Below are 72,089 nucleotides of genomic sequence, written 5' to 3'. Positions count from 1 at the left end.
GAGGTTATGCCTCTTTGGAGGCTACCCCAAAGGTACACAAGGGGATTATTTTTATGATCCATCGAAAAATAGGATGTTTGTTTCCACGAACGCTACTTTCCTGGAGGAGGCTCATATAAGGGAGCACAGTCCATGAAGTAAAGTCGTGTTGCATGAGATTTCCAATGAAACTACTGAAACTTCAACAAGAGTTTTTGAAGAGCCTGCTATATTAGCAAGAGTTGTTGATGGGAGTTCATCTAGTAGGTCGGTTCCACCTCAAGAGTTGAGACAACCTCGACGTAGTGGGAGGGTTGCAAACCCGCCCGTTCGCTATCTGGATTTCACGAAAATCCTTACTATGGTAGCAAATGACGACATTAAGGATCTGTTGTCTCATCTGAATGCAATGGAGGATGTAGACCGGGATGGATGGGTCAAGGCCATGCATCTCGAGATGGAGTCAATGTACTTCAACTCAGTATAGGATCTTGTAAATCAGCCTGATGGGGTAAAGCCTATAGGTTGTAAATGGATCTACAAGCACAAACGGGGTACTAATGAGAAGGTGCAAACCTTCAAGGCTCGACTTGTGGCAAAGGGTTATACCCAGGTAGTGGAAGTCGACTATGAGGAGACTTTCTCGCCTGTTGCCATGCTAAAGTCGATCCGCATCCTCCTATCTATTGCAGCTTATTATAATTATGAGATCTGGCAAATGGACGTCAAGATGGCTTTTCTAAATGGCAATCTTGAGGAGACCATTTATATGGTGCAACCTGAGGGATTCATAGCCCAAGGTCAAGAGCAAAAGATTTGCAAGCTGAATCGGTCCATTTATGGGCTGAAACAGGATCTCAATCTTGGAACATACAGTTTGATACTGCAATTAAGTCGTATGGCTTTGACCAGAACATTGATGAACCTTATGTCTACAAGAAGATCATCAACATTCAGTAGTCTTCTTAGTGTTGTATGTAGACAATATACTACTCATTGGGAAGGATGTACGTCTACTGATTGCAGTTAAGAACTAGCTAGCGACCCAATTCCAAATGAAAGATTTAAGAGAGGCTCAGTTTGTTCTAGGTATATGGATCTTTCGGGATCGTAAGAACAAAGTGCTAGCACTTTCTCAAGCATCGTACATTGACAAGATGTTGCTCAAATACTCGATGCAAAACTCCAAGAGGGGCCTACTGCCGTTCAGGCATGGAGTCACTTTGTCTAAGGACGTGTCCTAAGACGCCTCAAGAGGTTAAGAAGATGAGACGAGTCTCATGCGTCTGTCGTTGGTAGTTTGATGTACGCAATGCTCTGTACTCATCCAAACATTTGTTACGCTGTGGGCATAGTAAGTAGGTACTAGTTTAACCCAGGCCAAGGTTACTGGACTGCAATGAAGAACATCCTCAAGTATCTTCGGAGAACGAAGAACTACATGCTCGTGTATGGATCTAGGGATTTGATTCTTAGTGGATACACGGATTCTGACTTTCAGACTGATAAGGACTCTCGCAAGTCCACGTTAGGGTCAGACTTTACTCTTAACGGAGGAGTTGTAGTGTGGCGAAACACTAAGCAGGGGTGCATCGCCAACTCCACTATGGAGGCAGAGTATATAATGGCATGCAAAGCTGCTAAGAAAGTCGTCTGACTCAGGAAGTTCTTGATGGAACTGAAAGTTGTTCCAGATATGTCTAGGCCTATTACTCTCTATTGTGATAATAGTCGGGCAGTGGCAACTCCAAGGAGCCATGGAGTCACAGTCGCGGCAAACACATAGAGCAAAAGTATCATCTGATTTGCGAGATACTGCATCGAGGGGACGTGATCGTCACAAAGATCGCTTTGGAGCATAATGTTGTTGACCTGTTTACAAAGGCTCTCACAGCTACAGTTTTCTAGAGTCACCTTCAGAGCATGGGTCTACAGGATCGCTCGCGGCTGAACTAGGACAAGTGGGAGATTTTCTTGTACTGGGCTTTTATGCCCTAGTTTATTGTTTTGTACTAGTTTTATGTACACACCACTTTGCTTTAGGAAAAGTGGGAGATTGTTGGGGTTGATGCCCTAAAGTTTTGTGTCCTGTAGTTTGTAAATAGTTTGTACGAACGCTTGTGTTGTATAATATATGATATTTTACTTCACTTCTTGATTTTGCTCAATTATTTATTTATTTGCTTTACCACAAACCAATAAACATAAAATCCCTGGTTATCTGTATGTAACTTAAACATGTATGTGGTGACAGACAAGTGGATCATGTCTTAAGTGATAACCAAAATGGTCTATAGTATATGGATATAGGAGGAAAAACTTATCCTGGTAACGCTACGAATGCGGCTCGCTTTGTGGAATCGTCACAAGTGTTGGGACTTGTCATAGATTATCTGATCCTGATCATTCGTGTAGGGGACATGCGAGCTGGGGCATCTTATACAAAGAGTTTGTATAAGACCTGACAACGGAGTGTTAACGTCTCATCATATAACACCGTTAATGACAAAGACTTCACTTCACTAGGATGACCATAGGTAATATGGCCTCAATCTTGAGTGAGTTGGGAACTCTTACCATTAAGGGCGGTCCTTTGATTTGTATGGGTGCGAGTGGCCAGGTCACCGACTTAAACCTACCATTTTGGGGATTTGTCTGATTTGGGAGCTGAGAACTCAGCTTCACAAGATAGAATTCACTCCTTCCCTGAGGCAGGGGCAAGTAGATAGATAGCTTCCTTAAGGGTTGATTCCAAGGCCTGAACGATTTGGCGCCACACACCTTCTTTTGGCACGAGAGGTGCTCACACATAATTGGACTATGTTGTATTGTTCATTAGAAGAATCGGTGGTACTTAAGGAGTAAGATGTAACTACAAGGGCAAAACGGTATATTGTGCCAACTATACTTACGAGCATCTGTGAAGGGTCATCGTACTCATGATTAGTTATATTCGATGGACACTTAAATATATCTGTGGTAAGAAGAGTTCAGTTCTTGGTCTTTAATGGAATGCCTGGAACTTAACGGATGGTGGATCTCGTGGCTAATGAGTTTAGTCAGTTATTCACGTACCGTTGGAGCTTCGAGCCACAGGTCCATAAGGTCCCTAGGGTAGTTTGGATAAAGTCGAGAATCAGTTTTTGGGTCAGTTTGAAATGTTCAAATTGACAAGAGAAAGTTCGATTATATATGATATAATTGAATTAGTTAACTATATATGATATAATTGACGAAATGTATGAGATATATTATTTTGGAAAAAATTAGATATAAATATGATTTATATCAAGTAGAGGAGAAATTACGATAGTAGATATATGATATCAAACTATAGGGTAAGAAAAGCTAAACGATAGTTTACCTATTACTAGACAATCGCTTAGTAAAACCTACACGATCGTGTAGCTTTATCTAAACGATAAGCATCCCTGCTATACGATAGCCTTCTCTCCCACTTGCTTATCGTTCTACACGATCAACCCATTCCTCCTACCTCGACCAAATTCAACAAAGACCACTCTTTGGATTCTCACTCCGAGAATACCAAGGGCTCTAAGTGGTGGTGTCGTCCTCGCTTCTGCTTGCTTCTGCTTGTTCGTGTTGCTACCGTTCGTGTAGACGATCGTGCTTCCATAGCCGACTGTTTTGCTGGGCGATAAAGAACATAGAGGTTGCTTCCACTACGTTGAATTCGAAGTGAAGAGAGTCTTCAATTGGTATGTGAACTCAATCTCTTATATTTTATTTATCAAAGTATGTCGTTAATTAGTGTAAATTGCATAACTGTTTGATAGAATGTGTGTATGGTATTTTGGTCACAATGAAATCAGAAAGATCCGAACGCATTCATGGAAACTCTTCGTTAATAGTTCCTTCAATTTTATATGTGACTTTCATGTGTGTTACATGAAATCTCAAATATGACATAATATGACACAATTCGCCTTCCAAGCAAATGACAAGATTTGCTTTAAAAAAACATGTGATACGACTCGCCATCCAGCACATGACACACTCACCTAAAAAGACACATGACACACACTCGCTTGAAGAGGCACTAACACGTTTATCCTGGGCACATGATACACATGTGCCCTGGGTGGTACACGACACGAAAAACGCTTTGGAAAGGCACATGACAAAATAATGCCCTAAAGTGGCACATGACACAATTTTGGCCAAATTTGGCTAACTTTTAGGTCCTGCTAACTGAAGTGATTTTCAAACTTATGATTGTATGTAATTGTATACCCCGATAGTAGAATTACTAAGTATTTTATAGGGCCATTTGTAACATTAGCAAAAAGAACATAGAAAATTGCATCCCTGTCTATCGTTTTTATACATTGTAGATATAGCAAAAAAAATGTGGGAAAGTCTTCAACGACAAAATGTGGCCATTAAAATGGAGATGTCTTCTCATTCACCAAAATTAGGATTTCACTTCTCACTCACTAAAATTAGAATTTCACTTCACTCAAGCAAAATTATTATAAATTGATATTTTATTGATATTTTATCAATTTTGTTGATATATTTAGTATATATATGTGCTTTTCATTCTTGGTATATAAGCTTATATATTTGAAATACTTGATATACCAAACTTCAACTTTGTTGAAAATGAATGTCAGTTATATTCCAAAAATTGAAGGTCAATTGATGTTTGATAGCTTACGTTCTTCAAGTTTATGTTGGAAATTTCCTAAACTCGCAGTTCGTAAATATTGTTAACATATTCTATTTATCAATAAAAATATTGTTGAGTATTTTATTCAATAAATTGTTGTTGATATTGCATTCTTTTATGAAAAACCAATAAACAAATTCATAGCTATAATATGAATACTTTAACTTTATGTGGCGACATAAAAGAGGATCAAGTTTTAGTATATAGCCAAAAATGGTCAATAAGTATATGGATGAAATTAGGTACCTTATCTTGGTGACACTATTGGATGCTGCCCATTTTATATACTAATACAAATTATGTGATCCAAAAATCATTCATGTGGAGACATGGGAGTGAGACATCCTGTGCAATGAGTTTGCATAAGACTGGACCTCAAAATAGTTATTTTTCTTTAGAATAACCGTTTACTGTTAAAACTGACTATTTCAAACACAATGACCTAGGGTAACTCGATCTTAATTCTGAGCTAACTATGAACTTCTATTTATTCGAGATTATCCTTTGATCTGCATTAGTGAGAGTAGTCCAACAGCACTGCTTGATAAGCCCCCATTTTGGGGATAAGACCGGATAGATAGTTGGGGACATAGCTTTGCAATATGAAATTCACTCCTACCCGACTTAGGGTTAGCAGATAGGTTGTTCTCTTAAGCATTGATGTCTAGTCTTGAACAACGGGGCCCCGCCCTCTCATGATAGAGAGGGTTATTATTTATAAGTTGGACTATAAATTAATTGTCCAATGGAGGATCAATGGGAGCTTAAGAAGCAAGTTGTATTTACAAAGGTAAAATGGTAATCTTTGACCCAACTATAATCACAAACGATTTGTGAACGATCGACTTACCGATTATGGTTAAAATGGACAGAAATATATCTACAATTAAGGGAGTGCAACTATCGAGCTATAGTGGAATGACTTGGTAGTTAACGAATGGTGATTAATTCGGTTTAAAGAGTTTAACCAATTAATTGCAAATCATTGGAGCTCATGATCTGTAGGTCCATAAGGTCCGTCTACTACCTTGTAATTTGGATTAGTAAATTGAGTAATCTTGATGACTTTTGAAATTAAGGTTTATAATTTGAAATGTTCAAATTCAATTAGGGTTTCTATTAATTGTATTCGATACAATTGAAAGGTTTAATTTTATCGAAATTAAACAAAATTGGAGAATCAATTCATGTTTAAATTATGATTTAAATATTAATTACATGAAATTAAATTCATTCTAGTAAAACTGGTATTTTATTAATTTAATATTAGATATTAAATTAACAAGATTAATTAAAAAGTTTAATTAATTAGTTTTATATAAAAAAGTTAATTAATTGAATTAATTTTTATAAAACAAATAAATCAGTTTATTTATTAAATTGATTTTAGAAATTAATTTTGAAAATTAAATTTGAAAAACAAAAGGGAAATTTCAAAAGTTGGAAATCTCCATTAAAGGTGCAAGCATCTTATTCATCCAATTCCACTCAATCTCCATTAATTTCATGAAGGAGTTGGCCTTCATGCAAGCTCTAAGATTGCATGTTAAAAACTTTATAAATTGGAGTGTTAGGCTACATGATTAGCCATGCATTCAGAATTTCTACGAAAATTCTGCAGAATTTGAAACTCTTGAATAACCCTCTTCAGCCTTATCAAAAACCAGCTCAATTTAATGTTTCCACCACACAATCCTTGCAAAAGAATAGTAGAGAAGATCTTTGTGATGGTCTACTTGAAGATTGAAGCATCATTTCGTGGAACTCGACTGGTTTTAAAGAGGATTCATCAAAGGTATTGTGTTCAGCAAACCCTCTCATGAAATAGGTTCTCTAAAGCATGCTTTAAACTCAAATTAAGTGTAATAGAGTGCTTATTGATTCTATTTTTTTCCATTGCATGTTAGTTTACTCCATCAGTTTCAATGTTATTAAAAATGAATGTTGTTTGGTATCCAATAGATTATTGGTGTGTTCTACAACTTTGATTGATATCTGATATGCTAATGATTGGACTAAAAAATTTAATATGTTTGCTAATTAATGGCTGGTAGATTATTGTCGTACTCTACAATTTTAATATATTGTTGATATACTAAAAAAATCGATAGGGTATAAGATTATTGGTACAATTAGTATACCAAAATTTGTAGTTTCTCAAAATAAGTTACTGACTAAATATTGATTGTTGTTAGATTTATTGTTATTATATTTGAAATGTTGATTGATGTTAGATATACTGTCAATAGACTCATGCCTTACTTCTAGTATTTAATGATTAATGTCTAATACACTCATGTTTTGTATATGATATATTGTCGATACATTTATATTCATGCTCATAAATGATATACACATACTTTACTTTAAAATAAGTTAATGGTTAAATGTTAATTGTTGTCATATATACTGTTGATACACTGTCAGATATACTGTCGATACACTTGGAACATTGATTGTTGTTAAAAATAATGTTGATACACTCATATATTACTTCAAGTATTTAATGTTTTATATATGAGACATCCATGTCTTATATTTGATATACACTACTAATATACTTGGAATATCATACTGTAGAATGAAACACACATGTTTACTTCAAAATAAGTTATTTAATGAATGTTGATTGCAGTTAGATTGTTGAAGCACTTGAAATATTGATTAATATTCAATATATGAATGTATTATTTCAAGTATTTTTTGATTGAGACTGATACACTCATGTCTTATATCTCATATACCACTGATATACTTGAAATATTTAATATTTTTCTCATGAATATTTAATAGTATATTGATGGACTAGAGATTTAATATATTTGCAAATTGATATTTGGTACACTAATGATTGTACTTGTCGTAAATTTAAGGGTGTGTTTGGCTCACTAACATGAGTTGAGTTGAGTTGGTATAATATACCAACTCATTATTTGGCTCACCGACTTTAAATGTTAGTGGAGTTGAATTGGTATATTTTACCAACTCACCCTAACTTTCCCTTCTTCCCATGTTTTTAATGGCTCCACCCATCGGCTACTGCCACACTCTGAGAACTAACTCTAAACTTCGACAACCACCTCTGATGAAAAATCCGGCGACCAACCCCGGGCTATGACAACCACCTCCAATGAAAACTTTGGCTACTAACTCCGGACTCTGATAACCACCTCCGATGACAATTCCGACAACAAAAATCCAGACTCCGACAACCACCTTTAGTGACAGCTCTGGTGACCAACTCCAAGCCCCAAAAACTTTCGCGCGACCAACTTTGACAACCAATTCTGGCCTCTAAAAACCACCTCCGGTGACCCAACTCCAACGATCACCTTCATACTACCAACTCTGACAACCAATTGGCTCCGACAACAAACTCCAATGACCAATTCCAACAACCACCTTCGTAGGCTCCAACAACCACCTCTAACTAAAAACTTCGATGAACACCTTCGATGATCACTTTTGAGCGAGCTGTTCGATTTGATGTCCTAAATCTCGTAGGGTCCTATAGTTTGTAAACACTTGTATGAACAAACATTTGGTGATTTATAATATATGATATTTTGTTCACTTCAGTCTATGAAATATTTGATATTTTAGTTGCATTAACCACAAACCAATAAACTAAGATCTATGGTTATCGTTGTAACTTAAACATGTATGTGAAGACATACAAGTAGATCGTGTTTTAAGTGATAACTTAAATGGTCTGCAGTATATGGGTAAGGAAGGATACCTTATCCTGGTGACACTACGAGTATAGCCCGCTTTGTAGGTGTTACAAATGTTGTAAGGTACTACAAATGATCTAATCTTGATCGATCGTGTATTAGACATGCGAGCGGGGATATTCTATACAAAGGAGTTTGTATAAAACCAGACCATGAAATATTTAGTCTCGTTATATAATGTCGTTCATAATTGAGATTTTCATTTCACTAGGATGACCATAGGTAACATGACCTTAATCCTAAGTGAGTTGTGAACTCCTGTCTATGAGGACAGATCTTTGATTTCCATGGGTGAGAATGGCCAGATCGCTGACTCAACAAGCCTACCATTTTGGGAATTCGTCTGATTGGGGAGCTGCGTACTCAACTACACAAGATCAAATTCACTCCTTCCCTGAAGCATGGGTAAGTAGATAAATTGCTCTATTAAGGGCTGATTTCGGGGCTTGAACAATGTGGCGTCACACCCTCTCCTGGCTCGATAGAGGTTTAGTCATAGTAGGGCTATGATCTATTGTTCATTAGAGGAATCAGTGGTACTTAAGGAGTTGAATGTAACTATAGGGGCAAAACGGTAATTTGGCCCAATTGTACTTTCGAGTGATTTATGAAAGGTCATCGTACTATTGATTAATTATATCCAATGAACACAGAAATACATCTATAGTGAGAAGAGTGCAGTTGTCGGTCTTTAGTGGAGTGCCCAGCAGTTAACGGATGGTAGATAATGTGATTAAAGAGTTTAGTCAGTTATTCACGTATCGTTGGAGATTCAAGCTACAGATCCATAAGGTCCCCTTGGTAGCTCAATGGATTCAAGTTGAGAATCAAGTTTTGGGTTAGTTTGAAATGTTCAAATTAACAAGAGGGAATTTGATTATATATGATATAATCAAATTAATTCAATTGTATATGATATAATTGATATAATGTATTTGATACATTATTTGATTGAAGGAACTAGTATTTGAATATGATTCAAACATGAATTCTATGAATAAGATTCATGGTTATTAAATTTAATATAAATATGATTTATATTAAATGCCATAAAAGAGAAAAAGAACTATGGTTTATATATTGTATATGATGCAATATTAAAACTATAGGTTATAAATATAATATGATAAGTTAGTTATTGTATTTATTTATAATTTATTAATTATATGATAATTAAAAAAAAAATTCTCATAACCAATCTTAGTGGGTGGTTACACGGTTTTATGGCAATTATGGGATAAAATGAAATAAAATTTCAAAATCTCATGTGGCTTTTATTATTAACTATCGAATGACTACACGATTGGATCGAGTTTACTATACGATAGTGACTTAAATAAACGATCAAGTATCGAGTCTATACAATAGACTTCCATCTTCTATGTCATTCTCTCATCGCTTACTCGATCGTCTCCTCCTCTACTCCAATTATTCCCTCAAACCAAATCAGCTAGAGCCCACCACTCCTGGATTCTCACACCGAGAATACCAAGGTAATCTAGTGGTTGTGTCTGGATCTGTTCCAGGATTGAGTTTCCACTTGCTAGTGTTCGAGGGAGTTCGAGTTCGAGTTGATCGTTGCGTTCGAGTTTGGTCGAGGGATATTCTTGAAGAAAGACTCTTCAAAAGTATTGTTTTCTTTCTCCTTTGTATTTATTTCAGAAGCATGCTATAATTTATGATTTAATGCATAATCTATTTAGTATGATTGTGAATGTATGAGTTCTTTCACAATGGAGTTTGGACAATCCGTTTTCGCTCATAGGTCCTCTATATTTAGAGTTCCTTCACGAGCAACTCGACGGCCAACTCGAGGCTTCGACAACCACCTTCAACGACAAACTCCGACAACCAATTCTAATATCACCTTCATACGACTAACTTCGAACTCCGACAGTCACTTCCTGTGAAACCTGAACCCTACTTCCCTATTTAAATATGTTATTTGTTGAGATTAGTAAAATGAGGGGTTTAAATATTTGAGTTAATGTGGAATTGTAGGGAAATGGGTAAAGGATAAGGAAATGAAGAAGGAAAATGCTTAAGTATTGAAGACTTGACTCTCTGGTGTTTATAAGTTAGCCTAGCAAGAAGAAATTTTGGCTAAGTAGAGAATTATTCGTTGTATGGGAACCATAGGTGTTGATTTTGTCTTTAGAGGTTAGACAAAGCCTATTTAATGGCTAAGTGTTGGTCGTGAAAATGGTGGCCAAACGTGGAAGCAGCCAAGACAAAGATCGGGCATCGAGTAAACACTAGGCATTGAACGATCGAGCATCGAGTAAAGGCTATGGTGAGCGAGGAAAGGATCGTGCATCGAGTAAGGCCATGCGTGATCGAGGAAAGGATCGTGCATCAAGTAAAAGTCATGCGTGATCGAGGGAAAGATCATGTATCGAGTATGCCATCGAGCATCGAGTTTTCATGAGCAATTAGTCTTAAGCACCGTTTAAGAAGGCCAGTTGGGTTGGTCTAGTGGGATCAGCCCACTAAGTGGTTGTTGTGGCAGTTTATCTATGAATGGCTGGCAGATTCAAGTATAAAAAGGTTGCCGACTTCAAAAAGTTATTTTGAACAAACCACTCGAGCATTTGAAAAGATTATAAAGCCATCTGAAAGCTGAAGAAGTCTAGTTGATGGTGGAGGGCTGTTGGAAGAAGAGACTGTTGGGATTGGTGTCCTAATTCTCCCGAAATCTCATAGTTTGTAAACTATACATATTGTTATGAATAAAATAAGAGTTATTTTATTGGGCATTTACTCATATCCAATAAACAAAGCTCCATGGTTATTGTATGTAAACTTAAGCATGTATATGAGATATACAAGTGGATCATGCCTTCAGTGATAACCTAAAAAAGTCTGTAGTATAAGGATTAAGGAGGGATACCTGATCCTGGTGACACTACGGATACGGCCCGTTTTGTAGAGGTTTGCAAGTGTTGTGAACTACTACAGATGGTAGATCCTGACCATTCATGTGAAGATATGCGAGCGGGGGTTTCCTATACAAAGAATTTGTATGAGACCAAACTACGAGATGACTAGTCTCTTTTATCTAACGTCGTTGATACTTGAGACTTACATCTCACCTAAACAACCATAGGTGACATGACCTCAATCCTGAGTGTTTTGGGAACTCCTGCCTTTGAGGGCGGTCCTTTGATTAGTATGGGTGAGTGTGGTCAGATTGCCAACTTAACATGCCTACCTTTTTAGGGATTTATCTAATTTGGGAGCTGGGAACTCAGTTACACTAGATGGAATTCACTTCTTCCCTGAAGCCGGGGTAAGTAGATAGATTTTTCCCTTAAGGGTTGATTTCGAGTCTTGAACATAGTGGCCACAGCTTCTCTTTGGAAGAGAGGACTCAATCATAGTAGAACTATGACTTATGTTCATTAGAAGGATCAGTGGTACTTAAGAAGTTAGATGTAACTAGAAAGGTATAACGGTTATTGGCTCAATTGTACTTACGAGCGATCTGTGAAGGGTTATCGCATTGTTGATTGGTTGATATGGACACAAAATATATCTATAGTAAGTAGAATACAGCTGCCGGTCTTTAGTAAAGTGCCTGGCAGTTAATGGATGGTAGATCTCGTGGCTAAAGAGTTTAGTCAGTTATTCACGTACCGTTGGAGCTTCAAGCTACAAGTCCATAAGGTCCCCTTGGTAGCTCAATGGATTCAAGTTGAGAATCAGTTCTTGGAGTTGATTTGAAATGTTCAAATTGATAAGAGGAAATTCGATTATATATGATATAATCGGTGTGATGCATGAGATACATCAAGTGGAGGATTAATGTAAATGAGATTTACATTAAGTACCATAAAATAGAAAAAGAGCTATGGTTTATATGTTTCATTAGATGAAATATTAAAACTATAAGTTGTAAATACAATATGGTAAGTTGGTTATCATATATATTTATAATAATATTAATTATTGGATAATTATCTCTTTTTCTCTAATAACCAATTGAGTGGGAGGTTATTGGTGGTTTTATAGTAACCGTGAGATAAAAAGGAAAAATGTTTTTTATTCTAAATTAAGAGTTGTTGCTATTCTCGAAAAAGAACTCATGGTTTGTTATCTAGTGAATTAGATTCACTAAATGATAGCTAAAAGAGAGACTAAACGATTGTGGAGTGTTACTATACGATAGTTCACTCAGCTGGTCGTAGCTAAACGATCATGAGGCATTTGCTATACGATAGATTGCCTTCATCTAAACGATTGAGCATTCGTCTATACGATAGACTTCTTCTCATCTCCCACTTACTCAAGTGTCTACACGACTGTTATTCCTCCGGTCTCTTCTTCTAACCAAGTCCACAAAGAGCCCACACTTCTAGATTCTCACACTGAGAATACCAAGGTAGCCATTACGGTGGTGTCCTCACTTAACTCAACTGAGTTCGAGGTTTTGGAGGTCATTCATTGGGTTCGTGATCTTGGAGATCGTTGAGTTCGTGTTTGCTAATTGATCATGTTATATTACGATCGTTGTGTTCGAGCGTTCATGTGTTGCTGTCTTGGAGACTAAACGAGCATTCGTGATCGAGGAAGTTTGAAGCATAAGTTTTCAAAGGTATGTATAATCTTTCCCTTAATCTTATTGTTAAGCATGTTGTAATTTCGTATTGTGCATGACTTGTAACTTTCCGTTTCTTTGTAATTGTGTATGTTCAATACGAATGAAATTTGGAACGGTCATTCTGCTACTCATGCAAATCCTCATGTCTGATTTCCTTCAGAAACCATCAGGAACTTGCTGAAAATTTGAAGAAAGTACAAGAAGGTCAAGCTCTCAAGTAAACCAGGGCTAATGCCAGATTTTTTTAAGATTTCGGCCTAACTATGAAGAATTCTAAGCTCAACTTTTAAGGTAAGCATGTTAAGACAATTTTGAACAAGTTTGTAGAAGAAAATTTTCTAAGAAAAGCCCTAAAAATGAGTTATTCGAATTATAAGTTGAATTTGGAATTTTTGAACAAGCAGATAGCTGCTTGGGATGAACAAACAGACAGCTCTAAGGTGAACATATGTGCATGGACAATAGCAAGCGTTAGCACGCCTTGGGCTAAGCGTGGGATTATGTAGGAGACCATAATTGACTTAGACACCAAGGGAAGGAGTATGCGTTGATGTGCAGCAAGTTGGGCGTATAGGTTGTACGATTGGCACAAGGGTTAGACTATATGTTTGGCCATGCGATAAGGTGTGTAGGCGTGTGTTGAAGGCTTGAATGCATAGTAGACACCTGTGTGTAGAGGTGGCTGAAGGAACGCCTAGGCCATGCGATTGACGCATGGTATGCGTTGATGGTGTGTGTGACCGTTGCATAGCAAGCTTAGCACCTAGAGGAAAATTCTAAGTGTTCAACGCTTAGTCAGTGTTGGGCGTGCGTTGAGGCATGCGACTGGTGGGCTATGCGATGTCAAAGACTATGCAATGAGACTGGAAGCTATGCAATGAGGCTAGAGCTATGTGATGAGGCTATGAGATATGCGATGAGGCTAGAAGTTGTACGATAAGACTAATTTGATGCATGCAGCAAGAGGCCTTAGACAAGAGGCTTGTGCAAGTGTTGACAAAAGAGCTGTCTAAGGTGAATGTTGGTATGCGTTGGTTGAAGAAATATGCGCCAAGCATGAGGCTAAGCGTTGGAAGAAAAGTACGGTCATTGGACTACTCGTTGACAAGGGGGATGCATTCAAGAGATGCTATGCGACCAAGAAGGAGAGTATGTGATGAATTGAGGAAACTTGGAGATTAAGGCTAGCATCGGGACAAGTGGCTAAACCAAGTAAAGTTTAAGTTTAACCTAGGAGGAGGTGGTAGTATATTAGGACATGCAAAAGGAGATATATGTGTTAGGCATGTTGGGAAGGACAACTCAAACCCATGCAAGTAGGTGGTGTTAAGGACCCTTATGCTAGACAATGCATGGGGTTAACACTTAGATTTTTCATACAAAATAGATGGTGTGCTTTAAAGGTTGGGCGTTGATGACAAGCAGTTTCCCTAAAGTCTATAAATACCCAAGAGACCTTCATTTTGGAATGTAAATCAGAAAACTCTCTCAAAATAACTTAGAGAGAAAAGGGAAACCAAGTTAGGCATTGAAGGAAGCTTCCCTAGGCGTTCAAAGTGCTGTCTGGGTATTGAGAATACACCCAAGCATTGAGAAAGCTTCTCACAAAACATAAAGATTTCTGCACCAGGTTCAAACAAAGAGTTCTTCCAAAATTCTCGTGCAAATCAGGTGGTTCTTGAGCTAAAATCTCATAAATTGAATGTAGTTTATGCATAAAAGCTGCTGTGAGGAAATTCTAAGTGAAGTATTGTCAAAAATGAAGGAAACCGAAAGATGTTCACATAATTGAGGACATCCGGGCAAGGTAGAGGAATCTTGAGATTCTAAGCTCTTGCATCGGAATTTTATGCTCAAATTTTAAGATAAGTATGTTAATACATTTCTAAACATATTTATAGAAGGAAGTTTCTCAAAATAAGGACTAAAATAATGAGTAATCTGAGCTTCAATCTGAAACTAGAAATTAGGTTTAGAAAAGGAAGCCAGGAGGAACTAGAGAACTTGCGAGAAAATGAGAGTCCCTGCAAAACACGGTGAGTGGTATTCTTTTAAGGTCTTAAAGCATATATTTTAGATTATATATTTATGTGTTGAATGAGTAGTCAGATGAGAATGAGAATATTTGGCTGAGATGGTCAAAGGGTCAACAAACCCAATTCCTGAGCCTAGAGCAGAATCTCACGAGATGGTCAAAGGGTCAATAGACTTAGTTCCTATGGGAGGAACCTCGTATGGGATGGTCAGAGGGCCGACAAGCCTATCTTTTGAGCCTATAAGAGGGGAATCTATGTGCACATAAGAGATTAAGCGATTATGATAAGTATCAGTTTTAACTATCTACCGTGTGTGTAGGTAGGTTTAAGAACAGAATCATTCAAGGCTGAGGTTTGAGTGTTGACCTCGTAGTATGTTATATTTTTATTGTTATAATTTGAAAGAGACTTGCCAAGCTGTTACCACTCACTGGGCTTATTGAAACTCATTCTTTTCTTCTATGTTTTTCTTCCCAAGTAGCAAAAGAGAGGAGTTCCAGGGTACTGCTAAGGTCAAGGTCTTTCACGCCATAGCCACACTTCCGAATTTCAGTGGTTGTTGTAAACAGTTTTCGCTAAAGAGTTTGAGATTGTATAACGTTATACTGTTTGTAATAAAATAAGTTAAGTTAGCAACCGTTGTTTATTTACTTGGCTTAAAATTTAGTAAGTGAAAAAGGGTTCAAATGGACAGTAGGTATCACAAAAGGAAGGTATTTGTTGTCCTCACGCCTCCTTACGGGTTAGAAGTGAACTCAGGAGGGGGTGTGACGCTTCTGACTAAAATCTCCAGCGAAAATCATATTCAATGATCAACTTCGACGACCACTTTCACCTGACCAACTTCGGGATTCGAAAACACCTCCGATGACAAACTTCGACAACCAACTCCAACACACCTTCATGTGACCAACTTCAGGCTTCGACAATCACCTCCAACTACAAACTCCAGCAAAAATCATCTTCGATAATCAACTTCGACAACCATTTATGACTACTATAAGACTGATGACTGTTAAAGTATGTTATGGTTGTTGATTATATAAAAAATATTATTTTGTCTACATTAAGTGCAATATTTATATGTAATGAATTCACATGTCAAACGGGTGTTAAGAATATTTCAACGAAAAGTATGTATGTAGTTGAAAAGTATGTAACATACAATAAAAAACCACAAAATGAAAAAAAAAAATCCTAGAACATTTTTCAGCAAGAATTAGTGAAAAATAGAGATTTGTTCTCTGATTATCCTCCAAATTTAGAGGAAATGAAAGTGAAACTGTTGAAGAAATGTGGTGACATTCCATTGGTTGTTACGATGATGGGAGAAATTAGTTAAAAAAAATTCATGATATAGTAAAAATATAGAGCAACAATAGGAAAAAGAAGAAAAAGAAGAAGATGATAATGAAATTCATGGAAAAAAATTAGCTAGAATCAAAAGTTTTGATTTCTCTTTAATTTCTCATTTTATTTAACCATATATCTACAATAAATGTAATGGGTTAATCGTTGTTCATAGCCCAAAAAAGAAAGAAAGAAAGAAAAATTAAAAAAATTAAAAAAAAAATTGTAATCCACATTTTATTCAAACAAAGATTGTTATAATTATTGAATAAAAAAATTTCAAAACAAAAATAGTAATCATAAAAGCATATTATTTAGAGTTCAAAAAACTGCATCAATACTTAGACATATAAACCCAACTCTGCACCATAAACACAGATATAAGAATTCAGACCAAATAACTCTGCACCCTAAACACAGACATATGAATTCCAGATATCTTATCTCAACTCAGCGTCCCAAACCGTCCCTAAGATATTTGTTGATTGATATATGATAGATAATGTACCTTACAATTTCATATACGGTTGATTTACTGAAAAAATGGATAGGTTTTATAAATATTGGTAAACCAAAATTCGAACTTTACCTTGATACACTTGTAATCTATCGTAAACCAATACAATAGTGTATATATTTAGCATATCAACGTACTTATTTGAGTTCTCGTTTTAGTAAAATTAGCTTAACATAGCTTTGGGTTTATTGGTGTGCTTATTAGTTTTATGTGTTTTCACGTCTAATCTAGTTCCAATTTTGTATATCTTTTTATATAATAACCTAAATTAGAAGGAAAAAAATCCCACAAATCAAACAAAGAATAGAATAAGATTAAAATGAAATACAAAAGTTTATCTTAATTTTTTTAAAAAAATCAAAATAAAATATTAGAAATACAACAAAATCTAAAGAAAAAGAAAAAGAAAATAAATAAATGTATAAAGAAGAAAATTAAAGAAGATTGAAAATCTAAAACGTAGAATAAAGATGTGAGGGAGAAAATATAGGAAATAAATCGTTAATGAGAGAGTGATCGGGAGAAAGGAAAAATAATTATTGACTTACATAAAGAGGCCTTAGGATGGTCGGGTGGTTACCATTTCTTCACAATTAGTATATTTTTATTTCATTTATCGTTGGTTAGAAAAATAATTATTGATCAATCAATTGCATTCTTATATTTCTTTTGTTGAAACAAAAAAATATATGTAACCTCATGCTTAACAAATTGGTAATCAATTATTAATAGTAAATTAATTAATTAATTAATCATCAGGTTGGAATTAAAAACTAAAGATAACTTTAAGTATAATATAAAATCAATGGTTCCAAATTTAGCAAAAGAACATAATAAATCCTTCTAGAAAAATATTTTTTTGAAAATAAAAAATGAGTATACCAATATATTTTTAAATTGTTACATTAGAATTTTAAAAATTATAATCTAAATTCATTAAAAATGTGATATAATATAATCAATGTGATTTTAATAAGTCCATAGAAATTAAATAAATGAAATGTGAAAAAACTATAATAAATTAATTATTAACTTCTTTATCTTACTCAATGGCAAAGAAAATTTGAGAATAAAGCAATAATCTTTTAAATTTCATGAATATTAAATTTGTCTACATTAATTTAGAACCATTTGAGCTCTATTTTAATAAAATAAAAAATGAAAGCATGTGCAATAATAATTAAGAAAATACTTCTTCTAGATATTGTTTCTATCATTATGAATTCTTTCATAATTATTTATATATAAACCAAAATCAATAAGGATGATAAGATGCAATATTATATATTTACAATTACACTATATATTAATAATAAAATAATTTCATCAATTTTATATTATGTAGTTTTTTTAGTAAATAAAACTACAATTTCTTATTATAATATAAAATAAATTAAAAGTATATATCACGTGCATCACATGTAGTAACAAAACAATTAAACAAAAAAATATTATTCTAATAAGGGTGATTTCTTGCTTGAAAATGATTAATAAACTTATTTTTTTGGCATAAAATAAGTAATTTATGTATTTTTCTAAAAAAAATAACTTTTGGATAATAAATTAATTTAAAAATAATTATTAAGCTAATTAGTTATAGAACATTATACTAGATAAATAGTAATATTGTAAGAATATATAAAATTAATCGAGTTGTTTTCATATATATAGCAAAATGGTCAATTTATTTACAAATATAACAAAATATCAAAAAGTTTTCTTAATCCCTTAGAGTTTGTTTTACTATGTTTAAAAATATTTCCAGCGGTTTTGTCGTTTAAAATAATTTTTCCTAATCATCTTTTATCTTAACTAATTTTAAAAATAAATCTATCAAACAAAATTTTATATAGTTTATTAAAATGCACGTATTTCAATTTTTTTAAAAAAAATATATATATATGAGCATGTGGATGTGGTAAAATACTAGTTCTTCTAAAAGTTGCAATATTATGATTGACTCTTCATAATGTTTCAAAGTTATTGTTGATGATAAAATATATTAGAATGTTTGATGGAAATTGGAACTTAAAATAGTGTGGTAGTAACTTGAAAAGCTGTTAACATTGTGGCAATGTCAATTTTTGTTCGAGATCATAGTCACATCATTCCAAGTCCAATTTTTCGAATAATATTTTAACAAATTTCTACACTATGGGAAGTTTTAAGACATTTATAAAAGGTTTGGATAGTATTAATACTTTTAAAAGAATAATAATTTCAACCCATGCTTCATACGTTGCAAATAATAGATAAACTAACAGAGTTGAACAAAGAAAATGCATGCAGGCGATCGTGTATATATTATTTAATAAAATATAGAGAATAAGAAAATTTTGCATATTGATGTGTAAAGTTATCCAAACATAAAATAAAAAATGGTGCAAGGAAGTAGTTTAACGTGTATTAAAACAAGTAGTTTACATTACTATTAAATTTTTTTCATTAAGAAAAAAAACATATAACAATATTGGTCATATCCAGTTTGATATCAATATTCAATATCGGATTCAATCTATAGGCACTGATATTACTTTATCACCTAGCACAAACAATCGTATGGACGGTAATGGAATCATGTGGATAAAGAAAGAGAAAAACCTACCAATCCTAAAAAGTTTATCCAAAAAGAGAGTTGAGTCCCACGTGATAATCAATAGTAATTGGATTGATCATTCTATCATTTAGAATGAGATTATAGAACAAGGTTACGGATTTCCTCATAAGGCACGCGCTTCATTTTGATTCCAGAATGTTGGTAAACATCATTATAAAATGGAATTCACTTTTCATGTTTCCACATTGTTTTCATTTTCAAGTATGTAAATGTGACCACAATTTAATCGTCGAGTGTCCATGGCAAAAAGACTTAACAAGCTTGCCTATGTGTTGTGTGACAAATTCGTACTGAGTACAAAATTATAAAATTTTCCCCACAAACAAATAGAAAACAATAATTATAAATAAAAGGCAAATTAAAAAGTTAAAACCTTGATCAATCTTTAGTTCTCCAATGTTATTCGTATTCAAAGGATCAAGACAAATTAATTGGTTACTTAAGTAGATGATCCATGAAATTTACATTAAAATTATAAATTTGGTCCCTATAATTTTTTTTTTTTAAAAAAAAGTTAGAATTTAATTTTTATGATTTGATAAAATTCTCCAAAATAGTCGCTGGTAGGGACTATTTAGGAGTTTATTAAATCATTCGACTATTTATGGGATTTTATCAAACTAATATGACTAAATCATAACTTGTAAAATCAAAGGACTAAGTTTTGACTTTCTTCTCACCATAGGCAACAAATTTGTAACCTAACCTACTTTAAATTATGCCCCCAGATTAACACATACAAATCCCATGGAAAAAGGGACTTTGTTAGGTTTAAACAACTAAACATCTCCAAGCAAATACTCTCGGCAATTATTCCACAAGAATAAAATTATCCTATCAAATTATCTACAATAAAGATAGAGGAAAAACTAGTTACTTTTCCAGTCAACTAAGTATTTCACAATCGCAATACAATGCTGAAAAAATATCTAATGAAAACAGTTCTACCAAGTCTCATAGCTATATTTATTATGTTCAGACAAGAAAAATATTGGCAAGACCTGTGAATTGCTTTCATAAAGATGTAGCAACAAGTAATAAGCACCTGAAAATGATCTTTGTGTAGTGTCCACCTCAAGGGATCTTCTACGCCATGAGGAAAATCCAAATTTTCTGCAAGCATTCATATAGAACATCCCTCTATTGCTGATCGGGACGACTCATTGTTCAGACTCGAGAGTAGTTGAAATATCAGGACGTTTTGAGCATGCATTGTTGCTAATGCTTTTAGTAGCAATGAAAGATGAATGCCAAGCAATGCAGTCTATTTCAGATATTCCAAAACACTCTGCTTCACATCTTCGAGGAAGGAAACGAAACCCATGACGCTAGTGAGGCCGCTTCCATCGACATCCTGTTCCTCTATAAGATAGTTTTCAAAAGCTGTAGCATCATCCTGACCTCCCCGGATAAATATGAGTCTCGGAGTGATGCATCTGTCTTGTTTTAGTTCGTTAATTGTAGTTCTTAATAAACCTGAAAAATCAACATGGCAAAGTTTAAAAAAGAGACATCAACCAAACTTAGCCCTATTTGGTAACTATTTAGGCCCCTTTAAATTGTTTAACTACTTCCACCACTAAATTTCTTCCTTTGTTATCTACTTTTTACCAACGGTTTAAAAAACTAATACAAATTTTGAAAACTAAAAAAAGTAGCTTCTAAAAATTTATTTTTGTTTTTGGAATTTAACTAACAATTCAACCATTGTACTTCAGAAAGATGCAAAATATTATAAGAAATGAGAAGAAAATAGACTTAATTTCAAAAACCAAAAACAAAAAACGAAATGGTTATCATGCATGGTCTTAGTTTTTTGTTTTTTGTTTTTTAAAATTAAGTTTATAAACACTCATTCCGCCTCTAAATTTCTTGCTTTGTCATCTACTTTTTACCATGTTTCCAAAAATCAGGCCAAGTTTGGAAAACTAAAGAAAGTAGTTTTTAAAAAATTGTTTTTGTTTTCATTTTTGTAATTTGGTCAAAGGCTCAATTCTTTTACCTAAGAAAAACCATTGTAAAGAATTGAGAGAAAATAGGCTTAATTTTTAAAACTTATATATAAAATGGTTAACAAACGGGCCTAAAGTATCATCCCTCCCCTCCAAAAGGGATAAATTCTCTTACAATCTTGAGGTGGAGGAAACGGAAGCATAGGGTCTGCGGTGGAAGAATAAAACACAATTAGAGTTGTGAACGCGTCAAGGAAAAATATGGGACTGCCACTTGTAATCAGTGCAGCACGACTCAATGAGTGACGTGGATATGCTTGAATGTCCGGGGTAGAATATGATGTCAACACTGGATACACAGCACAATGTAGGGAACTTGGTTCAAGTGCACTGCGCCAGTAAAGGACAGATAAATTACACGGCAATGTCACATGAGAAACAGGAGAGAAGACAAATATCTATATCTAGAAGATATTCTTCAGCTTGTTGCTAAAGCCAAAATTATCAAGTTGTATTAAAATTTCTAAATCACCGCATAACCCACCAAAGAAATAGTAGAACTGAATCAAGAGTAGGTTAAGATAAATTAGATAATATACTAGGACATAAGCAAGTATTGAATTAGGCTTGTTCCCGAAAAACAAAAAAGAAAAAAGGTACTGAATTTGAAATTTTCAAGGTGAATTATGAGATTGCAACCATAAAAATGGGAGATGACATTCTTCTAAATAATGATGGTCACAAAATTACCTGAAAAGGCATTGCAGATAGATCCGGTAGTCGGGATGGATACCTTCCTCATGAAATCGAAGGAGAGGGTTCCTAAGTAAAGCAAAGACCAAGCGAGGTAGAGATTGAAGTTGCGGACACTGAGAGAATGCAACATCAACCAGAGAAGTTCCTGAAGCTCCATTTTTGTAATGAACAAGTTTATAAGCATCATTGTATTGTGCTGTAAGAATTACAAGCCAATCATGAAGTAGAGCCCTGCCCTCTCGAACACCTTGCTCCAAAGAAGCTAATATAACCTTGAAAAATAGAAGTATGGTAAAGACAATATAAATGTCAATGATACATTGCGTTTTACTTTTAGCACATACAAATACAAATAAGACAACGAGTACAAAATAGCAATATCCAACACCATATGCCATCTTATTTCGCTTTGGATGAAATTGTTGCGAGCGTTCTTAAAATTATTTTGATAGCAGTCCTGCTTTGTAGAATGTATAAATGGAATATGCTATAATTACATTTGATTTCAATAATACCTTTTTTTTCTCTTTCTTTTGAATAAAAGACATCTATATTCAAAATACCAAATTAAAAGAAGATATATTTCCCAAACAAGGAATAAATTTACCTACCCTTAAGCTGGATTGTAGATGGAATACAAGCCAAGTTTGGAGTTGAAATCTTCACAATAAATCCAAAGTGTCTTTTGAGGCAATTTCAATTCTCCAAGTATCTTGTTAATCTATATACCTTCACAAAGTTCATATGTTGAGGCTCTAAATTTTATTTTAATACTGCTTTTGACTACTACTTTTTATTTTTTACTACACCATTTAACTAAATTCCCTCCAACAAATGAACAATAACCAGAAATAGATCTTATCAGTAGTACTTCCAGCTCAATATGCATCAATATACACTTCAACTTGAAGATTGTCAAGTTTTTGAAATAATATGCTTTTACTTGGAGTTCCTTTCATCTTAGGATTCTATACACTTCATTGAAATGAATGGGTGTAGGTGAATGCATGAATTGACTCACCATATTAACTATAAATGACATATCTAGACGTGTGAGATAAATAGATCAGACACCCATAAGCCTTTAGTATATGTCGTTGTCCTTTACTTCTTCAACTTTTCCAACTTGTAATTTTAAATTCAATTGAATAGGGGTTTTTGTTGTCCAACAACCAAGTAAACCTGTCTCTTGAAGTAAGTCGATAACATGTTTCCTTCGAAATGCTTTTCTTCGATCTTGCCACCTCCATTTCAAAAAAGTATTTCAAAACTCTCAAGGGTCATACATGTGAGAATAATATCAACAATATAATTAAAATAGCAAATTTAATATTTCCGGAGTGTTTAAAGAAAATTGTATGATTTGCTTGACTTCAATGGTATCATAGCTAGTGATTAGTAACTACTTTTTCCAAAACGTTCAAACCAAGCTTTAGAAGACTACTGAGACCGTATAATGATTTCTTTAATCAGCAAACTTTATCATTCAATGATGCATGCCTTACCTGCATCTTTCCCCTTCTTGGTGCATCCTGTGTTATCAGAACTCTAAATCTCCCACTCATCGGTTTGCTTACTACTCCTTTGCGAGGCATTTCTGGCATATTATTTTGGAAGCATTTGATTGGTCTTTTGTTTGCCCCAATTCTATTTTTTATCTCCCGTCATCTTTGTTTGTGGGACATCCTTTTGGTGGCCGACTATTCAATGACTCCTCTACTTTTGATAGATTTATGGATTTGGTTCTTACTGATGCTTTTATTTGGTATAAATCTGATTCTCCTCTTACTCAGTGTAGTTTATCTTTCCAATTGAAGAGATTTCTTGCATTCACCAATAGGTGTTGAGTTTTCCCTATTTCATTCATTTAATGAAATGTTTCTTTATGATTTATCCAAAAAATAAAAAACATTCAAGGTTATCTAAAAGCTGAGAGATATAGAAGATTAGTTGGAAAGTTGAACTATTAAACAGTGAAACGATCAAATATCACTTACTCTGTGAGTATTTGTGAGTCAGTTTATGTCTTCTCCTCTAGTGGAACATTAGGCTGCAGTAGAATGAATTCTATGTTATCTAAAAGCTACACTTGGACGTTGGATCTTATATAAAAATCGTAGTCATACAAGGGTTGAATGTTTTTCAGATGCTAATTTGATTAGATCTCGAGAAGATAAGAGATCGCCCTCTGGATATTGTGTTTTTGTAGAGGAAACCGATGTCATGGAAAAGTAAGAAAAATAGAATGTAATTTCACGTTCAAGTGTTGAGTCAGAATATAGAGTTATGGCACAATCTCTATGTAAAATAGCATGGATACACCAACTTTTATCTGAGATGGACTTTAGTGTTACCATGTCAAGTAAATTATGGTGTGATACTCAAGTTGCACTTCACATTGCATCCAACCCGGTGTTTCATGAACGAACTAAATATATTGAAGTGGATTGTCATTTTATTCACGAGAAAATCAAGGCTTGATATCTACAGGATATGTGAAGACTGGAGAACAATTGGGAGATATCCTTACTAAAGCTGTAAACAAAGCAAGAATAAGCTATTTAGGCAACAAGTTGGACATGATTGACATATTTGCTCCAACTTGAGGGGGGTGTTATAATATGTATTTAAATTAATATGTATAATTTTCCTTTATTGTAATTTTATATTTTCTAGATTAGGGTTTCCCACTTACCTATATATATATATCTTTTGTCTAATTAAATAATAAGAGATTTGTTCTCCAAAGTACAAAGAACAATATTCACCCAAAGGTGTTGGGTTTTCCCTATTTCATCCATTCAATGAAATGTTTCTTTATGATTTATAAAAAAAAAATAATAATAAAATGTTAAAAGATAGAAAATAGAGAACACTAGGTTTACGTGGAAAACCCTAGAACAGGGAGAAAAAACCACGATAGAGAATCTCTTTTATTATTTTTAACACACAATGAAAGTTACAATAGAAGTCATATTTATAGGCTCTAGCAAGCCCTAAAATAAAAAAGGAAATAAACCTAGGGTAAAGTAAAATATTAAAATACCCTTGGGGCTATAAACTATCAACAAAGCCCCTTATTTCCAACATTCTCCCTCAAGTTGGGGCGTAGATGCCAATCAGAACCAACTTACTAACACATGAATCAAAACTTTGCCTGAGTAACCCTTTGGTGAGAACATCAGCAACTTGTTGACTAGACGGAATATACAGAATACGAATACTACTATTGTCCAGTTTCTCTTTTATAAAGTGTTTGTCAATCTCCACATGTTTCGTTCTATCATGTTGTATAGAATAATTGGCTATGCCTATAGTCGCTTTATTATCACAATAGAGCTTCATAGGTAGAACACTATCTTGGTGTAGATCAGACAGAACTTTCTTCAACCAGATTCCTTCACAGATTCCCAAACTCATAGCTCTGTATTCAGCTTCAGCACTCCTTCTAGCAACAACATTTTGCTTCTTACTTATCCAAGTAATAGGTTACCCCACACAAAAGTACAATTCCAGAGGTAGACTTTCTGTCAATAACTAATCCTGCCCAATCAAAGTCAGTATAAGCCTCAATGCATTTCCTATCAGTTTTTCTGAACATCAGACCTTTACCTGGTGAACTTTTCAAATATCTCAGAATCTGATTCACAGTTTCCATATGTTCTTCGTAGGGTGCCTGCATAAACTGACTAACAACACTGACAGCATAAGAAATATTTGGTCTAGTGTGAGATAAGTAAATTCGTTTTCCCACTAGACGCTGATACCTCTCTTTATCAACAGGAACTTTGTCAACAGAATCTCCCAGTTTCGCATTGAATTCAATAGGAGTGTCAGCAGGTCTACATCCAGTCATACCTGTTTTTTTTAACAGGTCAAGAGTGTATTTATGTTGTGAGATAGAGATCCCTTCCCTTGATCTTGCCATCTCCATTCTAAGGAAATACTTTAGATTCCTTAGATCTTTGATCTCAAACTCATCAACCATTTTCTTTTTCAGTCTGGTGATCTCAGCAGCAGCATCTCCTGACAGGACAATATCATCAACATACACAATTAGAACAACAATTTTTCCAGATACTGACCTTTTTGTAAACGTGTGATCAAAGTGTTCCTGAGTGAAACCTTGGGACTTAACAAAGGTAGTAAACCTATCAGACCATGCTCTCAGGGACTGTTTCAAACCACACAAAGACTTCTTGAGTTTACAAACCTGGTGATCAAACTGAGCTTCAAAACCTAGGGGGACTCATATACACCTCTTCTTCTAATTCACCATTCAGAAATGCATTTTTCACATCAAGTTGATGGAGAGGCCAGTCTTTATTAACTGCAACATAAAGAAGGACCCGGACCGTGTTTAACTTCGCTACAGTGGAGAAAGTCTCAAAATAATCTATCCCATAAGTTTGAATAAACTCTTTTGCTACAAGTCTGGCCTTGTACCTGTCTAGAGTTCCATCTTGTTTATACTTCAAAGTGAACACCCACTTGAACCTAATTGTTTTATGTCCTTTAGGAAGAGCAACAAGGCCCCATGTATTATTCTTTTCAAGAGCTCTCATTTCTTCCATGACGGCAATATTCCACTCAGGAATTTCCATGGTCATATGTATGTTTTTGGGAATTGTTACTGTATCAAGGCTGGCAGTGAATGCCCTGAACCCAGAAGATAGATTACTATAAGACATAGCTATACATAGGGTATTTGGTGCAGGATCTAGTGCCCTTTCTCAATGCAATGGGCATGTCAAGAGAGAGATCATAATCCTCTGGTTTGTCTGATTCCTCATCTATAATGGGATTTTGATTACATTTTCCAGCTTGATGAAGAATCTTACCCTCTTGTGTTTCTGTTGAAGTCTTATCACTGCTTGCAACTTGTTATTCTCTAGAACTAACATATCATTCCTGTCATTCTCAACCAAATCAACAATATCATCCTCAACACACAAGTTAGTATTATCAAGGCCAGTAGTACCTTGAGCTTGCGTTGGTTCAGATTCATGACCGGAGCCAGCAGAGTAGTAGAGGGACACCATTTCCTTTCTGAGATTCTTCCTGTAGTAGGTTATCCAAAGGACTTGTTTAGTGGGAGAACCGTGTCATGGGTACTCGAGATGGGTTCAAGAAGGAGTTCAGGAAGGTCAGTAGGGACTGAAGATGTGGACCAGTTAGTCTCTTCATTAGTACTCTTCCCCTGAAGATGACTAACGAGAAAGAAAGGTTTATCCTTAAGGAACGTTACATCCATGGAGATGAAGTATTTTCGGGAAGAGCAACAAGGTCCCACGTATTATTCTTTTCAAGAGCTCTCATTTCTTCCATAATGGCAGTCTTCCACTCAGGAATTTCCATAGCCATATGTATGTTTTTGGGTATTGTTACTGTATCAAGGCTGGTAGTGAATGCCCTGAACCCAGAAGATAGATTACTATAAGACATATAGCTATACATAAGGTACTTGGTGTAGGATCTGGTGCCCTTTCTCAATGCAATAGGAATGTCAAGAGAGAGATCATAATCTTTTGGTTTGTTTGATTCCTCATCTGTAATGGGATTTTGATTACATTTTCCAGCCTGATGAAGAATCTCACCCTCTTGTGTTTCTGTTGAAGTCTCATCACTGCTTGCAACTTGTTATTCTCTGGAACTAACATATCATTCCTATCATTCTCAACCAAATCAACAATATCATCCTCAACACACAAGTTAGTATTATCAAGGCCAGTAGTACATTGAGCTTATGTTGGTTCAGATTCATTATCGGAGCCGGTAGAGCAGTAGGGGACACCATTTCCTTTCTAAGATTCTTCTTGTAGTAGGTTATCCAAAGGACTTGTTTAGTGGGTAGAACGGTGTCATGGGTACTCAGGATGGGTTCAAGAAGGAGTTCAGGAAGGTCAATAGGGACTGAAGATGTGGACCAGTTAGTCTCTTCATTAGTACTCTCCCCCTGAAGATGACTAACAGGAAAGAAAGGTTTATCTTTAAGGAACGTTACATCCATGGAGATGAAGTATTTTCGAGAAGAGGGTGGAAGCATTTATAACCTCACTGATGAAGGGGATACCCAACAAAGACACATTTCTGAGCACGAGGGGTAAGCTTAGTTTGGTTAGGGTCATGACTATGGACAACAAAGGCAGTGCACCCAAAAACTCAAAAAGGAACATTGGGAATAAGTCGCATGGTAGGTTATGACTCCTCGAGGCATTCAAGAGGGGTTTGGAGTTTGAGAACATGGGAAGGCATTCGATTAATAAGATGAGCTGCAGTCAGAACTGCATCCCCCCATAAGTAAGATGGAAGTGAAGTAGACAGCATGAGAGACCGTGCAACCTCGAGAAGGTCACGATTTTTCCTTTTAGTCACCCCATTCTATTGAGGTGTATAAGCACACGAGCTTTGGTGAGCAATGCCTTTAGAAGACAAAAAATCAAGAAGAGTATTATTAAGGAACTCACGACCATTATCACTACGAAGAATAGCAATTTTGGTGTTGAACTAAGTCTCAACAGTAGTGTAAAATTGTTGAAATACCGATGAAACCTCAAATTTATCATTGAAGAGAAAAACCCATGTAAGACGGGTATGATCATCAATAAAGGTCACAAACCACCGTTTCTCTGAAGAGGGGGTAATACTCAAGTTACCCCAAACATTACTATGAATAAGGGTGAAGAGCTGAGAAGGTTTGTAAGGTTGAGACGGAAAAGTGACCCTATGTTGTTTTGCACGAATGCTCACATCACAAGGTGAGAAGAGACATCAACTTTAATGAATAAATAAGGAAATAAATATTTTATATAGTTGAAATTTGGATGACCAAGGCGAAAATGCCACAACATACAATCTTTTTCTAAAGTTGAAAAATAAGAAGACAACAAACTAGTCCTATAACAGTTCCTAGAGAAAGCATCATCATCAAAGACTAGTCCCCTATTGTGTCGGGCAGTGCCAATCGTCTTCCCCGAGCTCAAGTCCTAAAAGAAAACATTATCAGGTGAAAAAGCAACTTGACAATTCAGATCTTTGGTTATCTTACTAATAGATAGTAAATTGTAAGATATTTTGTGTACATGCAGCATATTCTGTAAAGTTAAACCATTAAAATGAGAAATATGACCTTGCCCGCAATAGGAGCAAAGGACCTATTTGCAATCCGAATCTTTTCATTACCAGTACTCGAAAGATATGATAGAAAATTATCAGAAGATCCAGTCAAATGATCTATAGCCCCTGAATCAAGTATCCATGGTTTCATACCATTTATGCTGAGGAGACTTAAGGATTGAGAGGTACCTGATTGAGCAACAACCCTAAGGGAAGAGAAATCGGGGTCACTTTGGCAATTCACCTGAGGTTGTGACTGGGAGGCACTTGTAGATTCACTCGTAAGAGCCCGACCAGGATTGGACCTATCATTTAGAGGACGTCTTCTGCCATTCAGTAGTCTACCATGTAACTTCCAGCACTGATCTTTCATATGTCAGAGTTTCTTGCAATATTCACAAACTAGTGTCTGTTTCCCATTTTGCTTGTCACTATCAAAACCAAATAATTTTATATTGAAAGCAACAGAATCAGAAGCAGATACAGTCATGATGTTTATAACACTGACTCTGTCTTCCTCTAGACAAATCTCATAACATACTTCCATAAGAGAAGGTATAAGCCTCTATCCTAGTATACGGCCTCGCACTGCATCAAACTTGGAATTCATACCAGCTAGGAAATCATAGACACAATCAACTTCCTCAATCTTGGAATACTGAACACCTTCACAAGGGCAATCCCAGATAATTTCACGACACAAGTCCATCTCCTGCCAGATTAAGGACAATTTATTAAAGTATGAAGTGACATCCATCGCCCCCAGTTTGCATTCGTGAGCCTGTTTACGCAGAGTATAAAGACGAGACGCATTCTGCCTCTTAGAATATGATTTTTGAACTGCATCCCAGATATTTCAAGTAGTCGCAACATACAACAACGGTTTCCCTATCTGAGGTTCCATACTATTAATCAGCAGTGATCGAAACAGGGAGTCTTCTCCTTTCCAAATGCACTCTTGGGGATCCCTGGCCTAGGTCTTGGTATCTCACCAGTTAGATACTCAAACTTGTGACGCCCCTCAAGAATCATTTTAATGGACTGAGACCAGGAGAAATAATTCTAACCATTCAACTTTTCTCCTGTAATTAACCCTATGAAATTTTCCATAGATCCAGACAAATAGTTTGCAATAGCTAAAGCAGGGAAAGAGGTTACTGGATTCTCTGGATACATCGGTAAACTGGAAGGAATATCATAATTCACTATACTAGAATTTAAGTTTGTGGAAGCACCTAAGGCTACCCCAAAAGTAGCAATTTGTTACTGAAAACTTGCCTGAAGATTAGCCAACTATTATTGAACCATTACCTGAGATAAACCAATCGAATCTTTATGTTCATAACTAGGCGGCTCATGATGAGGAAGGCCCGGCGGCTGCAAATAGGTTGCTTGCGGCTGAAAGGAAAAGGAGTCGGGGATTCCCAACATTACCATGGTAGGGGATTTACCTCTGTGGTAGGTGGATGACTCACCAATCTCGGCTTCAAGGTGTAGGTTCTGACTACTGGTAGTGAGGTTGGAGGGATAGGCAACGGCAACTCTCGATAACAAAGGAGGAACGCCGACAGCATTGTGAAAAAGGGCGGCAACGCTAGGGTTTTCATCAAAGGGTTGCAATGCACTAGAGTTGGATGGATATGCAAGGACTAAAGGTACTAATTAACCGCGGCTTGGACAGCAGTAACAACGATGGTATCGGCGGCGGCAGTTGTGTCGGTGGTCAGAATCGGCAGTAGCGAGCCTAGTGCAGAACTAAGATTATCTTGCATCGGTTGGTTTTCGCCGATGGAAATTAGGGTTTTCTTCACCACGCTCTGATACCATTTTAAAAGATAGAAAATAGAGAACACTAGGTTTACGTGGAAAACCCTAGAATAAGGAGAAAAACCACGATAGAGTCTCTTTTATTATTTTTAACACACAATAAAAGTTACAATAGAAGTCATATTTATAGGCTCTAGCAAGCCCTAAAATAAAAAAGGAAATAAACCTAGGGTAAAGTAAAATACCAAAATACCATTGGGCTATAAACTATCAACAAAGCCCCTTATTTCCAACATAAAACATTCAAGTTCCACTAATGGTAGGCTCATAAATGTCTCTTCTTCTAAATCACCATTGAGAAAGACATTTTTAACATCTAGTTGATGAAGTGCCCATTCTAAATTGGCTGCAAAAAGCAAAAGAATTCTAATTGAGTTAATTTTTGCAAAGGGAGCAAAGATCTCCTGACAGCAGCAAGGGATAAAAGAATTCTAATGGAGACAAACCTTGGACCAAACAAGAGGATGTGTATCCCTTACCCATTCTCACCCTTATTCCCATCTCAATTCCCTCAATCCAAACGACTCCTTAAAGAATGAAAAAAAATATTTGAATTTCAGTAATTACTATCTACAGTTTCTACCATTTCATTTGGACCAAATGATGATACTCGAGTTTGGTTTCTTGAACTTTCAGAAATAATGTTTCAGCATTGCTAAGTGGAATCTTGCTAATCCCAAAGCCAGATTTATCTGGCGCAGTTAAAACAATTATATCATAACTTCGGTTGGAAAGGAATCAATCTATCTTCCACGATAAACATCTACCTGGCTTTCAACATATTGAAGTAGCTCACTTGAAGACGTCTACTTGGTGTTCCGAATTATTTGGGTGGTTTTCTATTGAAGTATTTGCCTTAATGATTATGTTTATTCATGCTTTTTTCCCTCCTTTTCGGAGTTGGTATCTTTTGAGCAATCGTCTCTATATGCCACAGGCATGGCCGAAAGACATCACAAGAAGATATATTACCTATGAAATATAATAAATGCAACTAGCTAATAAATGAAATCTCAACTAAATAAAGATAAACCTTGTTATACGCTATTGCACTCTAATTTTAATGAACTTCTTACCTGGAACATTTTAAATAAGATAACTTTATATGTTAAACTACATATTAATTCAATATTTTCTTATACAATCAGATTTATTTAAATTACTTCTAAGCACAAGCTTAGGCTTTTTTTTATCTGAATGTTCCGATTGCATCAACTTATCTCACTAGACAACCTCCTAACCCTACTATATTTGATTGTCAAAGTAATTCATAAGATATTAAATCCTAAGTAGTCGCCCTGCATGAACTCATTCTCTCTAAATCCTTCATTATTTCCATGACCTTTATTGACAACTAAACTATCCCATGATGATTGACAAACTATGTAGATAGAGTAAATGTCTACAATACCATAATCCTCTCTTAAGACAGACTACCACACTCTTCTGCTTAAAATCACTCTCTCTAACAAGGATTCTCTGAGATGTTTCAACAATCCAGTATCAAGGGTTTCACCCCACTAATCCGAGGGTGCCCAAACATAAGAAACATCAAAGTTTTTCTTAATAAACTCACCTAAAGGTTTGAACACACAACCTGACACCACGTGTCTGTACAGTTGTGCTACTCAAACACCACAATCTTAGGGGAACAAGGGTTCTCTAAGATTATCAGTACAGTTCCCAACAAGTGGTCTTCCTCCAAGACAATAAATAAATTATATCATGTAGCTGTAGTGATGTTTATCCATTGAATTCATGAGTAAAATACTCATATTGTTTGTTTACCATGGCTGTAAAAGAAAATCAGCATGCTGCCATGTGAATCACTTTGTTAGATATATTTATAACAGATTGTTGGCACAGAAATTCAGCATTCCTCAATTAATCAAGGTGGATATGATATCATGTAGGATTTCATTATATGTTTTGTAATATTTATTGTGTATTTTGTGCATATTTATTATTTAGATTTGTAATATTTATTTCCTTGTTGGTTGGTGGTTTTTCTCCTATATAAAAAGACCTTGTAGCTGTTTTATTTAGGTAAGAAGAAATACAATAATATTATTCTTCCTAAATTTAAGTCGGTAACAAAGTTAGTGGTCTAGGAGGTCTTATGTTCAAGCCCCTGCAATGTTATTTCCTTCCTTAGAACTCAAGAATACAGTTGTACAACCTATAGAACAGATCCTGTTCAGGTAAGATCGTAATGTTATTTCCTCCCTAATTAATATTGATTTCTACTTGTTGGGTCTTCTACATATTAGTGGTACCAAGAGGGAAAGCGTTAGATAATATAATATTAAATTTACCTTCACCCATCAGCTTAAATTTGGGTCAATCGGTGATTTAAGATATCAGCTATCCCATACACTCAAGGTCATGTTTACAGTAAAGTAAATAAACTGACGTTTGGTTTCAAGATAGTTTTTTAGAGTGGATTTTATAGGACATACCTTGTGAACGAGCAATGAGAGAACCGCCTCAGGCTCAACACTGTCGTAAAGCTCATTGAAATTTTGAGCAGTACCAAACTGTATAGTTCGTATCCTCAGTCTTCGTTTAAGGGAATGTTCCGTTCTGTATAAACAATTCAGCATGCATCAAGCTAGGCAAAATAACTTGTTCTATAAGTAGCAGACATTAGAAGACTATATCGATGACTAAGTTAATTATGAAATGCTGATTTCAGACAAAAAGAATCCAGCGTGAAAAAAAATCGTACAAAGTTTCTCACTTTCTTCTCATGAAAGCAACTTGCGTTGGAGATTATCATGAGCATAATGAAATTGAAACTGAAATGGGAAAACAAACTGGATTGACGAAAAAATATGTTCTGTGATCATTTTCATCTGCCTACTGCATTATGGAGGAAATTAATTGAAAATAAAAGCCAAGAAAGTGATGAGGATTTTTTTTCACTGAAAAACCAGTCTTTCTTTGAGAAAAAAAGAACACACGGGTATCCCAAAAAAGAAGCCCATGGAAGGGAGTACTACTAGAGGAAGGATCTCCCGTTAAGCAAATTAGGACCCAACTAATAACTACAAAAAGACTTCATGATCGAAGTCCAAAGAAAAACATGAACCCTTAGAAGGGACTAAGAGTACAAGGAAGAACCAAAAGACTGAAAACATCACCGAAACCAACTGAAACTGCTTGCCGGTTTGGCAGTTTCAAGTTGAAAATGAAAAAAACCAAAAATTTTGTCAGGCTGAGGGTTGGCAAAGTGATAAAGCGGATAAACTGAACAAACCAATAATAGATATATTTTAAAATTTAAAATTTACTTCAAACAATACTGTTGATCTAGTTGGCGTGAAAGTGGAACTTGTATCCACCAGGTCATAAATTAAAGTTGAGGGAATGTAAAATTTTACTTCTGTCCAGCCCCTTGGACACAAAATGGACTGTAAGAAAAACAGGAAACAAAACAAACAAACAAACAAATAAACAGCTCATACACAAACTTGCCTCACCTCCCAAACTCAACCTGACCCGTCCCAGACCCACATGCCTACTGGTGAGCCACAAGCTTCAACCAAACGGACGATCTAAGCAGTTCAATCCACGCAGTTCTCTTACAATCAATTTTCATGTCTCCTTCACCATATGGTTGGTTCGACTCTAGTTTTCCACGATAACTGAGCTGAACAAAACCACTTGCACCACTACAAGGGACCACACCTTGCTTTGATCACTCTCCACACCTCTAAAGACTACGGTTTCTCTCCCCCCAAAAAATGACAAAATAAAGCACACACCACAATTTTTATGTCTTTCTAAAACCAGCTACCTATTTGGCCTAACCCTCTATTTTTATCCTACCCTTTCTGCCTTGCCTATAAAAAGGCAGCTTGATGTAAATTTTGGGTCATTATTAAAATCTTTGAGGTATTTCTTCCACTTGTGTGCATCGAGATATATATATATAACAAATAAGAGAAAAGGAACGAAATGAGTGAATGATTCTAGTATTAGAATGCAAGCTGTAACATCATGACCTACCTGTTTGTGTAAAAAATGTTACATAGAACCGATTAAAGAAAATCTTAACTTGTCATTGAGGACTGAACAGTCAAACTGATAGGCACATGAATAAATCTACTTGAGTGAAACATCAAATACCCAAGAAGGTCAACCTCTTTTTCTTTTTATTAAAAAAAAAAGAAAGAAAATAAAAAGATACAAGACTTTTCATTAAGGAATTGAAAAGAGATACTCAGAGAAGAAACCACGAAAAAAAACATCAATATTAGGAACATAAAAATGCATTTACACAAGAGGGTCAACCTATTGAATAGCACACTAATAGACGATGTTTAGATTTTGGAGCATTTACAAGAAGGGAAACTTAAAATCCATTTACAAGTAAAACTTAAAATCGACAGTTTTTTGTATCTTTGGATATACCTACTAGATGAAATAGAACTAGAAAGCTCCTCGGGAGGCACAACAACCGTATACTGGAAAGCAATCTGCACAATGGGAAACCCAGGAGCGTGCCTGCATAAGATCATAGTCTATTGATTAGTAGTATTAAGCTGGTTAACACCATAAAAACGTTTAACAGGATGGATTTATAAAATCAAAATAATGTGCAAGAACAGGAAGCTGGCGAAAGTCAATGAGGCCAAAGGTGAACTAATTTATTTGCAAAGTGAACAAGTACTTGAACGACATTGGAAGAAAAAAATTGACTTCGAGGACAACTTTCCATAAAACAAGACTAAATGGACCACTCCTAAGCTATGAATCCCCAAGAAAAGAAACATAAAGAAGCTGATGTAGGTTGTTAGTATAATTTCGTAAATCATAGCAGGAAAACTTTCAGGAAAATTCCAGTATGGTTAAGGTAGAAAAGACCCACGGACCAATAAAATAAGAACAGACGAATAGTAGAGTTGACACAAAGTAATTGCATTAGGACCCGCCTACTGCTGAGGAAAATGATACTGCATGGTTGTAAACACCCAGCACTTCTGTCCTGCACATTAATATTTAGGTGAAACGTGGAATTATCGAGGCCTTTCTCTTGGTGGATATGCCAAAAAGATCTCTTTTTGGCAGCCTGTTCTTGACAAGATTCAAATGAAGATAGAGAGATGGAAAAGATTTGCCCTATCCAGAGGTGGATATTAGACTCTTTGCAACTCGGTCCTTTCATGATCCCTTTATATTTCTACATGTCTATTTTTCTCATGCCTTCAATGGTCAGTTTAGAGCTTTGGTGAATTTTACGGTCTTTTTCCTTGGAAAGAAATTAAGGCAGCAAAGTAAATCATTCGATGAGATGGAATTTTACCCTCCAGGTCAACACCATGGGGGGGCTCAACATTGGAGCATAAAACACAGAAATTTGGTCCTAACTGCGAAGTGGAGTTGGAGATTTATTCAAGAACCTCATGCCTTCTGGAGGAAGATAATTATCAGCATCTATGGTTCAAGTGTTTTTACTTGACATACATTTGGAAGAAACAGTGCAAGTAAAGCCTTTGGGTGGGTATTTCTAAAATTTCGGAGAAATGGGGTCCTATGCATATGATGAATATCAAGATAGAATATTATCCAAATGAATCAAAGTTATCAAAACAAGAAGACAATCTCTCTATTTATAGAGAATTGTAAAGCAAACTAATCCCAATCCTAATTAATCAACGAAACTAATCATAATCCTAATAAAGCAAGGTAACTGATCCTAACTCTACTAAATCATGGAAATTAATCTCAATCCTAATCAATTAAGGATTTGACCACAATATCCTGATTTACTCTAATCCTACTACATTATTCTATCCCTCCCAAAAAAGAAAAAAAAAAAAACTTGTCCTCGGGTTTTAAAACGAACATGAAGGTAAAAATAAAATTAAAAAAAAAAATCCAAGTGACAGTGAAAATGCCCGTTCTCAAGTTCGAGGTGATAAAGTGAAGCTTCCTTCTCTCAGCTCATTGAGTGTGATAGACTCCAACTAAAAATTCTTGGTGTAAAATTTCCTAAATCCAAGTTGGGAATTAAATTAACTCCATGAAAATTTCTTCAACTTGAAATGGAATTTAATTGTTGAGCCATCATCTTAAAAATAAAACTTGAAATTTTGCCTTGTGTGGCCCATTAGGGGCCCAATGTGGTAAAAGTGCCCATTAGGGTTATTTTGGAAGAAAATACCAAAACTGCCCTTGTTTCTAACTTCCCTTCTTCTTCGTTGTGAGTAACTACCGCCCAACACTCCTTTTCTTCTTCACCATTCTTCTCTGGCAAGGCATGAACAGCCGAATCTGATGAGGTGATGATGACAGCGGTCTTCAAACCGTCAATCACTGCAACACTCGACGAATCAACGGCAATCACGAGCGACGCCGATGAAGCTGCAACAACATCGACCTCCAACGATGCAGTGATGGTGAGATCCCCAACGGCCAGTGCTTCCTTGTCTTTTCCGCTGAATTCTTGTCCTATGTCTTCTAATAAGTGGTTATGGTTGTCGCCTCCGATTTCTTATCCTTCTTTTTCTGCATCTTTTTTTCTGATTTCTTCTTTTACCAACTCTTGAAGTTGTGTTTCTGTCCTTCGTATAATTGATCCAATTTAAGAGGAATTTTCTTTAGTAACCTCACGATATCATTGACAGAACCTTCGACCGACTGCAAGCAGTTGGTCGTAGTTTTCGGTGATAGGACGGTGGGTGTCTCTGCCTCTTTGTTTTGGAAGTTTCTACCGTGGAAGGCTTCTTTCCCTCCATCAAGCCCAATTGATCTTGATGCTCTAATACCAATGGATGAATATCAAGAGAGAATTTTTCTCAAAATGAATCAAAAGTTATCAAAACAAAAAGATAATCTCTCTATTTATAGAGAATTGGAAAGCAAACTAATCCTAACTCTAATCAATCATAAAAACTAGTCTCAATCCTAATCAATTAAGGATTTGACCATAATACCCTAATTTACCCTAATCCTACTAAATCAGCATATTTCTGTTGAATATGGCAGCCGAATATTATTTTGGCTTGATCCTTGTATTGGTAACTCTCCCCTTTAAAGGTATGTTTTCCTCGTTTGTTTGCTATTTCTTATAATCCAGAAAGTTGGTTTCTTCACATCGGGATGCTTCAACTTTTTCATGGAATTCCATTTTTAGAATATTATTAAAGGATGAAGAAATTATTGACCTTCAAGCCCTTATGATGAGTCTTTCTTCAGCAACAAATTCTAATAAAAACTCCCGAAGGTGGTTTCTTGAATGTTCGGGTGGGTTTTCTGTCAAATTTTTGACATGTCATTTGGCTTCATCCTCACCTATGGACAGACGCAGATCTATTTGCAGCTCTTTAGAAATCAAAAAGTCCAAAGAAAACTAATACACTGTTATGGATTATGCCCAGTGGTGGCCTTAAGTCCTCTGACGTTTTGCAAAGAAAGTTTCCCCTCCATTGTCTATTGCCATCAATTTCCGCTCTTTCTTTTGCAGCAGGGAATTCTCTCAATTACGGTTTCTTTGAAGGAAAAATGTTCCTCAACCTCTTATTGGTCCCCTTCAAAATCCAAAGGCGGAACTCCTATGGATTACTGCAGTCAAAGGCACTTTATCATAATTATAGTTGGAGAGGAATCATAGAATTTTTCAAAATCAGCATCTTCCCTAGTTTGACACAATTGAAGTCTTGGATGAATTTGAACAATAGTCTCTTTTAATCATATCAATGAAACGTAATCTTGTTTCCGTTTAAAAAAAAAAAGGGTCTTCTTGGTATTCCCTCTCAACGATTTTTGTCGTGTTCTCTCTCATCGATGTTTCTTGGATGTTCTTTAGAGGATATTTGTCTTAATTGGCATGCCTTTATTTCTCCTTTATAATGTTTTTTCTTTGTACAAGGTCTTTTTACTTCATTTTTTTTATTGTGTTTTTTTTCACTAATTGGAGTTTGCATTTTTGAGCAAAAGTCACTTTTCTTTCCTTTTTTTGAATAAAAACAACCACTTTCATTGAAAAATAAATGAAATAATACAAGGGAATACAAAAAGAAAAATCGTACAGATGACCAAAAAATTGGGCTGAAATGACATTTGACCTACTTTCTAAATTTTAAGATTTTTTTCCTTTCTGCTTTCGTCATATTTAGGTGACATTACCAAAACAGAACACCGTACACATAAATTGGGCCTCTAACTCTCACTCCTTGCTCTGTCACTCGATCTTCCCTCTCTCTTGTTTTCCTTTCACTCTCACTCTCACTCTTTGCAAACAAACCCATCATTCTCGCTCTTGCTCTCTCAATCTCCTCTCTCTCCCCCTTTCTCTCTCGACCTCTTGGGCAAAAACCCATTTCTGAAACAAACCCTTTCTGGCGAACCCCCTCTCCCGCGACCCTTGCAATAGACCCATTGCCCGCGACCCCCACAATCGACCCTTGCAAGTAGGAGAATATATATATATATGGAGAAGGAGAAAAATAGGAAGAGGAAGAGAGCAAAAAAAATTGAGGGTATTTTGGTCTTTTTGGCTAATGATGGCATTAAAGGGCAAAATTCCCAAGTTGTAGGGCAAAATCCATTTTGGGCTTTTTTTTTTTGGGCTTCAATACAATATCTTAATACAAAAAGCCAAGGCCACAAAAACTAATCAAACTAAAGAAAGGAGCTCCAGTCACGCAAAATAACATTTATAGAATAGAAGAGAATAATGATTTATATTTAAATAGTGTTTATAGAATAGTTACAAAAAAACTTCAAAATCGAAGCCTAAGGAGAAACATAAAACCTAATAAGGGACCAAACATCACTACGATCTCTTTCCAACCCTCTAAATACTGTGTCATTCCTTTCACCCCAAAGGCTCCACATGATAGTGCACCCAGCAAGTCACAAGAAAGGACTCTTCACACAAAAAGGGGGAGGGAGAAGGAACTCCCTGATCAAAATACTAATGTCCCTTTGACAAGCTAGTACAAAACATAACATCTGGAAGAAAGCATTCCAAACAGATCGCACAAACTCACACGTCCAAAAGATGTGATCCAGGTCTTCCTCCACCTTTCGACAGTCAAAGTACAACAAAATGGGCCAAATAACAAAGGCATCGTCTTTGAGAGCTGATCCAATGACATCCTTTTTTTGTTTCTCTCGTGTAAACGGAAAAGTATGTCTCTTGTTTCTAAGAAAAGGAGTCCTCCAAAGATTTTTTGCACATTAGAACTAGTTAGGCCAAAGAGTCATTATGGGAAACCTTTCTCCGACTTTTAATAGCTTTGATTTAGCTCATCTTGCACCACATTTCGAAACTTTTCTCAAAAAAAAAAAAAACCATAGTTGGAATTTTCCATGATAATTACAAGGCTTGGTCATACACATGGGATTCAGTTCGTCTTTTATCTTCTTCTTAGAGTTCACAGTCCAAGCTCTTTGAAGATTATTTTACTCAAGATATTTGCCTCAATTGGAATGCTTTTGTTATTCTATGTAATCAAGTATTTTAGATCTATTGTAATCTCTGAAATTCGTTTTGTATTGGATATGATGAGGGTGTTGTGGATGTGTCCACTTAGTTGAGATATCCGGGTGCATCTCCTTATCCTTAGTGGTTTATTTGGTTCATGTCTCTTTGTAATTTGAGTTTTACTCTTTTCATTGTTTCCATTTCAAAAAAAATATAAAAACCATAGTTGGAAAGATACTCGACCATCATTTTGGTTTGAGCATATAACAATAACTTCCTATCACATGAGGCCACTTGTTTAGTCACTCAAAGTTGGGTTTTTGCTTAGATCATTAAAGATTGTGGGAGTACTTTCTTTGGGTTGCTCAACAATTGGTGATTGGTTCCTTGTTAGCTATATTTGGAAATTTTTAGTGATGGTGGATTACTTTTTCTTGTTGGGCCTCGTGTCGTCATCTTGTTGGAAGATTTTAGAGAGTTATGAGATTGTTTCTTTTCAAGTTTCTTGGTGTTGGCTGTTTCTTTTTAGGTTTCTTGGTGTTGGCTCTTCAGAAGCTTCTTTCTTCGGATTTTGGTCCATGCATCATTGAAGAGTTTTCAGTCTGCTCTCCTGCTCTTTGCTGGTCTTTTGTTAGTTGGTGGTCTTCTGGATATGTTTGGTAGCATTGTAGTAGCCTTTGCTTTTCTGCTGCTAAAGTGAATTTTCAGTCGCAGTTGTTTGAAAGTTTATCTCTATTTAGTTGTATTTGTTATTCTTTTCTTTTTCCTCTCTCTCCTTACGAGAGTTTGTATCTCCTAAACACTGTAATCCTTTTCATTACATCAATGAGAAATTATTTCTTGCTTCAAAAAAAGATAAGGATCTTCTCTCTTGAAAAATTCTCCAGCCCTATTGGAGGCAATAGCAATATCCTCTTTGAAGCTTTCGTACCCTCAACCTTCTTTCGCTTTCGACCCTCGACTTCCTTAGTGAAGGAAAGAAAGGATCTGTAATTTGTTTGATTGATAGTCCAAAAGAAAACAATATTATAGGTACTGGTTGCCCTGCCTTTTTGTAATTATCAACTAGGTTTTATTATGTCGGATTGGAGTCTGTAACCAGACTCTCCTTTTTGTTGGACATTTTTTTTTTGTATACCCTTCTATATTCCTTAAGTTCAAACAATGAAAGCTCAATTTCTTACCCAAAAAAGGCCCCAAAACTATCTTATATAACAATCAAACCAAACAGATTTGAGTTCACTGCTCTTTTTCTTCTTTTCTTCTGTTTTCCCTTTTTTGTAAAGGAAATTTTTCATTGGAATAATGAAAATAGCCTGATGGTCAAAATACATCGAAACTAAATAGAACTTCTATTTTCCATCTAAGTTCGTCCATAACTATAAATGTGTGTGCCTCTCATGTCTAACTAGATAGATTGTGGTGCCAGTTTTTTTTTTTTTTTTTTTTGGAAAAGGAAACAAGTATCTTTATTCATTAGGAAAATGAAGTGAGACTAATGCTCAAATTACAAGGAAATCAAAAGGATCAGCAGGTGCACCCGGACATCTCAATTAGGTTGACACCCCCTTAGCACCCATCATCACATCCGAACACTAGAAAATCCTCTAAATTAAAGAAATACAAAGTGATACAATTCTAAAAGCAAGAAAGAAAAAGCGAGCTGGAAAATTAAGGGAGAAAAAGAAAAAACACAGCCTTGAGAACTAAAGTTTCTTTGTAGCATGTACTTCAGAATGCTGGAGAAAGAAATGAAAGCCAATTTAGACTAATTTCCTGACTAGTGACTAGAATATGCTGCAAAAGAGCTTGTGAGGGAGCACCATAGATTGTGGTGCCAGTTAGAAATACATATGATGCTTTTCTTTCATAATAGCAAATTGGAAACATCTTTGTATTACCTTTGAATGAGACCTTTTTGATATCCTTGGATATTTCATTCAATCAATGAAATTGTTTCTTAACCCAAAAAAAAAAAAAAAAAAAGAAAAGGACACATGATGCTATAAATTGTTTCTAAGCTTGTCAATAAGGAAAAGTAATTCCACAAATATAACACTTGTTCCGTACCTTGAAAATCCAACATTATTTGCAAACTCAAAGTCATATGCATATGTTGCATAAGAATCGCAACAGATAATGTGTTGAACATTCTCATATTGTGGATCTGGGAAAAAATGACCATACTGCAAAATGGTTAAGAAAATTAGTATGATATAAAAAATTTGAAGGGTTAGCAATAAACAAATTATATATAATTCAAACAACATTACAAACTCACGGAACGGCCAGGCTTGAATTCAGTAGAAGTTCTTAATCGCAATACACAACCAAAAGCATAAGGCCGGCTTAACATCCGATACCTGCAACAGAATTCTTTGTTATAACTATTTCCTGGATAATAGCAATTTCATAATGCAGGTTTAGTTTGGGTTTCAAACTTTCATATCTGTATTAACATATATTTATTCTAGCAGATGATAAAAGAAAACTCCCATGCACTATGTATTTTCCCTGAGAAATCATGAGCATATGTCATTATTCATTAGTTTGCAAGTGCAATATTAATCCTAAACTGATTTATAACTAAAAGCACATATGCTACAGAGTGCTGGATGTTTTATTTCTTTTTAATTTAAGATGAGAAGAATAATACAAATTGCTAGATACTTACATATCCTGAGGAAGAGTTGAGTCATCAGTACTTGAATAGAAGCATAGTGAGCCACCACTTTCAATGCTAAGAAATTTTAGGGATGCCAAATCAGTGTATTCATTTGTAACAGCAAATATGTCTACACAAACTCCTGCTTGAACGGCAACTGCAGCCTGTAAGATGTAAATGAATACCTACAATCTTCAAAAGCATCTAAATTGATCAGAGCAACCGTTAATTAGCCATATTACCAACTCTCTATAAAATGGGGTTTGCTCAGGAAGTAATGCACGGTCAGCATCCTCTCCTTTACTAGCATATTGCTCCCCATATCGCCTTGTGTCAAGTTGCCCAGCTCCATAATCAGGAGGACCAGATAGGAAAGCAAAAACTCTAGCTGAAGTAAAGAAGACAATACCATACATCACAATATGTCCTTTGATTGAAAGAAAAATGTACATTGCTCAACGCCGATACTTTGAGTGCATAGAAATTATTAGATGAGCTTTCCCCTATAATACTTGCCTAATGCAAATATGTTCCCATATTCTGATCCGAGGTAATTAAGGAGTGCTTCCATAGCCACACCAAAACCTCTTCCACCCATCAATATACCATCTATTCCTTGACCTGCTGCTGTAGTTCTCTCCCATGATGTTGTTGGTCGAAGAGTTTCAAGAGCAGCCTCAATGCGATCCTTACAGGTTTCCACCTACAATCAGATTATTAAATTAAAGGCTCATCCAATTATCACGCATGACAGAGTGAAGATTCCAGGATTCTGAGCTTGATATTGATAAAATAATCAAATATATGAATTAAAGGCAAAATGCATTAACATCCTTGACATACCGGTGCCAAAAACTGCAACAAAGGCATTACATCTTCAAGTTCAATTGGTAGGGTGCCCTCTGTATCAGGGGGAATGAAGACATTCTTCACAACGGGTATAGGACCTTGAACATCATATAAACCTAGTTTGTGGCTGAAGGTAGCAAGACCAAAAAGTGAACCAGGTCCAAGAGCTACAAGGAATATTGAAATACCACAAAGATAAAAATGACTTAATAAGAATTGCAGATTTAAAAGAAAATAAGATTTTGATCCAACACTTAAAAACCTTCTAAAGCTGCCAGTAATGCACTTTTCGTGAGCTCCAAAAATTCTTCTGAAGCTGCAGTTGAAAACCAAGTAAAATAATAAGTTGAAGATGACAAGCATCTCCCAGGGGAGCAAAGGATGAAATATATAAATTAATTACTAGGTATTTCAAATTGCATTTACTGTTCAATCGTTTTTCCATATTTTGCATCCTATTTAACCAGATTCATTATCTTAGAATAAAAGCTTTTAATCTTCACTTTAAAAATAACTTGGGGGGAATTTCGAAAGAGCCCAATTCTGTAGCAAAATATTTAGTTGTATTATCTCCTCTAAAAACATACTGAATGGTTAACGAATAAGAACATAGTTTTCTGGTAACAGTCAACTATTATCTAATGCTTGCATCCGCAGATAATGAATGACCAAGGATTTGTGCTTGATTCATATGTGCCTAGCATCACAAATTATGTTATAACTAAACACGAACATAAATAATTTGACAATATATGAACCATAATCAGTTTTTATTCACTCCAATTCATTTTTGGCGTGTGTCAGTTTGAAGCCAAATAAAATCATTTGCACATTACAAAATGCAATGCTAAACAAAAAAGAATTGTAAGATCTACCAATTAATCTTGTCAAGTAAAGAACAAGAATACAATTAACAAAGTAGTCGTTCCACAATTAGAAAAAGTAACTTACATACTCACACAATAGATGAAATTATAAAACCAACTAGCTTGTCGCAGAAAAAGTTGTATCTAACAGTTTAGAAGGAAAGCTCTTACACATGGATACTTCATTCCAAAATAGAAACATTGCATAGGAAGTATACATGCTAAGCCAATTTATGCATTCACCGACTCATTTCAAAGATGGGTATAAAAATCTAAGATATTTAAAATAAACTGAAGAACAGGTTTACCTAAAAAGCACGAATACAGATAATGACACGAGACACAAAAACAACTCAACTGTGGGCATGGTGGATTTGGGGTTTTTACATGAAAATGATGCTCTGTGGAGGAAGCTAATTGTGGCAAAGTACTATGCTCCCAATTGTCTATGGCCAACTATTACTCGTGGTTCTTCTAAATCTCCGTCAGACTATTGATTTGGTGGCCTCTCGTAGATACTGTTGCCTTGGTTCAGGATCATCCATTTCTTTTTGGAAACATCTTTGGCTTAATTGTGGTGTCCTCTCGATAGCGTTCCCTAGATTGATTCGTCTTGCTCATTATCCCGATATTAAGGTGGTTGATGTAGGGATTGCAGATTCAAAAGCATGGGATTTACATCTTCGTGGGAGTCTTATTGAGCTTGAAACTTTAGAGTGGCTTCCCTATCTCAGCTATTGTTCTCTGTCAGATTTTGTGCTTCTCCTGATTCATGAAGGTGGCCTATTGACCCATCCTCATTTTTTTCAGTGAAATCTCTAATGGATGACTTGATGGCCACTATGGATCCTCATGTGAAGGATCTTTATTTTGTTATTTGGAGGGATCATTATCCTATGAAAATAAAAAATTTCTTATGGGAGCTTAGTCTGGGTGCTATCAATACTATTGATCGTCTTCAACACCGTATGCCTTATATGTCTATCTCTCCATCCTGGTGTGTTATGTGTCAGAGTCATTTTGAGTCCCCTGCTCATCTCTTTATACATTGTTCTTTTGCCACTTGCTTCTGGCATATTATTTTGGATGCTTTTGATTGGTCTTTAGCCTACTCTGACAATATTGTTGACATCCTAGCATCTCTTTTGGTGGGTCATCCGTTTTACAGTACAAAGAAGACGGTTTGGTTGGCCATATTGCTTGCTTTTTTCTGGACATTGTAGGGCGAGCCTAATAAGCGTCTCTTCAGAGACTCACTACTTGTTCTGATAGTTTCATGTATTTGGTTCTATCTACAAGGTTGTATTGGTGCAAAATGAAGCACCCCTTTTAAAAGTTCTAATCTTTCTTATTTAGTTTCCAATTGAAAATCCTTTTTGTAATCACATACTGGTGCATGGGCTCTCTTCATTTTTTTTAATGAAATGTTTCTTCTATAAAAAAAAAAAGAATTGCAAATTCTAAATTAGTATGACCAAGTATTGATAAACAAAATAGTCATTATAAAAGTATAAAAAAAATAATAATAACAATAAAAGAAAAACCATCCCGTCAATTGCCACTTAAATAAAAAAACTCTAAAAGTATATCGGTAACATCACTACTATTATCATGAATAAGATTGACTTCACTACTATTATGGTGGTTCCCCCTTGAGCGTAATACCTTTTGGCATAGGATTATTGCGAGCAGGTATGATCCTTGATCCTTTGGGCGGGTTTTGTGTAAAAACAAAGGCACTTGTAGAAATGTCTGGAAAGAGATAGCTCTTGAGCTCTCTTTTTTTCAAACTTCAATCAGTATTTTGTGGGGGATGGGAAGAAAATGTATTCTTGAGATGATATGTGGGTGGGAGATGGACCTCTCTACTCTACGTTTTCCCTCTTATTTCTTCTCGTCTATGAAAAGTCACTCTGTTGAGGATATTCTATCTCTTTCCGCGAGCTCGATTTCCTTTTCTAATGACTTTTTTTGTTCTTTGTCTGGCAATGGATGTTAAAATTCTCTTGTTTTTTATCAAAGAGTTAGAGTTTAGATCTAGTAGAGGGGTTGTTCATTACTAAAGTTCAAACCCTTCTAGGGGCTTCTCCAGCAACTCAATCTTTCAATGTCTAATGGATCTTTCTACATCTAAGGAGTCTACTTCTTTCATCTTTGTGGATAGTGAAAATCCCAAAGAAAATGAAGTTCTTTATTTGGCATGTTATTCACAAAAAGTTGATACTATAAATTAGCTTTAGAGAAAAATGTCTTCTTTGACTGGGCCGTAGTTTTTGTTACATTCTTTGTTAGAGGAAAACCTAAATCATATTTTCTGGAACTACAACTCAAGCTATTTGGAGCAATCTTTGTTTGGGGATCGACTTTCAATTTGCCTGTCATATGGATTATAGTCACATAATGGAGGAATTCCTCCTCCATCCACCATTTTGAGAGAGAGGAAGATTCTTATGGCGCATGCCACACATCGACGTTTGCGCTTTGTCATGGGGATTATGAGGAGAGGGAATAATAGGATCCTTAAAGGGATGGAGCGAGACGATGGGGATGTTTAGGCTCTTGCTACAATCTATGTTTCTCTTTGGGCGTCGATGTTAAATTTTTTTTGTACTTATCCTTCGTGCCTTATTTTGCTTGATTAGACTCCCTATCCCTAGTAGGAACCACTCTTTGTGTGTGGTTGGCTTTTTTTGATCCCCGTGTATTCTTTTTTTTTTTTTTTCCACCCTTAACTGAAAGTATGATTCAATATTAAAAAACGAAGGGATAGCATATTTTCTTATTCAAACAAACGGGAGCGTCTATGTAATTTCCATTGGCCTACTTGGACTTTCACTCGGAAGTCTAGTTTCCTTTCCCTCCAAAATAGGGAAGAAAAAGAAAATTCCTAAAGAGGACACATCAGGGATTCCATAATATTGGTGCCTTCTAATTGGGATATTCTTTGCAATGTCTTTTGATAATTTCCCAATTTCTACGATAATTACAGTACTGCAGAATGAAGAACCTCACTTTAAAAATTAATAAATAAAAATTTGCCTCTTGTTGGCACCGGCCCACTTTTCATTGCCTATCAGAGAGAGATGGATAGAACTATCTGCAATAGAGGCACCAAAGTGGGTTTATAGAAATCTCACATGACAGATCAATGGCTGCAACATATACTGGACGAGCTTGCATCGCTTCTCCTCCGGAGCCTTCATCTATAAAATGGGGGGGAAAAAGAAGGATCAGTGTAAACCCCAGAAAGAAAAGAGGCAAATACAAACCATCAATCAATATCTTTCAGAAAGGGGAAGGAAAAAAAACTAACAATCAATAGGACCATTAGTACCAGAGGGAACAGGGTAAAAAGAAGCCAAAAATTTCTGCTGAATGCCAACAACATATTAACCTACGGCCCCATGAAATGAACAAAAACGACAGCATTCATAGTTTCAATCCACTTTCCTCTGTCCATTCTTTCTACCAACCGAATGCAACACAGCAAAGAAACAAAAAGAAACCAGAATCATAAGCCGAAAGCAATAAATCTAATCAATTCTTTTCCAGTTCTTCAATTTTCCACACCATAAACAAAACTCCAACTCGGACAAATCCCACCATTACAAGCTAAAAGAACAAATACAGGGGCGATGCACTTTCTGAGGAATGCAAAGCAAAAATGAACAACAAAACGAACTCACCAGGCAACTCGAGATCTATGAAAGAGGACATCATCTCGGGGCAGGATTCAGGATTGGAGAATCGAGCAATCGCCTTGGAAGAGAGGCCATTGAGGGTACCGCAGAGGGCACAGGTCCATGCCCAATGCTCGAGGTCACAATAGGAGTTGAAGTAGGCCCAGCAATGCTCGCAGCGGGGAAGGAGGTGGGCGTCGGATCCGTAGACCGGAGGACGGCCATTCTCGTCCTTGGAAGCGAAGGGGGTGAGGGAAACACCCCATGGAAGGCCGGAATTCTCCTGAGCATCAGCGTCAATTGGGAAACGAGAGACTGTAGCTCTAACAGCCATAGCCTCCGAGTTTTTAGCTCTCTCCGTTTAAAACAAGAGCCCAGTAGACGAACTGGTGCCGGTCGTCGGAGAGTGTATGCTAGAAAAAAATAATTTGGAAGAAAAAATAAAAAGATGACGTGGCATTCCACGTAAGATGGACCAATTGTGAAGCGCCTTCTCAAAAAAACTGTATTCGGCTATCGTTAAAAAGTGATAAAATATAATTTCTATTCCTAAACTTGTCTAACCTTATCAACAAATTTGAAGTTTTAAGGAGCATGAAGTTAGTTATTATCATCTTAAATTATCATTATAATAGCTTGTCTTTGAGGTGGATTATTTTAGTTTAGATTAGATATAAAGTTTTTTAGTCTGAGAAATAAATAATAAACATTCTAGTAAAGAATAAAAAATAATAAATGTAAAATAGTAAAAACAGTAGTAAATGAGATTTTGAAATAGTATTGATGTAACTAATTAGAAAATACAAAATAGTATTTGTTGTAACAAAAGGTGGTTATTATAGTTTTAGAATAGTCTTTACTCCAAACACGCCTAAGTCTCTATTTGGAATTATCATGGTTTTTAAAATAATTGTTGATAATAATGTTTCTAGGAATCAGCTATGAATAGAAGTCAAATAATTTTGGTAAATTTTAATTTTAAATTAGAAAAAACTAATTGTGGTGTTTGATAAATTAATACTAAAGAGGTATAATTTAGTTATACGAGTCAAAGTCACTTATTTTTTTAATTATTATCATATTAATATAATATAAAATTTATTATAATATTTTTGTTTAAAATTTTATATGATTTGAATTTCAATTAATTTTGTTTAATATAGATTATTCGATAAAAGTTTAAGACAAATAATTATTGTAAATAATTAATTAAATTTTGAAATATGTGTGACAAAATATATTAATATAGAATAATATGATTATGATATTTTTATTTAAATGGTTAAGAAGGTAACAATTTTTTATGAAAGCTAAATCTAAAAGCGGATATTTATAAGCTTTTATATGTTAGTTAAGATTTAAAAGTGATTCTGCCAAATTAATAAATAAATCATTTTGTCAAACAAGATAGACGGTTAAGATTTTTCCTTAATCACTTTTTACCATTATAAACGCAATCCCGAATGGTGTCTTATCGGTCTAAGTTCAGCCCGTGTTCAATATATGCTTGGTCTAAAGTCAAAGAGTATATAGTTGTATTTGGATGATAGTTTTGAAAAAAAGCAAATTAATCTCATTTAGGCCATGTTTACTTTGGGTGAATGAAAAATGGTGTAATCTCGGTTGATTCCAATTGGACCATTAATTAGAGCCTGAAAGGTAAAATGATTTTATTGTGTTTGTTGGTGTTTACTCATCAATTTTTTCAAAAGTAGGGTCACTATCATTGAGGCGGTTTATTTCGCATCATTAATTGAAACGTAAAATTAAAAAGACTAGCCTACCCTCATTAAATGTTTTCCGATCAACAACACGCCCATTGACGAGCATTTCAAACAAATATGTCGATCATTTGAAACCATTCTTATTTGCTTCATTGAGCTTCAACTCTATACTTCCATTTTGTAGGGTCCCTCAGAGCAATTTGTTCCCTCACCTATATGTAGGTCGAATATTTTCTGCCATTAAACTTGTTTTTTTACTTCATTTTATATTGTAATTGTCTTCAATTACCTGTTCAAACAACTATAGTTAAGGCTACGATTAATCTATACGTCTTACTGATTCATTTCAATTTTGATATTGCCTGTTCGTTGTCGTTACTTCTCTCGTATTAATAAGATGCCATTACACTGTTCATAAGTGATCAATCAGTAATCCCTTCATTTATCGTTACTATTATCAACATGACCTTATTTATTTTATGATCTAATTATACTTATTTATAACAATATCATTCGTCGGTCCGTTCATCTATTGGTATGATGTTGTTTGACATTTCTTACTGTCCCTATTGTTTAATAGTAGTAAGTTGATATCTATAAGTCAATAAGTTGATTGTGAAACCCTGAATTTCACCTAAGTGAATTAGGTTAAAACTTGTTAATAAGGAAGCTTGTAGAGGAATAAAAGAGAAGGAAAATGCCTTAATTGTTGAAAACTAGGCCTTAAAGGCTAAAACATAAGTTGTAGCTAAGTGAGGTTTTAAAGGACAAAAAATTGGCTAAGTGTAGGAAGCATGCGTTGGGATGAGGCTTAGAAAGCAATGGCTTTGACATTGCAAGGTTAGGCGATGACATTGTCATTGGAGGAGTTTAGTTGTTGGTTGAGGGTGGAAGGAGGATATTGAGGTTAGAGGATGCATGAGCTATGCGACCATCAAGGACCTTTTGAGGTTAAATGTGAAGTAGATGGGGCCGAGTCTTGCCATGCATTGATGTAAGCATTAAGGGTTAAAAGCTTGCGGCAAAGCTTGTCAATGAGCCAAGGTGGTTGAGGTTAAGTTGATTACATGAATGGTCGAGGAAGAGGGAGCCCTTGCGGTGAAGTCATGTGGTACGAGGAAAACTTTTAATTTGTTTGCGTTAATGAATATGTGTCGATGGTCATGCACTGATCATGAGTTAATTTGATGAGTATGCAGTATGTGTTAACCATGTATGCTATGATCATGCATTCCTGTCACAAGTTTTCTTGCTCTCTCACCAAGTATAACGAGATCATAAGTTTCTCGAGATGATTCGAGGTCAAACACGGGGACTTGTAACTAAAAGATGATTGTAAAATAATGCATTTGAGGCGGAGAATAAAAATAAAAAGAGAAGCTGATTACTATGCGCTACTCCTTCTCCTAGCTAAACAGATTGAACAATTGAATTTTGACTTTGATAATCGGTAGAGATGTGGCAACTGTTAACGCGTAATAAGATGCATGGAGAAGTAAAGTTATGGAGAAGATATAATCAAGTCCTTAAGTTTGGTCGTAAAGGTTATCCCAGCTCGCCACACTAATGCATCGCACACCTCTTAATGATCAGCTACATGCTTATATCTCTATAACGCATGGTTGCGTTAAGCATAAGGTTATTCCTATCTCTAGGAACACTGCTTACTTTGCTTAGTGAGTTTCACTACTTACTCTCTCCGGCAGTTGGTTATAGCTACTTCACTCATAGACAAGCATTGCAATAGCCTTGCACTAAGCAAACAGGATTGGCTCACTATACTCGCAAAATGCATACCTCTGATGGTTTGCTACATGCATCATATCTCTATGTTGCATGATCGAGTATACGATAACTCTATTAATCTACACTTAACTCATTGTGGTGAAAGAAAGAGATGATAAAGTAGAAGAAGATGATGAAAATGATGTTGAAGGAAATAAATAGATACATTGATTACAAAATGTATTAGTGTCTTAAGCCAAAATGTAATACAATACAGAGGTGAGAAGATAAATGGATGGCTAAATTTAGGCAATCTCTTGCTTTCATCGGATGTGTGTCAATGGTGTCGGTGGTGCAATGGATGGGTGGTGGAGTAGTCCCTCTCGAGATCTATCTTCAGCGAAGCTCCGGTCGTCAATCGGAGGAAGTTATGGAAATGAAGAATCAGAGACTTTCTTGCTCATGCTCTCGTCTATGATCACAGGAATCTGCCCAAGGCAGGAGTTCCAGATGCTTAAATTTAGGCTCCAAGGCTTTATTTATAGAGTTCAAACACCGACAGCTTTGATAATCCCGCTCTGAATCACTACCATTCTTGTCGCAATAGGTAAAATATCATCATGATCTTATCTCTTTGACACTTCTGAGGTATCCATTCATGATTGTTTCTTCTGAAGTATCAATGCATTCCACCCATGTTGCGATCATCCTCCTATCATGGTTATCACTGTAGTTGCGGCATTTTATGCGACCAACTTGTCTTCATTAAGATCAACACATGCGATCAACTTTGCGATGGTATAGACATTTTAATACAAAATAACGCATGATATAGGGTTAACGGGGATTTTTAATGTTGATCAACGCAAGCTCATTATTCTACATGAATTCTTAGCAATATTAATGCATGTTCTATTCATCAACCCTCATAATTTAGTAAAAGGCTGCAATAGCTTGTATTTCTACAAGTTATCACCATGCGATGGCTAAGTTACTTCAAGGTTAGAAAAGGCCTCATGGATGCATATGGTAGGATTGGCTTAGGCGAGGAGTCTTGGCATTGGTATTGATCACATGCGATGAAAAAACCATGCGACAACCTAAGTATGGATGTTGAGCACATGAAGGTATGCTTTGGTCAAGGAAGGCATGCGCCAAGGGAGAGTCGTGCATGGGGAAGCGAAGTATGGCCAAAGGAGGACATGCGATGGATTTGAGGTTAATGAAGGCCAAGAAAGAGTCAAGCGTTGGACGAGACCATGCGATTAAGAGAGCATACGATCATTGGGATAAAGCATGCATTGACAAGGTATGTCTTGGAGAACAAGGCTAAGTTAATAACTCATCCGGACAAATGGCTAACCAAGGGTGATTTGGGCTTCAGTCAAGGTGAGGTGGGCGCATGAGAGGACTGAAGGATCTCGTTTTACAGAGAACCTTTGAGTGGAAGCAGATCGTCCAAATTCCATTGCGATTGAAAACAAATATTTACAGTAAACAATATAGATTATGCATAATACATAAATTACAGCATGCTTTTGTTGGGATTGGTGTACTAATTCTCCCGAAGTCTCGTAGTCTGTAAACATTATACACATTGTTATGAATGAAATAAGAGTTATTTTATTTTGTATTTACTCATATCCAATAAACAAAGCTCCATGGTTATTGCATATAAACTTAGGCATGTATGTGAGATATACAAGTGGATCATGCCTTAAGTGATAACCTAAAAAGGTATGTAATATAAGGATTAAGGAGGGATACCTGATCCTAGTGACACTACGGATATGGCCCGCTTTGTAGAGGTTTGCAAGTATTATGAACTACTATAGATGGTTGATCCTGACCATTCATGTGGAGACATGCGAACGGGGGTGTCCTATACAAAGAGTTAGTATAAAACCGAACCACGAGATGATTCGTCTCTTTATATAACGTCGTTGATACTTGAGACTTACATCTCACCTAAATGACCATAGGTGACATGACCTTAATCCTGAGTGTTTTGGGAACTCCTACCTTCAAGGGCGGTTCTTTGATTAGTATGGGTGAGAGTAGCCAAATTGCCAAAACAACATGCCTACCTTTTTGGGGATTTGTCTGATTGGGGAGCTGGGAACTCAGTTACACAAGATGGAATTCATTCTTTCCCCGAAGCAGGGGTAAGTAGATAGATTACTCCCTTAATGGATAATTTCGTGTCTTTAACATAGTGGCCACAACCTCTCTTTGGAAGAGAGGACTCAGTCATAGTAGAACTATGACTTATGTTCATTAGAGGGATCAGTGGTACTTAAGAAGTTAGATGTAACTACAGGGGAAAAACAGTAAATTGGCCCAACTATACTTACGAGCGATCTGTGAGGGTTATCGCACTGTTAATTGGTTAATATGGACACAAAATATATCTATAGTAAGGAGAGTGCAGTTGTCGGTCTTTAATAGAGTGCCCGACAGTTTAACGGATGATGGATCCCATGACTAAAGAGTTTAGTTAGTTATTCACGTATCGTTGGAGCTTTAAGCTACAGGTCCATAAAGTCCCCTTGGTAGGTCAATGGATTCAAGTTGAGAATCAATTATTGGGGTTGATTTGAAATGTTCAAATTGACAAGAGGAAATTCAATTATATATGATATAATCAGTATGATGTATGAGATACATCAAGTGGAGGATTAATATAAATATGATTTACATTAAGTACCATAAAATAGAAAAATAACTATGGTATATATGTTTCATGAGATGAAATGTTAAAACTATAAGTTATAAATATAATATGGTAAGTTGGTTGTCATATATATTTATAATAATAATTATTATTGGATAATTATCTCTTTTTCTCTAATGACCAATTGAGTGAGAGGTTATTGGTGGTCTTATGGTAATCGTGACATAAAAGGAAAAATGTTTTCCTAAAATTAGAGTTGCTACTTTCGGAAAGAAACTCACGGAATGCTATCAAATGAAATCGTTTCACTATGCAATAACTAGTAGAGAGACTAAACAATTGTGGAGTGTCACTATATGATAGTTCACTCAGCTGATCGTAGCTAAATGATCGCAGTGCATTGTTTATACGATAGGTTACCATCTTCTACACGATTGAGCACATCGTCTATACGATAGACTGTGTCATCTCCCACTTGCTCAATCGTCTACACGATTGTTGTTTCTCTTGTCTCTTCCTCTAACCAAGATCATACTAAGCCCACAACTTTTAGATTCTCACATCGAGAATACCAAGGTAACTATTGTGGTGGTGTCCTCACTCAACTCGATTGAGTTTAAGGTTTTGGAGGTCGTTCGTTGAGTTTGTGATCGATGTATTCGTGTTCATTATTGATCGTGTTATGTTACAGTTGTTGTGTTCGAGCGTTCGTGTATTGCTATCTTGGACACTTGGAGACTGATCAAGGGATTTTGAAGAATGAGTCTTCAAAGGTATGATACTTTATCCCTTGATTATCTTAAAGCATGCTGTAATTTTTAGTTATTGCATAACCAGTTAATTTCCTTTTGTTGACTGTAATTATTAATATTCAATTTCGAATGGAATTTGGAACGACCCTTCCCATTTCATGGAAATCCTCATGTCTGATTTCCTTTAATTGGTATTAGAGCCAAGTTATTCTGATATTCCAAATTTATTTTGAACTTGTTTTACAATCGTGGTGGGTTTTCTTCATTGCGTTTAAATGTTAAATGTGTTTGTGGATGGTGTTGATGAATGTTTACGGGTTAATTGCCTCTGTTTAAAGCTTTCTTTTCAATTACAAAGTGTTACTTTGTAAGGGCCCCTGTGTTTTTGGGTGTAATTAACAAGCATTCGAGTCTGTAGTTCAAAGTGTTTGAGTTTGTTGACTCATTCGTGATGAAGTTTCGAAGCATGAAAATGCGGTTCTTTTCGAGGAAGAAGACCAACGATTGGTCGTATCACGTAGCCTCAGGTAAACGATCGTTGGGATTTGCCTAAATGATCGTGTAGTATTTACTAAACCATAGTTTAGCTGGGGTAAAGTGTTTGCTCTATCGTGTAGTAGGCTGCCCAATCGCGTGGATGTTGGAGGTAAACGATTGAGTGGGAGCATTTGATGCTCATCGTTTAATAAAAGACGCGCGCTAATCGACCATGTAGTTAGCATGATTCGTCGCATAGTCACTGACTACACGATCACCCGATATGCGATATCTCGCGTTAGACGATTATGCTTTACCGCATCGTTGTCATTTAGATGATCGTTTGGGGCTTTCATTGTGTGTTGCACGCTGCACGATCGTGTGCCTCATGCTTCATCGCATAGTCTAGGTACACGATCGTTTAGCTTAAGATAGGTTGGTAAACGATTAAGTTAAGCGTTTATTCTTTTATGTAGGCGATCACAAGGAGTTTGGTACACAATCAATGGAGACGTGGACTTCACTCGGATGGTTCAAGACCCAGTTCGCCTGTTTGAACCAGAGACTCTTTGTTATTTGTAATAGTTGGCTTTAGTTTTGAGGATTTGAGGCTAATTATCCCAGTTCATCAACTTTTTCTTAATAAACATGAGATGTATGTGGTTTATATGGCACGGTGTATGACATATAAATTTGAAACCCACCTTAGGTTGTGCAATTATTCATGCATCATGTATTATAAGTGTTATAATATGGCATGATGAAATTACAAGAGAGCATGTACATACATCATGAAATATAAGAGTTATATTTATGCATGCGGTAAACATATTCATGCATCATATTTATATTATAAGAGTTATAGTGTAAGGGTGTATGGAACCATGTTTTGCTTGGTTGTATAAGTGTTATATAAAAGTAGCAATGAATGAACAATGCATGGAGCATGACACTTAGACTTATTTTGTAAATGTTATGAATGTCTTGTATGTGTTTGCTTCGCGTTGTGGATGGTTTTGGTTGTTTCTGTTATAAGCATTATAATGGAAATTAGAACTAAAATCGATAAGAAAGAGTTGCATGCGAACATAGGTGAACTCATGTTTTAAAAGGGTTTTAAAATTGGATCGAGATAGACCTAAGTTCAAAGTTCTAATGGGATTAGTAACCTAGTTTAATCTTTTAAATCGGTTTAATATGATTAAATTGATTGGCATAAAATATTAAAATTGTATTAAATCTATCTATAAGGGACCTTTTGTCTAAGGCGGGTTCTGTCTAGGCTAGGGTACTTAAGCTAACAGAAATATAACACCCCTACCTGGGAACCTACTGATAACATGCAGAAATGCACATTATTACAGCGCAAAGATATAAAACAATGTGGGAATGCGACGATAAAAATATGTAAAATCATGTCCAAAAGCATTAAACTGAGAATATTGCGATCGCATGCGCCCATCGCATTAAAGCAGCTAATTCACTTATTTTGTGCAGGAAAATTCGTTGGCACAAAGCAAATTGCGATCTAAGGACTTCGGCGCCCGAGCACATTGAAAGATTGCGACTGTAAAGTCATGCGATTGTATGCGCTCGGAAAATTCGCTCAAGAAGGTGGCCGCATAAAGACGACGCATTAAGGTGAAAGCTTAATAAATCATGATGGGATAGAAAGCTGATGACGGTCGAATTCGAATTTAGTTGACAAGCCGTTAATGACACACTGTAGCAAGTACATTCAACTTTTCGATGACCATTAATCGGCGTATCAGACAGAAGGTTTAATGACCTCCCACCATTGCAATCATTAGAGGGAAAAGCTTTTCACCCTGAAGTTCTATAAATACTAAAGGCCACCACTGTTAAATGAGTTCGGAATTCTGAGTTCGACATAGTTCTAGTTCGAATTCTACACAGTTTGCCATATACATAGAAGATAGAATATACAATTAGTTAGCCATAGTCTGTAGTTATTCATATACTTAAAAGGCGGAGGCGAACGAAGAGAAGAATGCCGAGAGATCACTCCTGGGTAGCTCGAAAGACTGTTGAGAAGCGCTGCAAATGGAGAGAGGGTCGACACTTACGAAAACAAGGACATTCTTCTGGACAGAGTAGAGTAAAAACATAGTGTAAAAGCCTCGGGAAGCATGACATTGCTACCGGGCTTCTTATCCCTACTTTCCATTGTCGTTTTGTATTCTGACTTTATTTATAAAATGAAATTTACATCTCAACATCTGTTCAATCTCTTCACATTTCGCATGAGTAGCTAAATTTTCAAATGGATTGAGAAGTAATTAGCTAACATGACCTAAGATCTTCACTTTATGCGATCATCTTATCTTATGTATGCGTCCTTCACCCTTTAGAGATACTTGAGAGAGTAGTATAAAGAAAGAACCTAGACTTGAGAGAGTTAGGTTAGAATCTAGGCTTGAGAGAGCCAGATTAGAATCGATAAGCAAGAGATAGAAACTTAGAGATAAGTTCTGTTTACTACTATGCATCACATGCACCCTAGAAATAGGATATGATAGTATGCAGTCATCTCGTGTATGTGTGTGTCATTCATCATCGCATAGACAAGAATAGAGGCTTAAACATAAGTCCTATCGACATTATCGTATACATTGCATGTGTCCTAAAATTAGGAACTATGGCATTTGCATTGAGAAATGACATGTTATTGTGTGTGTGTAGCATGATCGCATAGCTTGAACGCAATCTTAGGAAGTGTTAGCTAAATCCCTTCTCAACCCGTTCCCCACATACTCATTGTAACTTTCATTGTCATTAACTCTTTACTCAACTCTGCCGCATAGAACTTATACTTAAAACAATACACCAACCAATTTATTTGTTTTTGTCACCGCAAAGGAATCAAAATTTACTAATGCATAGTATTTCAGTAGTCCCTATGTTCGACCCTAGACTTACTAGGAAACCTAGTAGGGTTTATACTTGGATTCTACTAGGAAAAGTTGCATGTGGAATGCATAAATGACCACTGCAATTTCTTACTATTATTTCATCACTTTCACAACGCATCAAGTTTTTGGCACCATTCTCAAGGACTACAATAATACATATTGTGCTAACAGTAACTTTTTTATTTTCTTTACAGCTTTCAACCTCTGTGCACTACCACTTCTTTGGTAAGGGAAGAAGCAGGCATTGTATGAGCGAAGGACAAGTTCCTGAGCCCAATTACAACCCAGAGATTGAAAGAACGTTAAATAGAAGAAGAAGAAACAACCGCCGACAACAACAAGAGAGAAATCCCAACATGGCGGAGCAACCGAAAGACAGAGCACGAAACGCAAATAATAACATGGCAAACCTCATTCTTCTAGCAAACGACCACAATAGATCCATTCGGGACTATGCGTCGCCCAACTCTATGATTTCTCCCCAGGAATCATGAGGCCAGCCCTGGATGAATTGAGGTTCGAGATGAAGCCGGTTATGTTGCAGATGATTCAGACGGCCGGACAGTTTGGTGGAAGGCATGGCAAGGATCCGCACGCCCATCTCCGGAGTTTTATTGAAATCTGCAATACTTTTGTATCCCTAAACATCTCAGCTGAGGAGGTTTGACTAATGTTGTTCCCATTTTCACTGTGTGACCAAGCAAGGAAATGGGCTTATTCTCTCGAACCAGTGGAGATTACATCTTGGGAACAAGTAGTAGATAAGTTCATGAAGAAGTACTTCCCCCCGACAGAGAACGCAAGAATGAGGAAGTTGTTCACAAATTTTGAACAAGATATTGACGAATCACTCAGTGATGCCTGGGCGAGGTTTAAAAGACTGGTGCGAGACTGACCGCACAATGGCTCACCTGACTGTGTCCAAATGGAAATCTTTTATCACGGTTTGAACTCTGCATCGCAGACGACTGCCAATGCGGCAGCAGCTGGAGGTCTGCTTGACAAAATGTATGATGAGGCTAAAAATATTCTTGATCGCATTTCGAATAATCATGAAGACTTGAGAGAAAGCGATCAACGACTTAGAATTCGAGAAGGTGACGCAAGTAATAGGGCCATCGCATCCCTACAAAATTAGATGAATGTGATAACTTATAGAAATACAAGTTATTTATGCTGCCTTATTCAGATATTGCGGCCAAAAGAGAGAAAATATGCGTCGATTGTATGAAAATTAGCTAAGAAATACAATAATTATAAATTACCGCAATTACACCCACTAAGACCATTAAGATGGTAGAAAAGGATATTTCAAGTCTGTTTTGCAAGAAACCAAGTCATCGTATGCGCTCATGGCTCAATAGAGAAGGATTAACGCATCTACATCATATTGCACCCATCATTCAGGAATGAAGAGACGATCAACGTAATGACGGTGCAATGCAACAGTCGATCCAGAGCTGAACTTCAACCGCATGAGGTAATAAAAACAATACCGCATGCGGGCACACGATCGGAAGATGCAAATGAGCAACGCAAACGCGGAGGATTGTGACACTTGCACAACTAACCATTGTACATATTCGATGGACTGATTGTATAACAGAAGGAATATTTATTCCACTATTTTCGGACCTTCCTTCCATAACAATAAAGTGGGGACCACAAGTCAGAAAGTCAAAGCCTTCAGCCTATAAATACCCTTAAAGAATTCACTGAAAAATATACTTGATACGGGGGTAATTGATACGAGGCTATTGAGTGAGAGCTGAGTGCTGATCGGAGGAAATCTGGGAAGAGAAGATACAAGGCCGAGTGGTGAGTCTCAGTGCAATTCTGCCAAATCCTCGCCGAGAAGCTCTGTACTTAGATCCCTTCTACCGATTGAGCAAGCCTAAGAGGGAAGCTCATTCTTCCATTCACTCCATCAACGCTGGCAAGCGATTCTCCATTCCAGATCTGTGCCAAGGCATTGGCGCTTACTTGTATTTGTTTCTAACTATCATTCATCAATTGTATTTCATCTTCTTGATCTCTTCATTCACAACCATGTATCAGATGCTAAATAGTATTATTGAATGTCTCGATCATTTCCATTTACACTTCTCTGTCTATATCCGTTCCTCCGTAAATCATTTTCTCCATGATGTTTTCTTAATCCCTTGGTGACTAATATGAATTAAACAAGTAACTTAATCTGTGCTTAAGAAATAAAGATGTTTAGCTAAAGCATGCTAGACGGCATCTTCACCTGTGAGAGCAGAAGTGAAGATGCCATTCTGATCTGTCGAAAGAAGGTTAGAATAATACGTTAACTAAAGCAAGAAGTACTTCCAGAGATGGAAGCAACCTTGTGTTCATTACGTTTGTCCCTGTTTCACCACAGAGATGTGGGAACGTGGCCGATCACCGAGAGGTGTACGCCAAGGGAAAAGCGAAACCGTACTTATGCCTTTAACGCAATTAAGGAACTTGCGATGTTTGTACTAATTATCTTTTCTCTTTCTATTCCACACATAACACTTGCCACCGTATAACACGATCTTTGTATAATCTTCATAGCCAGTCTCACCCTCAGTATCTTGTATCATAAAACCTGTATCTTGTATCATCATAGCTTAGGTTTATTTTATCGCAATTTACTTTTACCAAAATTTACTTTATTATTGCATTTTTATCGCTTACCTTTACTTTATCGCATTTTTGAATACTTGTACAAATGGACTTTTTATAAATTGAAAAACCCCTGGTCGTATATATCACAAATATAACGCAATTAACCTAAAACAATCCCTGTGTTCGACCTCAGATCACACCGAGAAACTTGCGGTGAAATTATATTTGGTTTCAACGCAAGGAAACTTGTGACAATGCACAATATACTACAAGAACATTCACTAATAACGTATATCTAGAAGTAGTATCGCATATCATTGCATAAAATCTATGACAACAAGTTTATGGCATGGATTTGTAGTTTATAGATTCAATTTCTGTGTGTCAAGTTTATGTTGCCGTTGCCCGGGAACTGGTAACGGGGACATGAACTTGAACCTTGCTTGCATCATTGTATAGTTTATGTCACGATAGAATGCAATGATGAATCTGATACAAGGCATCGCAATCAATAGCCCGGGAACGCATAGAGGACAGGTCAACACAATCGATCAAACGAGCGCAAGTTGTGCCCCTTGCTGAGAAGCACATCCGATGGAAGAATGTCCGAGGAATCCACAATCTATATGCTTCGTAAAGAATAACCCTTTCTCCAACACTTACAACCCCGGATGGAGAAACCACCCCAACTTCGTGTGGAAAAATCAACAACAAAATTACCAACCCATGGCGCAAAATGAAGGGCCACCAAGATTTTTTCTGTGAACAAACAGTCAATCGCAAAATCAAGCTAGCAGTTCACAGGCGCCACAATCTTCATCCCTGGAGAGCTTACTAAAGCAGTATATTGAGAATAATGAAACAGTAGTCTAGAATCGGGCGACTTCAATCCGCAATCTTGAAATTTAGATAGGACAGACTGCGGGCGAGTTAAAGAGTAGACCGTAAGGGGTGTTGCCGAGTTCAACTGAGCTCCCACGCAACTCAGGGAACACAGGAAAGAAGCAGTGTCAGGTTGTGACTTTGCGAAGCGAAAAAATAGTAGCGAAAGAGAAGAAAGAGCCAAGTCAGACTATTCTAGTTGCGATGGAATCCCAGACCTCATTGACACAAGAGGAACCAGAAAAAAAATGAGACGATGGAATCGGAAGTTGCGTCCACTCAAAGCCTATGGAACAAGGAACCGTGAAAGTACAGCTGCCACCATTTCCTCAGAGACTTAAGAAGAAAAAAAATGATGAAATGCAGTATCATCGCTTCATGGACATGCTGAAACAGTTACATATCAACATCCCTTTCACCGAAGCGATTGAACAAATGCCAAAATATGCAAAGTTTTTGAAGGACATGGTGACAAACAAAAGAAGAACAGGGAAGTTTGCAACGGTGGCGTTAACGCAAAGGTAAAAAATCATTATCCCACTAAAAATGCGCGACCCTAAAAGTTTTACAATACCCTGCTCAATTGGCAGGATATATATAGGTCAAACGCTTTGCGATCTCGGGGCCAGTATCAACTTAATGCCGCTTTAAATTTTTAAACAGTTGAATGTAAGGCAGTTGGCGCCCACGATGGTGACTCTCCAGCTAACGGACAAGTCCCTTGTCCATCTAGAAGGGAAGGTGAAGGATGTTCTGGTCTCTATTGACAAATTTATCTTACCGACAGAGTTCATCATCCTCGATTATGAAGCAGACAAGGATGTACCCATCATTTTGGGATGACCATTTTTATCCATTGGTCACGCTCAAATTGATGTATACAAGGGAGAGATCACGCTAAGTGTGAATGGAAAGAAGCTCAGGTTTGACATTATTAAAGCCATGAAGTATCCAGAAGAAGAAGACCTAACAGATTCCGACAATGAACCCAGTTATAACGAAGAAGAAGAGTTCGAAGATGAAATTGAAAGAGAGGATGTGACCGCATCCATAGCAATCTGCAATGCGATTATGGAAATGACAACCAAAGAAGAAAAACTAATGTTGAATGAAGAGAGAAAAATACAAAAACCATCCTTGGAACAACCACCCACTGTGGAATTAAAAACCTTGCCAAGCCACTTGAAGTATGTTTTCTTGGGGCAAAATGAAACTCTACCAGTAATAATTTCCTTTGCGTAACAAGAAGATCAAGAGAATGCGCTGCTGAGCATCCTGAAGAAGTACATAAAAGCGATAGAATGGACGCTAGCAAACATAAGAGGAATCAGCCCCGCATATTGCATGCACAGGAGACATCTCGAGGAAAACCAAAAAGGGTCGATCGAACCTCAACGCAGACTAAACCCTACGATGAAGAAAGTTGTGAAAAAAGAGATAATCAAATGGTTGGACACAGACATTATTTATCCAATCGCTGATAGCACGAGGGTCAGCCCCGTACAATGCGTGCCCAAGAAGGGAGGGATGACGGTAGTCCCAAATGCAAATAATAAATTAATACCAATGAGGACCGTCACTGGCTAGCGGATCTGCATGAACTACCGCAAGCTCAATGCGGCGACGAAGAAAGATCATTTCCCCCTGCCTTTCACTAACTAGATGCTAGACCGCCTAGCAGGAAATGATTACTTCTATTTTCTGGACGGATATGCAGGCTACAACCAAATCATGATTGCTCCTGAAGACCAAGAGAAAACCACATTCACCTACCTTTACGGAACGTTTGCTTTTCGATGCATGTCGTTTAGATTATACAATGCGCCGAGCACGTTCCAGAGGTGCATGATGGCCATCTTCTCTGAGTATCTTGAAGATTCTGTGGAAATTTTTATGGACGACTTCTTAGTGTACGGGCAAACATATGAAGTCTGTCTGAACAATTTGGAGACCTAATTCGAAAAGAACACATTTATATAATAGGCTCAACATTACAACACTAGCAAGAGCATTGCAACATTCTTGTTGATCTAGTCCTCAAGCATTGGGAAAGATGTGTGACACTGCTATGATGCTTGCTTGCGATAAGCGCGCACACGTGGATGAAATAGCGTTCTGTTAATCTTCACAGCGTTGCAACGCTAACGGTAGCTTGTGACGTTATCTTGTATATGAGCCTATTGTTGGGGTTGATGCCCTAAAGTCTCGTGTCCTGTAGTTTGTAAACAGTTTGTACGAACGCTTGTGTTGTATTTTGCTCAATTGCTTATTTTATTTGTTTTACCACAAACCAATAAACATAAAATCCCTAGTTATCTGTATGTGACTCAAGCATGTATGTGGTGACATACAAGTGGATCATGTCTTGAGTGATAACTAAAATGGTCTGTAGTATATGGATATAGGAGGGAAACCTTATCTTGGTAAGCTACGAATGTGGCCCGCTTTGTGGAATGGTCACAAGTGTTGTGACTTGTCACAAATGATCTGATCCTAATAATTCGTCTTGGGGACATGCGAGTGGGGGCGTCCTATACAAAGAGTTTGTATAAGACCGGATCACAAAGTGTTAACGTCTTGTTATATAACACCAAACTTGAATTTCCTTCTTCTCCTTTCATATTTTAGCATCTTAGCTTAGGTTTTACATTTTTATTTTGGGTTGTAATCGATGGATCGAATCTTTATCTCAAATTAGATTTTTTTAGGTAATTCCTATCTAGTTTCTTTGAGCAAGAGTTCCTATGTTCAATTTCTTGAGATTTCTTTAATTAAATTTGATATCTTTCAACTCTATGCTTTCTTTGAACTTTGATGTAATTTAGATTTGCATTTATGTGTTGGACTGATGACCCTATCATAATTGCACGTTTGTGCTAATTAATTTTGAGCTCGTGCATTTTCTTGTGTTCGTCTATGCTTGAATTTACCCTGGTGGCATAAGATTGAATGTGAATGCTTAGATTTATAGGTTGGACTAGAATCTTAGTAATACATGTTCAACCTAGGTTCAAAGAACAAATTGATTAAATTAAGTAGTTTGTCCAATCAATTAGTCACACAATTAAATCCTCAATCTTCATACATATGAATTTTAATTCTATATGGACGCTATTGAACCCAATAGAATTAAGAGCATATAATTTAATTAAGGAATGTCTTTCCAACCTTAATTAATAATTAGGACGCTTAATTGGTTCAGTTTTAATTAATTGTCGGTCTTTGTAGAGTCTAGTTAAGTCAAATCGATATAGTAGTTGTGCATGCATATAATAGATGTTTGTTTAATCATTGAATTCCATGATAGAAGTTGCATAGGGTTCTCTCTCTTGCTCTAGAAATTAGATAGACCCCTATCTTTTTTTACATTTACCCTTGCATTTTATGTTCCATCCTTTCTTTTCTTTCCACACCAAAACCCCTCATTTACCACTCTAGTTAGGAATTTGGCTTAACGAAACAAATCGCGCTTCCTTGCGGATCGACCCCTACTTACCATTGTTGCTATGTTTTTGTAGTGATGGACTAGTTTGGTATTATAAATTTTCTTTTGATTTTTTGCTCTTTTTGGGAATTAAACAACACTTGAAAAGGACGCAAACACATGGATATAACCAATCAACAGTAAGTTAATCCTTCACAAATTGCTCGTAACTATAGCTGGGTCAAATTACTGTGTTACCCATGTAGTGACATCTAACTCCTTAAGTACCACTGATCCATCTAATGAACAATTAGTTATAATTCAACTATAAGCTAGAAACCATATGTTATATCTAATATAACATATAAACTATAAACAATTAATTAAAATTATATGTTATATCTAATATAACATATAATCTATAGTTTATATTATATCACATATAATGTAACCTATAGTTTAATATGAAGGACCTCTTAACAAAGAGTTCCATGAGCACGTTTGGATCGCTATAATTTTACAGTGACTGAAATACACCAGATACATTCAAACGCACAGTTATGCAAACAAATAGTAATTAACGACATGCTTTGAACAAGAAAAAAAACAAGGGAGAGAGTTCTCATACCAGTTGAAGATGGTCTTCAAACTTTGGAACTCAACGCAGTGGATGACCTCTACTCGATCAACCAACGGCCAGATATGCAGCACAAACAACCGTAAAAACACGAATGCAGTGGGGACAACACCACCAAAAAAGAGCCATAGGTATTCTCGAAGTGAGAACCCAAAGCGTGGTCTTTGGTGAGTTTGGTAGAGGTAGGAGGAAGAACTAATAGTGTAGGCGATAAGCAAGTGGGAGGGAATATGAAGCTATCGTATAGCAAGATGCTTATCGCTTAGAAGAAACTACACGACCGTGTAGATTTTACTGAACTATCATTTATAAAACAAAAGGTGATTATTTAGCATTCACGACACACTATACGATCGTTTATGAAAACTAATCGATCGTTTAGGACTTAGTGTGCGATCATTTAGACGCTAGGTAGGTGATCGTTTAGGTGCTGAGTGATTATCGTATAGGCTCTCGATTTTTAGCGATCGATTACGTTTTCACACCAACGCACTCCTTCGATCTTTTTTTGAATGATTCAAAATTGAAACGCATTTCATTTTTATTCATCGGTTATAATAACTAACGTTCTTCCCAATAACGCACGTCCGAGAGAGATTTTGGGTTAACTATCATATAATTAACCAATTAAATTATTAAACCTAGGAAAGGGCGTGACTACAATAGTTATCAACCCTGTGAATGACATTTACTGCCTACTAACTGTTGCGGAATAACTCTTATACCAATATAAAACTCATATACAGCGGAACATCTTTAGGCCCAAAATTTATTATAACACATTTAGAGTCATTACAATACTAGATTCATAAGTCCCAAAACCCACAAACCCTAGTCCCTATATGAACAACAGTAACATGTGTACATTATTAACAGTAACCACCTAAATTGACGGGTTACAAATCTCTTTTTCCTTTAGTGGCAGAGCAGATGCAGAGCTATCTTCAGAGGATTTGACCGCTACCTGTGGGGAGGAGGGTGGGGGGGAAGAAAACATTTGAAAATGGGGTGAGCTTGCGCCTAGTGAGTGACTTAAGAAAGACAATTTATTCTCATGCAAAATCTCAATAAAGAGTTTAACTGAAATATAAGCTTCTACAATACTTGTACTGTAGTATAAACATTTTCCAAGCATGAACATATAAAGCTATTTTAATCATAAAACAGTAAAACTCTTTCTCAGTTGAGGATAACTCTACTATGGGCAAAAACAATCCCAACACCAACTACTAGTCAAGGGAGAACCCTTTTGCTCAATCTTTGACTCTACCTACGTGCATGTGGCCATACTAAGTACCATCATACCTTAGGTACTTCTGTTCAGATACCTTCTCAAACGTCTTTCAGTATTTGGTTGGTTTGGTACCTTCTCAAACATCCTTCAGTACCAATAGATACCTTCTCAAATGTCCTTCAGTATCTAGTTGGGCGGATACCTTCTCAAATGTCCTTCGGTATCGCGTTTTAAGTAAAACTAGTCATAAATGACTTTCTCTCTTTAAAGCATGTAAAGTATAACATATATAAAAATATGGCTTTAAAGGTACTAACGCATGCTGAGTATATTTAACATATATAAATCGCTTTTCAACAATTTCGCACACATGCATGCGTTTAAAAACATAATTCATGGTTTGCTTGGAAATCACTTTGTAAAACTAGCTGGTATGAGAATAATCTTCTTTAAAACATGCTTTCTATAACACATTGTAATCAAACATTTTAAGCAAATGTTTTAGTCAAAACGTTTTAGCCACTCACCTTTATTTCTTAGGAGCTTTTCACTCTAGTAGCTCCCTTTTCTACCTCGGGCTCCCTTTTCACCCCTAGAATTCAGATTCAACTTGCAGCTCAAATTACTCATAGTTATATATCTTATTTTGAGATGCTTCGTTCTAAAAATATATTCTAAAATGTCTCAGAAAGCTTACCCTAAAATTTGAGCTCATAAATCCTCGTGGTTTGGCCGGAATCACAGAATCTTCAAGACTAGCCCAAACTGATTCGACAGCCTGACCCTTCTGTGTTCTTCTCAGTTTCCAGCCCGATCCCTTAGCACTTTTCTTCCAGCAGCCCTACCCTGAAATCTAGACTTTTAGAGCTTTCAGGTGGCTTTAGAATCACTCCAAATGCATGAGTAAATTGGGAGAACTCCCCGTCTCAATTTGATGCTTCCTCTTCAGACCTCACTGTCCAATGCGTCCTCTATGTCTAATGCATGGATTTGGCTCCAACACAAGGTTTGCTCCACTCTCCCACTCTTTTTACGGTATTTCTGATTTTTGATCTAAAAATGAAGTCTCATGGCTCTATTTATAGGCATTCAAACCTTCTCTGGAGTTGACACCACCTACTTGGTCGCATAGCCAAGTGTCTCCTTCTCACCTCATCAACGCAATACTGTGATCATCACAAGCTAAGTGTCTTACTCTCATGTTGCCAACGCATGAGCCTCCAATCTAATGCCACCACCTCAAATTCTTAAGGCTTAAGGCTTTCGTCCCAAGAAGACACATGGTTTTGATGATGTTATCTCATGATTTCATCCTTGTATGCGTCCAACTCTTGGTTGCCCAACGCCTAGTCCATAAGCAATGCATAGCCTCTACTCAACGCATAGCAAGCCAATTCACTATCATGACAATTCAACTTAGCCATCGCAAGGAGCTAACCATCACCAACGCATAGGGTGACCACCCATTCTTGACGCATGGCTCACTCGCATGGCTTGCTTGGCATGGGCGCATGGTGCTGGCCACCAACGCATTGGCGCGCTGCTAGGCTGGCCGCTCGACGCATGGGCTTGCTTGGCCGCATAGGCTACGTGCGGCACCTTGACGCTTGGTTGGGTGCTTAGGCGCATGGGCGTGCTACTTCGACGCATAGGCATGCGACGTGTGCTGGCCATCGCTCGCTCGCTCGCATGGGCGCATGGCATGGGCTGCCCATTTGGCTGCATGGTAGGGCACCTTGACGCACGGCATGGCTGCTCGGTAGGGTGCTCACCACATGGGCGTGGTTGCTCGTCAGTGCACTCAATGCACAAGCGTGTCCGCTCGGCAGTGCACTCAACGCATGGGCATATCCACTCGACGCATGCGTCCGGTCGGGGCTACTCGACGCATGGCCTGGGCACTGGCCGAGGCAGCTCGACGCATGGCTGTCTTTCCATGCATGCCTCGCCCATCCGTGTGCCTTCCAACGCATCATCTCCTTTTTCCTTCTTTAGTCGCATGCCTTCACCAACAACTCTTCCAACGCATCAACACCACTCTAACACACAGAATTCTATACTTAGCTAAATTTCCAATCTTTTCCCCAAAAGTTAACCTTCCAAATTTCCTCTCTTCTTCTAATTTCCACTCTTTTCTCTACCATTTCACCCTAGTTTCCACATCAACCTACTCATGACACTAATCTCAATAGGGAACATACTCAAGTAGAGAAATTGGGCTTCGGGGTTCACACTACATGACACAAGACTTTAGGGCATCAACCCCAACATAATATTCTCTTACTTAACCTATAGTACTTAATATGAACCAAATTCATATTAATGTTAATCTATGATTTTTATATGAATCACATTTATATAATTAATATTTGAACCATACTCAAATATTTATTTTCTCTCAAATAAAACTTTATATTATAATATATCGTATACATTATATTTATTATATCTCATATAATTAATTTTATATTAGTTATATCCTATATAATTAATTTCCTTTATTAATTTGAACAATTCAAGTTAATCCAAATTACTTCGATTCCCATTAACCCCAATTGAGCTAATGAGAGGACCTTATGGATCTATAGTTTGAAGCTCCAATAGTATTGGATTAATTGTTACTTGATTAATTGATTAAACTCTTTAATTAAATTCATCAACTTCCATTAACTGCCAGTCACTCCATTAAAGACCGACAGCGGCACTCTCTGCATTATAGATATATTTCTGTGTCCATTAGATATAATCAATCAGTAGTGCGTTGACCCTTCACAAATTGCTCGTAAGAACAACTGTGTCAAAATTACTATTTTCCCTATGTAGTTACATCTAACTCCTTAAGTACCACTGATCCCTTAATGAACAATAAGTTATAGTCCAACTATAATCGAAACTCTCTCCGACTAAGAGAGGGTGTGGCGTCACATTGTTCAATCCTCGGAATCAGTCCTTATGGAACCAATTTCTCTACTTACCCTAATAGTAGGAAATGAGTGAATTCCTTCTTGTGAAGTTGTGTTCCCATCTCCCCAATCAGATGAATCCCCCAAAATGGTAGGCATATTGAGTTGAAAAAATAGGCCACTCTCACCCATGCAGATCAAATACTTCCTTCATAGGCAGGAGTTCACAACACACTCAAGATTCAAGTCAAGTCACATATGGTCATCCTGATGAAATATAAGTCTCTTCTAGCAATGGTGTTATATAAAGAGACTATTCATTTTGTTGTCTAGTCTTATATAAACTCTTTGTATAGAATACTTTCGCTCACATGTCTCCACATGAATGATGAAGCTCCCATCGTTTAGTAAACGTAGCCGGGTACGATCGAGTACTAATTACTATGCGATGAAGCATGAGGTACCCGATCGTTTAGCGCACAAGACATTAGACGCGCAAGTCTAAACGATCGTTTAGACGACGACGTTGCTGTGAAGCACGATCATCTAGACGATCACATAACAAGTACTTAAGCAAACTTTTTACTATGCGATCGTGTAGTCAGGAACTAAGCGATGAAGCTTGCTGAGCTACACGATTGTCTAGTGTGTGCATGTCAACCTACTCTCGAGTATTCGATACTCTATGATCATTTACCCCATCGTTTACACGACTCGACCAATGCTTGGTCATCTTCATCCTCGAAGAACAACAACTTATTGCCTTGAAGCTTCATCACGAATGACTCACAGATACTCAAACAATTTGAATTTACAGACTCGATAGCAAGTTAGTACGCCCAAAAACATAGGGGCCCTTACAATTAACTTTGAGTGTAAAAGAATTTAAATGACCAGAGGCTTCATCCTAGAAAACTTCATTAATCAACATCCAAAAACACGTGTTTAACGCTTAAACAGATTGTAGACATGCTTTACCCTCCGAGAAAGTAAATGTTATTCTTTGCATCAATAATCGTGTAGTAAAAGGGGTGACATCATATAGATGATCTTAGTAAAATGCTCAGGTGCGCAATCGTTTAAAAAGAGCTAGACGATCGTTTAGAAAAACCTATGCGATTGTTTAGCAAACCGCGCACGTGTATATGATCGTTTAGTAACACTAAGCTATCGTGTATGCTCTCGGTTTGCTACGCGATAAGCAATATACACAATCAGTGAGAGAATGCTGATTCTTTGCAAAATGAAAACAATTTTCATCTTATCCTTCAGTTATGAAAACTGAATGCAACCTCCCACTATCTCATTCGGTTACGGAGAAAAAGTCGGGACAATTATCCCATAATTGTTAAATTAAAAAAAAATATATATAATCTTATTATATTTATAACATATGGTTTAATATTAGCTCATATGCAATACATTAACCATAGTT

General features: G+C 36.4%; 1 protein-coding gene across 1 annotated transcript; it reads right to left on the bottom strand.

Annotated features, from left to right (window-relative positions):
* Positions 1-20,336: 20,336 nt before the first annotated feature.
* LOC120082932 (sec23/sec24 transport family protein) lies at positions 20,337-49,088 on the bottom strand. Its single transcript, XM_090316319.1, has 14 exons — positions 48,680-49,088; positions 48,131-48,196; positions 44,390-44,443; positions 44,122-44,294; positions 43,791-43,981; positions 43,521-43,662; positions 43,288-43,442; positions 42,895-42,976; positions 42,684-42,799; positions 35,594-35,686; positions 33,637-33,760; positions 22,229-22,506; positions 21,654-21,868; positions 20,337-21,002 (listed from the first exon to the last, which is right to left on the bottom strand). Exons 1-14 carry the CDS (start codon positions 49,005-49,007, stop codon positions 20,791-20,793), a joined length of 2,229 nt encoding a protein of 742 aa, XP_090172445.1. The 5' UTR covers positions 49,008-49,088; the 3' UTR covers positions 20,337-20,790.
* Positions 49,089-72,089: the final 23,001 nt, after the last annotated feature.

The sequence above is a fragment of the Benincasa hispida genome, chromosome 8 (genome assembly GCF_027475165.1).
Source record: "Benincasa hispida cultivar pf3 chromosome 8, pf3_genome.v1.1, whole genome shotgun sequence".
Lineage (NCBI taxonomy): Eukaryota > Viridiplantae > Streptophyta > Magnoliopsida > Cucurbitales > Cucurbitaceae > Benincasa > Benincasa hispida.
This window is presented reverse-complemented; position numbering and strand designations above follow the sequence as displayed.

Coding starts and splice junctions, on each gene's coding strand:
- LOC120082932 (XM_090316319.1), bottom strand. CDS start 49,007: ATGGCTGTTAGAGCTACAGTCTCTCGTTTCCCAATTGACGCTGATGCT. Junction 43,663..43,790: donor AACATATTTGCATTAGGCAA/GTATTATAGGGG, acceptor TACTTCAGCTAG/AGTTTTTGCTTTCCTATCTG. Junction 43,443..43,520: donor CCCCATTTTATAGAGAGTTG/GTAATATGGCTA, acceptor TACATCTTACAG/GCTGCAGTTGCCGTTCAAGC.